At 42.2% G+C, this 72,089-nt stretch overlaps 2 protein-coding genes and 1 pseudogene across 2 annotated transcripts in view; 1 reads left to right on the top strand and 2 right to left on the bottom strand.

The window, feature by feature from the left end:
* The first annotated feature begins 25,268 nt into the window (after positions 1-25,268).
* On the top strand, positions 25,269-59,110 carry NTPCR (nucleoside-triphosphatase, cancer-related). The gene is made up of 5 exons (XM_004372809.2): positions 25,269-25,350; positions 30,655-30,817; positions 31,417-31,513; positions 52,412-52,621; positions 58,801-59,110. The coding sequence occupies exons 1-5, from the start codon at positions 25,317-25,319 to the stop codon at positions 58,867-58,869; spliced, it is 573 nt and encodes a 190-aa protein (XP_004372866.1). The 5' UTR covers positions 25,269-25,316; the 3' UTR covers positions 58,870-59,110.
* Positions 49,855-51,077, bottom strand: LOC101360217 (cyclin-dependent kinase 1-like; annotated as a pseudogene).
* Positions 59,111-66,458: 7,348 nt separating the features above from the next.
* PCNX2 (pecanex 2) overlaps positions 66,459-72,089 on the bottom strand; it is a 343,407-nt gene continuing 337,776 nt past the window's right edge. The window contains exons 34-35 of the mRNA XM_012554495.2: positions 69,313-69,749; positions 66,459-67,005 (exon numbers count right to left, since the gene is read on the bottom strand). Of these exons, the coding sequence (XP_012409949.1) occupies positions 66,832-67,005; positions 69,313-69,749 (611 nt within the window). The 3' untranslated portion in view covers positions 66,459-66,831. The remainder of the gene's footprint in view (positions 67,006-69,312; positions 69,750-72,089) is intronic.

Raw genomic sequence — 72,089 nt, 5'->3', positions numbered from 1 at the left:
TCATGTTAATGAGGCAGGATTAGAGGTGGTTATGTTTATGAGGCAGGACTCAATCTACAAGACTAGGTTGTGTCTTACATCAATCTCTTTTGAGATATAAAAGACAGAAGTGAGCAGAGAGACAGGGGAACCTCATACACCAAGAAACAAGAGGCAGGAGAATAGCTCGTCCTTTGGACCCAAGGCTCCTGCATTGAGAAGCTCCTAGACCAAGGGAAGACTGATGACAAGGACCTTTCCACAGAGCCGCCAGAGACAGAAAGCCTTCCCCTGGAGCTGGCGCCCTGAATTTGGACTTCTGCCCTCCTAGACTGTGAGAGAATAAACCTCTCTTTGTTAGGGAAAATGAAGGAAACTAAAGACACAAGGAAAAGATTAGTCCAAAGGACTAATAGACCACAAGTGCTATGGCCTCCACCTGACTGAGTCCAGTACAACTAGATGGTGCTGGGCTGCCACCACTGACTGCTCTGACAGGGATCATAACAGAGGGTCCCAGACAGAGCAGGAGAAAAATGTAGACCAAAATTCTAACTCACAAAAAAAAAAAAAAACCAGACTTACTGGCCTGACAGAGACTGGAGAAACCCCTAGAGTACGGCCCCCAGACACCTTTTAGCTCAGTAATGAAGTCAATCTCGAGGTTCCTCCTTCAGCCAAAGATTAGACAGGCCCGTAAAACAAACAATAATACACATAGCTCAACCATGTAGATGAGACTAAAGAGGCACACCAGCCCAGGGACAAGGACTAGAAGGCAGGAAGGGAAAGGAAAGCAGGTAATAGGGAACCCAGGGTTGAGAAGGGAGAGTACTGACATATCACGGGGTTGTTAACCAATGCCATAAAACAATATTTGTACTAACTGTTCAATGAGAAGCTAGTTTGTTCTGTAAACCTTCGTCTAAAATTCGATAAAAAAAAATTCTCTTTGTTAAAGCCATCCACTTGTGATATTTCTGTTACAGCAGCACTAGACGATAACTAAGACAAACTCTAATGTCCATCAATAGGTAAATAAGTAAACTCTGGTATATCCATACAATAGACTACTACTCAGCAATAAAAATGAATAAATGAAAACTCCTTGAGACAAATTCATAGTGCTATTTATTTCTGAACCTCACACAGTGTCAGCTTCTGTGCCTTTTTCATCCTTATATTTTCTCTACTTTTGTAGCTGAGTTTATGCAGATGGACCCCCAAGGATGTAACACAAGCAAACAGCAACATTGATGAATAAGAAAAATACTATAAGTGAATAAAGCCATACACATAAATATATACTATATGAAATTCTATAATAGCTAAAACTAACCTATTTTGATAGAAATTAGTTTAGGGGTTTTTTGGTGTGTAGGGCCTTCTGAGGACAGTGAGAGAACTTTCTGAAGTGATGAAAATGCTCTCTGTGTCTTGATATGCATCTGTCAAAATTGCTTGAATGGTGGGTATTGCTTATAAAAATGTGCCCATCTCAGTAGTGTTGTTATATGGAGTAAATGAGATAATGTCTGCAAAGCATTAAGCATAGAGCCCAACATATAATACATTCATTTCCCGGGTAGTATTAGAATCTTCTGGTTCCAGAATGGAAGCTATAATGAGCTTCAAAGAAACATGCATTTTAAAAGTTATCTATCAGTTTTAAACTTCTCTCCAAATCCCAAAGACTTGGGGTATTTGAAAGCAACTCTAAGGGCTTCAAGGGAAATGAAATAAGGGGAGGAAGAAGAGGGAAAAGAGCTTCTTTTGAAAAGATAAGAAGAAAAGGAAAATTAATTTTCTCTTCAACTTAATGTCTTTGTATAATTAAACTACCATTTATTTGTAAGACCTAGTAGAAAGATAGGCAAAATGTGCACATTCAAAGTTTACAATTTAACAAAACAGTTTCTAAATGAAGCAAGAAAAGCATTAATTATAAGCTTGCTTTTTTTTTTTTTCTTTCTTTGAAAATTACAGTAGGAGACTATGAAGTAATTTAGTAAAGTGCTTCAGTTTTCTAAAAAGGACTCCAGGCTTAAAGTTCATGAGTAGCTTAAAAGCAATTTATATCCACATAAACTTGCACAGATGCTTAGATACACTAAAGTCCAGAGACCACTGGAACAATTAAAACCTTCTGGCACGGAAGAACAAGATAGCCTTTATCATGTGGAAAGAGGAATTCAGCAGTGGTTGTCGTTTAAAAAAGAACTCAGATTTAGACCAAGAGTATTAAATTCTGCCATATTTCTTGGTCTAAAAGTGGTCATGCAAAAGTTTCTTGAAATAAATTCATAGGGCTATTTATTTCCGAACCTCAGAAACCTGTCAGCCTTTTTTCTCCTTTAGTTTCCTGCAGCTTTTGTAGCTGAGTTTATACAGATGGGCCTCCAGGGTGTACCCAAGACCAGCCCAGGCTCTGACCCAACTACAGCTTGGTATTGTCCTGCTGATTAGTCCTGTGATAAGGGTGTCAAGGATGCCCCCTGGCTGCTGACATAGGTACTGAGTGTTCCCTAGCCAACCAGTCATGACTGAAATGTTGGGTTCTTGCAAAGCCCAGCACTAATAGCAGGCAGCAGGCAGATGAACCACACACAGCCACCATTCCAAATGAGATGACTCTGTTTGTGTCAAGGTGTCAGTATGTCTATAAAGTTGAGCTGCAAACTTGACATGCTTTACAAGTGGGAACTATGCAGCAAAGCAAAGTCTTTCCACTTATACAAAATACAATGGTTTGTAGACTACTTCTTTTGGACTTCCTGAGTAGTAGGCTTAGAAAATGATTATTGTTGTTGCTTGATTGTTAGACATAAAGGTTGTGGTGGAGAAATTATCTTTACACCACTAAAGACAGTGGGAACAGTTGTCATTGATGTGGATTCCTTGAATTCCATACGAATCTATGGGTCAGGTAGAAGCACTGGAACACCAGACGAGGAGATGTTGGTAATAGCAGAGCTGAAACAATAATCAGAATCCTGGACTGTGATGTCTTTTATTGACTCTACTTAGAGTAGCTGGCTCTTCCCCAGTTGTATTTTGAGTGCCTTCCAACCTGAGGGGTTCATCTTCTGGCCCTATATCAGATAATATTCTGTTGCTATTCATAAAGTTTTCACTGGCCAATTTTTTTTTTTGAGAAGTAGATTTCCAGGTCCTTCTTCCTAGTCTATTTTAGTCTAGAAGTTCCATTGAAACCTGTTCACCATGGGTGGCCCTGCTGATATTTGAAATACCAGTGGCATAGCTTCCATCATTACAGCAACACACAAGCCACCACAGTACGACAAACTGACAGACAAGTGGTGGCTGAAAGAACTGAAGAAAAAATTCAAGCCTCGAGTTGTAATATTGAAGGATTTTACAGGGAAAATACTGGAAGATGCAGAAAACATCAAAAGAAGATGGAAAGAATACACAGAGTCACTGTACCAAAAAAAAATTGGTCGACGTTCAACCATTTCAGAAGGTAGCGTATGATCAAGGACCAATGGTACTGAAAGGAGAAGTCCAAGTAGCACTGAGGCATTGGTGAAAAATAAGCTTCAAGGAATTGACAGAATGCCAGTTGAGATGTTTCAACAAATGGATGCAATGCTGGGAGTACTCACTCATCCATGCCAAGAAATTTGGAAGACAGCTACCTGGCCAATCGACAAGAAGAGATCCATGTTACTGCCCATTCCAAAGAAATGTTATCCAACAGAATGTGGATATTATCAAACAGTATCATTAATATCACTTGTAAGTAAAATTTTGCTGAAGATAATTTAAAAACGGTGGCAACAGTACATTGGCAAGGAATTGCCAGAAATTCAAGCTGGATTCAGAAGATGATGTGGAACCAGGGTTATCATTGCTGATGTCAGATGGATCCTGGCTGAAAGCAGAGAATGCCAGAAAGATATTTACCTGTGTTTTACTAACTATGAAAAGGCATTCTACTGTGTGGATCATAACAAATTATGGATCATAACAAATAACATTGCAAAGAATGGGCATTCCAGAACACTTAATTGTGCTCCTGCAGAACCTGTACATAGACCAAGAGGTGATTGCTCGAACAGAACAAGGGGATACTGCATGGTTTAAAGCCAGGAAAGGTGTGCATCAAGGTTGTATTCTTTAACCACACTTATTCAATCGGTATGCTGAGGAAATAATCCAAGAAGCTGGACTATATGAAGAAGAATGCAGCAGCAGCATTGGAGGAAGACTTATTAACAACCATCGATATGCAGATAACACAACCTTGCTTGCTGAAAACGAAGATAACTTGAAGCACTTACTGATGAAGATCAAAGACTACAGCCTTAAAATAGATTACACTTCAACATAAAGAAAATAAAAATCCTCACAACTGGACCAATAAGCAACATCATGATAAAGAGATAAAAAGTTGAAGTTGTCAAGGATTTCATTTTACTGGGATTCACAATCAATGCCTATGGAAGCAGCAGTCGAGAAATCATATGACATATTGCACCAGGCAAACCTGCTGCAAAAGACCTCTTTAAAGTGTTAAAAAGGAAAGATGTCACTTTGAGGACTAAAGTGTGCCAGACCCAAGCCATAGTATTTTCAATCGCCTCATATGAATGTGAGGGCTGGACAATAAATAAGGAAGACCGAAGAAGAATTGATGCCTTTGAATTATGGTGTTGGTGAAGAATATATCATGGACTGCCAGAAGAATGGACAAATATGTGTCTTGGAAGAAGTACAGCCAGAATGCTCCTTAGAAGTAAGGACGGCGAGACTTCTTCTCATGTGCTTTGAATATGTTATCAAGAGGGACTAGTCCCCGGAGAAGGACATGATGCTTGGTAAAGTGGCGGGTCAGCGAAAAAGAGGAAGACCTTCAATGAGATGGATTGACACAGTGGCTGCAACAATGGGCTCAAGCATAACAATGATTGTGAGGATGGCACAGTACCAGGCAGTGTTTCCTTCTGTTGTACATAGGGTTGCTATGAGTTGGAACTGACTCGATGGCACCTAAAAACAACAATGTCTTTGGTGTTGGCTAGTTGATCACGGTGTCCCTAGAACTGAAGTAGTTGTGCAGCTTACTTAAGTTTTACTTTTTATAAGCAGAAGAGCTCTATGTCTGGTGAACAGAAGTCTGTTTTGAGTCACCACCATACATTTTACAGTCTTTCATCCAATTCGCAGATTTGAGTCAGTTCACAGATTGACCTAGATCCCAGAGCTTGAACTAGGATGATGCAAGATAGGTGCCCAGGGTACAAATTTTAAGGGGGGACTTATTCTTGTGATCAGACAAGAACAGGGTCAGCATTTGCATGACCCTGAGGGTAATTGCCTCCTTAAATTTTGTGCCTCAGCCACCTCTCTTGCCTCAGCAGTCCCAGGCCTAACGGAACCCTTGAAGGAGACACCAAGATCTCTAAAGGAAGGAAGGACCCTGCCAAACAGTAAAAATGTGACCATTTACCAGAGTGACTTTGTATTGTTGAAAGGGAAATATTCAGATATTTTAGAGATTACTGGACACTGGATCAAGACTGAAAATAATTTCTGGGGACCAAAAAACCGTATGCTCCACCATTAGAATAGCAGCTTACGAAAGTCAGGTGATCAATTAACTTTTGGCATAAGTCCACGTCATAGTGGAACCCAGAGGGTTCCAAACCCAACCTTTAACTATTTCCCCAGTTTGGAACGTATAATTGTAATACACATATTCTGCAACTGGTAAAATCTCCACGTTGGTTCCCTGACCTGTGTAATGAGGCTATTATGGTAGAAAAGGCCAAATGGAGGCCACTAAAACTGCCTCTACCTACCAAAATAGTAAACTCAAAGCAAAGCTATATTCATAGACGGATTGCAGAGATTAGTGCCATTATCAAGAACTTGTAAGATGCAAGAGTAGTGATTCCTACCACATCTCTCATTCAATTCACCCACTTGGCATGTACAGAAAACAGATGAATCTGCGAGAATGACAGTGGATTATCATCAACTTAACCAGGTGGTGACTCCAATTGCAACTTCTATTCCAGATATAGTTTCATTGTTGGATTAAATCAATAGGTCACTCGATGAGTGGTATGTAACTGTTGACCTAGTGAATGCTTTTTCTTCTACACCTGTTAGCAAGGACCATAAGAAGCTATTTGCTTTCAACTGGAAAGTCAGAAACACATCTTCACTGTCTTATCTCAGAGCTATATTCACTACCCAGACCTATGTCATATTCTAGTCCTCAGGTATCTTAATCATGTCTGCATTCCATAGGACATCTGCTTGTTCATTACATTGTTGATATTAGGCTGAGTTTCCATGTTGAATAGGAAAAAGTAACTACTGTGAGATAATCCTTTGTAGGTTTTTCACATTTCCGCATGTTTGCAATCAGAAGCACTGACTACCTTTGTTCTTGTCCATATTCATCTTTCCTGGACTACTTTCTCAAGGAAGTATGTATAGTGAGTAGCCGTGGAAGATAGAAATGGTGTTTCCTTTCGAAGCAAAGGTCAGGCATGCTTACTGTTCAGTATAACAAACATAATGTCTCCTGGAGCAAATGATAGGCATGCTTAGTACTATTTTAAAAGACTCAGGTTCCCCAAGTACAGGGTTCCTCTTCTATAATGGAACCCATAGCATGTGCCCTCTTTGTATTACCCTGTGGGAACTGAGGATTGGGGAAGTGGTGCAAGAAAATGCTGATACTTAGGCCACTGCTATTGGTGTAAGTTATAAAGTTTTTTTGTCTCTGACCTAAGGGTCTCGTGTCTTCTGCCAGCATCCATGAAACCGTGGCAGGTAACTTGTTAACTTTCAAGCAGGGTAAAATCATAAAGCCTTCACAGCCTTGACAGCAACTCCTCTAGACACCTTGGCGAGACACGTGTATTATAGAAGGTGGAAAATAAATCCTACAAAAATCCAGAGGGGTGTCACCTTGGTTAAATTTCTAGGGGACCAGTGGTCTGGAAAATGTTGAGATACCTCTTCCAAGATGAAGAAAAAATTGCTGCATCTGGTCGCTCTTATCACTAATAAAGAGATAACATATATCTCATTTGAGCTTGTTACTTTAATCCACTTACTGAGTAATCTGAGAAGATTCCAGTTTTGAGTGGGGCCAAACACACGAAATTATATAAAGACTTATTTTCCATTATGTTTCACACAGCATTACTTTTTTTTAAAAATTGTACTTTAGATGAAGGTTTACAGAACAAACTAATTTCTCATTCAATAGTTAGTACACGTATTATTTTATGACATTGGTTAACAACCCCATGGCATGTCAACACTCTCCCTTCTCGACCTTGGGTTCCTTATTACCAGTTTTCCTGTCCCCTCCTGCCTTCTAGCCCTTGTCCCTGGGCTGTTGTGCCCCTTTAGTCTTTTATGGGCCTCGGGAGTGACTTCATTACTGAGCTAAAAGGGCGTCCGGGGGCCATATTCTCAGGGTTTCTCCAGACTCTTTCAGGCCAGTAAGTTCCTTCTGATGAAGGAACTCCCTTTTCAGCAAATGAATGCAGCAACAGGCACAGGCTCACAGAATTCAGTGGTCTTACCATGTTCCCCATAACTCTAAATATCTCAACACTTAAGTTATGGGATACCAAAGGGGGTGTGCGACTGAGCTAAAAAAGATAATCACCCAAGAATGGATAAAAGGGACTTTTCATTCTCTTTTAGGAGGAGGGTTAGACTGTCTGCCTTTGTTTTATCATGCTAGGCAGGAATTGTTGCATCATGCTAGGCAGAAGCATAATCTTGCTATTAACTTTGTTTGTACATTGTTGGTGATCTACCAGCTCCCCTTGTCACTGTGGGGCACATCTGGACCCTCAGCTTCTCTAGCTCTTATATGCTGCTTTGAGGCAAAGGATGCCAGATTCTCCTACAGGTCACTCACTTCATTGAGGTTGGAGTTGGTGACAGACAGGTTCCAGTTGTCATTGCTCTTGTCCATATTCATCTTCCCTTCCAATTACAGTCGAACTGGCCTTTAGTGATGTCAGGCTCAACATTAGACTAGAAGCAACTGTCTTCACAGACAGTTCCACGAATGCCCACAATTATGTAAGGTCTAACCCTAAATAAATCCTTTATTCCATATCACTTATAGAGACTTTGTTGCTCTGATCAAATTATATCTGATGCAGAGGGAAACAATATTAATGGAGTCATCTGTAAAGGTTGAAGATAGAATGTCCTAAAGGAGGAAATATGTACAAGTGAACCAGAGAAGCAACTCGTGTGACAGTGAGAGGTTTTTCAAAGCCAGAGAAGCAAAGCATTGATTAAGTTCTCCCACTGTGGCTGGGGCCTCTCAGTGAGAGGGAGTGAGTGAGTGAGTGTATGTTCATGTATGTGTGTGAGTGAAGGATTTTTTAGAAAAAGGGCACAGGAGGGGAATGACATCAGCCAGGTGGTGGAGTAGGAATTAGGCATCTCCACATTCCCATTCCCCAAAAGAACATCAAGAAACAGTCAGAATCAACCTCATCAGAACTCTGGTAAAGGTTCACAGCAACAAACAAAAGCTTAATCAAGAAAAAAAGCAACTTCAGAATGGTAGGAAAGCCTTGTTTGTGGGTAGAGAGTTTCTTTGGATAATCAAAAATGCCTACGTATACGTGCCCAGGGCCAGATGCATGATCAGAAAATATCTGAGAAAACCCTAAGCTTTTACCTGGAGCTGATCTCTAGTCTCAGTGTAAGTCTGACTAAGTGTTGAAGGAGAGCCCCAGAACAGAGTCAATCTGCAAAAAGACCACAGGGGATTTGTTTTGTTTATATTGCTTTTTTCTTATTTGTTTTGGTTTTCATTCTTTTCCTTTTTTTCTTTTTAACCCCTGTTGTAAAATCTCTGTCAGAGCTCTAGCTGAACACAAGCTAAAGGAACAGATTTCACTGACCACACACATCAAGCTGCATAGACTTTTCAAAAATACTTTAGAAAGTCACTAAACAAATGGCTTACTATAGTAGTAAAAAAATAAAAATAAAAAAAGCAAACCATGAGGAAGAGGGAGAATCTGATGACCCATTTCCAACAAAAAAACATAAGGCAAGACATACAGAGTAACAGGAAAGGATGGTCCAAAGAAACAAAATAAAGTGTCAGAAACCATCCCTGAGGGAACCTAGATATTGGACTTACTAGATTTAAAACAACTGTCTTAAATATGCCCAAAGATTTAAAGAAAAAAAGGTACAAAGTACCGAAGAAAATCAGGAAAATGATGTCTGAACAAAATTAGAATATCAAGAAAGAGAAAGAAAATATAAAAAGGAACTAAACAGAAATTCTGAACCTGAACAGTATGATAACTAAAATGAAAAAGTCACTAGAGAGGTTCAACAGTAGATTTTAGCAGGCATAAGTAAGAACTAGTGAACTTGAAGATAGGACAATTAAAATTATCCATTCTAAGAAAACAGAAAGGAAAATGAACAGAGATGAAGGGACCTGTGGGGCACCATATGCGGACCAACATATGTATCAGTAGAGTCACACAGGAGACTAGAGAGAGAATGAGGAGAAAGAATATGTGAAGAAATAATGGTAGCAAACTTCCCAAATTTGATAAAAGACATGAATTTACACACCCAAGAAGCTCAGCAAACTTCAAGTAGGATAAACTCAGACAGATCCATACTGAGACACATTAAAATCAAACTGTTTAAAAGACAAATACAAAAAGAGAACCTTCAAAGGAGCAAGAGAAGTGACTCATCACATATAAGAGATATTCAATAAGATTAACATCTGATTTTTCATCAGAAACTATCAGGCCAGAAGACAGGGAGATAACATATGTAAAGTGCTGAAAGGAAAAAATAAAATAAACCTGTCAACCAAGATTTCTATATTCAGCAAAATTGTCCTTCAAAAATGATGGGTAAATTAAGACATTCGCAGGTAAACAAAAGTTGAGGTCCATTAGACCTGCCATATAATAAATGCTAAAGGCAGACCTTCAGGTTGAAAAGAAAGGATGCTAGAAAGTAACCAGAAGTCATATAAAGAAATAAAGTTTTCCGGTGAATATAACTGGATGGTTAAATATAAAATCCAGTATTATTATATTTTTGGTTTGTAACTCCACTCTTTTTGTCCTGCATGATTTAAAAGATAAATGCATAAAAATAATTATAAATTTTTGTTACTGAGCATAAAATGTATAAAGATATAATTTGTGGCAAGTCAAAGGGGGTGAGTTGAAGTCTTTAGGAACAGAATTTTCATATACTATTGAAGTTAAGACTACATCAATTTAAACAAAATGGTCATAAATTTAGGACACAAAATGGTTCACTGCTAAAAAAAATTAAACAGGAAAGAAGGCAGTTATGGAGAAAATCAGGGTCAATAATCATAGAAGACATGCAAAAAACAACAAAGTGGCAGAGTTAAGTCCTTCCTTATCAGTAATCATTTTATATGTAAACGAACTAAACTCTGCAATCAAAAGGCAGAAATTGGTAGAATGGATTAAAAAAAAAAAAAACCGTGATCCAACTATATGCTATCTATAGAGGCTCATTTTAGATCTAAGTAAATAAATAGACTTGAAAGTGAAAGTATGGGAAAAGATATTCCATGCAAATAGTAACTAAAGGAGAGCTGGTGTAGCTATATAAATATCGGACACATTAGATTTTAAGTTGAGCACTGATAAAGTAAAACATTATATAATCATATATGGGTCAATTTATCAAGAATGTATAACAATTATAAACATATATGTGCCTAATGACAGAGTCTCAAAATATATGAAGCAAACATTGACAGAGAAAATAGAGAATAATTAGACAATACTTAGAGACAAATGAAAATGAAAACACCCATGGACCTCCTCCTGTGCTAGACCATATAGTATCCTTAGTAATGTTTTTTTACTAATGTTAATCATAAATCGTGATTCTCGTATATCACTCCTTCTTTTCCTTTGACTACTACTTCATCCTCAAAAAAATTATTGGTACAGGTTCACAAGTACTAATTACTGCAATATTGTAGCTAAAACATCAGAAAATTTGACAAAATCAGCAAAACACTGGCTTGTAGCGCGTGCAGATGAAACCACGTGATTTGAAGCATCATTGTAATTGGGTAATAATGACAGCTCTGACTGGAGAGCATTAGAAGTTTCAAAAAGTAAATTAACATAAAGTTTTAGCCTTGTAGGTGTATTGATACATGTAAGCTGGCTTGTGAAAAATGTTTTTGTTGCTATAACTAAATGCAGGGACATTTTAATAAAAAGTAATAAATTTCTGCTGAAACACTGCACAAAAATTTTATAGACAGTCATTTTGGTGTCACTCCCTCTGACAGTGTCACCCAGTGTGGTTTGCACTCCCCGCGCCCCTCTAATGACACTACTGGTGTGAGCTAAGACTTACCGGATACAGGGAAGGCCAGCTGCTTGCTGTAGATTTCATTTCCAGAAGTGGGAGACGACAGGAAGAGTTAATGACCACAACACTGAAGGAGAGGGACTGGCAAAAAAAATGCAGATTTATACCTAAATAATTGCATTTCCAGTTCCCAGTCTTGTTGTACAATCATTTTCAAAATTAAAGGACTCTAAAAATACATTAATAAGCATCTTATAAACTGTGATACTTGCCTAGACCTACTTTATACTTCTTGCTAAAGAGTTCCATTTATATAATGTTAGTCTTCTTGGTGTATGTGTTGCATGTTTGTTGCAGAAAACATGATGATTCAGAAAATAATAAATGAGAAAAATCAGAGTCTCCCACTACCATCCAGCTATTCAGAGATAACCAATACTAAGATTTTAATAATTTATTTTTCAGGTTTCTTTCTGTGCATACACAATACATACGTCTATACTTTATATAGTTTTGATTCCTTTTAAAAAAAAATATTTTCCATGCTTGTTAAAGTTCTTCATAAGTAGAATTTTTATTGGCTACATAAAAATGTAATATTCTATAGTATGACTGGATCATAATTTTTCTAGCCATACATTTACTTGGCAACATTTAAATTATTTTCATTTTACATCATAATTAATAACAATAAAAAAAAATATTCATAAATATTTGACATGAACCCTCTTTAATATTGTAATACTAACTTTGCCTTTCAACTTCAGGTTAGTTCTACAAACATCCAAATTGCTATCTTAAAAGAGAAGAATTCAGTCAATCTCCTGATCAGTTTGATGTTGTAGAGATATTGGCTACATTTCCTACCATTTATAACCATTTTTTTCCTTTTGCATTTTTTTTTAACCTTTCCCCTAATCTAGGCCTCTATTTCTGAAATTCCCATAGGCGCTACCAAGAATATGATCTCATAACCCAAAAGTTTCAGCTCTGTGACAGTATGTTGGTGGGTGTCTTAGGCTGGGTCCTCTAGAGAAGCAAAACCAGTGAAGTTTGTGTGTGTGTATAGAGAGAGAGAGAAAGAGAAAGGGATTTATATCAAGCAAATGGCTCAAACGGTTGTAGAGGGTGGAAAGTCCCAAGTCCATGGGTCAGGCTGGAGGCTTCTCCAGACTCACATAGCTGCAGAGGCTGGTGAACCCAAGATCCAGACTGTGGAGGCTGATGAATCCCCAGATCGACAGGCAAGCTGCTAGCTCAAGTCAGACGAGCAAGAGCCAGCTGCAGGATCCTGAGTGAGCAAAAGCCTGTGAGCCTTGCCAGAAAGTCCACCTATATTGAATGCAGGCCACATGCCGAAGGAAACTCCCTTTCAACTGGTTGGCTACACACAGCAGATCCCATCATGGAGGTGATCACATCATTATACTACCGCCAAACTACGTCATAACTGTCAAACCACTGAGAATCATGACCCAGCCAAGCTGACAGACAACCTTAACCATCACACTGACTTACATCTCGACACGTCAAGGAGAGGCCATGGCATCCCCGAGCTGGGCAGCGGTGCTATCTGTCCAGGCAGGCCATGGATCAGGTCTCTAGATGGAATACTGATTTAGAAGAAATGCAGGCAACAGAGGAGCAGGTTATGTAATACCATGGATGCAATCAGCAAATTCTAGACTCTGAAAAACAGTATATTGCAAACCACTAATTTCTTCAACAAAGAAACTGCAAAGAGGAAAAAAAAAAAGATGGAGGAGGGCCTTTATATTAAGGGATATGAGATGTATCAACTAATTTCAATGGATGAACTATATATAGACCCAACTCCAAACAAACTAAAAAATTTAGTGAGACAATTAGGGAAGTTTGACACTGACTTGATATTTTATGATACCAAGAAATAATGTTTTAGGTGTGGTAATGGCATGTAGCTATGTTTTAAGAAGTGTCCTAATGATTTAGAAATGCCTACTGACATATTTACCAATGAAATAATATGATACCTGATATTTTGCTTCAAAAAATCCAGTGAGAGTTTGGCAGGGAGAGTGGAGAAGGGTTGTAGATGAAATTAGATTGCTCATGAGTTGATAATTGTTGAAGCTGGGTTTGGACCAAAGAGGTTTACTATTCTAGTCTCCCTACTTTTGCATATGTTTGAAATTTTCCGTAATACAAATTTTGAAAAAGATGAAAAAAAATGCCTGAAGTGTAAAAACAAGTCTAAGAAATGTTTCTAAGAGAAAAGAAGGCCTAAGAGAAATATGTCTATGACATTTGGTACAGTCCACACTCCAGGGACATTCCGGGGACGTATCTGGGATACAGCAATGCTTCTCGATTGTATGGAGTTTATACCCTTTTAAAGCTTCTCCATAAATAATCTCACTTCATTCTTACAGCACATCTGAGTGCGATGCAGGGGAAAAGTCACTATTTTCATTTTTAACTTAAGGTCACTGAGGCCCAAAGAAATTGGATGGGTTGCCTAAGGTAAAATAACAATCTGGTCATAGCTCAGCAACTTGAACCCCTAGTTCAATGCTCTTTCTACATTTCCAAATGTTTATTCCTACAGAAAGTGGCTGAGCTCGGTTGTCCCTCAGACTACTGTGGCAGAGTAGGAAGTAAGGTTGAAAGGCCTTGGTTTTGTTTACCCAGTTTGGAATGGCTCGCCCTGCTTGGTGAGGATGGACAGTGTCCTGCACTACCATGCCTCAGATTCTGCAGGACAGCAGGGGATCTGCTTGTCTGGGGTGGTGGGCTGTGTGCATGTCAGAGGGTGGGTGTAATTACATGAAACCAATCTGGCATTTGCACAGCAAAATTTCTCTCCTGCCAACGAGCTCAAGCACTGTCTCATCCATTAGTCCTATTATTTTCCACTTCCCCTTCCTGCTTGCTCCCTTGCCAATTCAGTACGCATATTTGGGAGGGGTAAATCTCCCAGGCCACCTGCCAGCCATTTATTCAGAATCTGCTTTGAGACAGCTGCAGAAAAGGTGCAGCATAGAGCTAAGGACAACTCTGGGTCTTCCAGGTGTCTGTGCTGGAAGTCTCTGGTTGGTGCTGTTTTCCAGTGACAAAGAGGGAACACACATTGCTTTACTCTAACCAGGCCTGTTGCTGTTGTTGTTAGTTGCCTTTGAGTCGATTCGGATTCATGTTGACCCCATGTGTGCAGAGTAGAACTGCTTCATTGGGTTTTCCAAGCTGTGACCTTTTGGAAGCTGATTGCCATGCTTGTCTTCTGAGGCACCTCTGCGTGGGTTTGAACCACCATCCTTTCAGCTAATAATTGAACACTTAACCATTTGCACCACCCAGGGACAACCAGGCCGGTGGGGGCCCGTATTAGGAGCCCCTTGAATCTTCCCCAATCCTTAATTGCAGCAGCCAGTGTACCAGTACTAGAACTCCAATTAAAGCCCTTTCTAGATAGAAGATCCATCCTTTGACATTTGGGTCATTCTGCAGCAGTGAAGGCATTTCTCCTGGCTCACCTTCCTGACTTATCCTTGCCCATCTAGGTGATGCATTCTTCAAGGCCCAGCTCAAGTGCATTTTTTCCAAAGCTCCCTCTCTAACCACTCCAGTCCTTCCTGATCTTTTCTTCTGCCTAACTTTCCATAGTGCCTTATTTTTATACAGATTTTATTTGTATTATTGTGTAATTATACGTGTTTGTGTGACTTCCAAACTAGACTATAAATATTTTTAGAGCAAGGATCCTTTTGTGTATGTCTTTTGTTACCCTGGAAGACCTAATATTCACTCTGTCTGTAGTAGAAATAATAAAGATGATAAATGTGATTGATAACACTATAACATATGTGCAGTAGGCTGCTACTATTCATTTGTATTTTCCCCCAAAATAATCTTTACCACAAAAGAGGATTTAAAAAAATACTCCCCTAAAAAATAAATTACCGAGTTTTAGAAATTTATTTAGCAAGTGTTAAACACCTAGATGCTAGGGCTATTGAGTAAGCCTGATACAGTTCCCTCTCTCATAAAGTTTTTATTCTAGCAGAAGAGAAGGTCATCAAATAAATTTAAATTAGTCATTCAATTAAGACAAGTGAAATGAACTAGAACTTCAGGAAGCTAAAGGAGCATATAGCAGGGACATCTGGTATATTCTGGGGAGACATCAGGAATGACGAATAAATGTTAGCTAAAGAAATATGATGGAGGAGAGAGCCTTCAAGGCAGAAGAAATGGCGTGTGCAAAGATCCTGTGGCAGAGAGGGCTGTGACATTCCTTGAGCATGTGATAACATTTTGCATCTCCTCCTTACCAGGCAGGAGCTATAGAAATCTCAAGGTTGGTCTAGTCACTCATATGACAATGCCATCATTTCTACTCTGCTGTACCAAAGTGGTGTAGGGGCTAGGCCACATCCTGGTAGGGCAGGCCAGGAACCAACTACACTCAGATCTTCAAATTTAAGGGCTTTTGGGGGGCAGTGAACAAGGCAGAGCACCAAGTGTCTTATTTTCTCAACAACTCTTCACTCTGCTCTTACCCCACCATGGAAGTTTCATTATGGAGTAAAGCCAGGGTGTTAGGGTGGGACTGGTTCTGTGCATCCACATCTCTATGAAAATCTGCTCTGTCTTCCACTGGAGTGACAGAAATCTTTGTTTCTCTAGCCAGTATGGGGCTGTTCATAAGGAAGAAGAATGGAACCTCCCTTAAAATGATCCAATTATTTATTAATTTGCCACAAATTAACATTTCACCTAACTCTCCCATGGGGTTTCAGACCTCACACAGTGTTAGGAGGAGAGTACGACGTTTAACCTGAGAAAGGAATCAATACATATTGCCCCTCTGGGAGGACTAATGATGTACACTAAAAGGAAAAATGAATTATTCTTAAAGTTTCCCCATAATTTTCAGTCCTTTATAAACTTGTCAGGCTGATGGAGCTGAAATCCATCCCCTTAATTACGAGTGTACAAGAGGACACAATGAGACAGCAAGGAGTGCCAATACCCCCACAAGGATGAACGGGGCTAATTAAAACCAACAGCCTACTTTACCTGCACTGCATTGTGCAAACAATTCTGGTGATGATGTATTCTGACCAAATTAAAAAGCAGTTAGCTTCCCCTACAGATGATTTATAGTGAAAACAATGAACCTTGAATAAACACTGAGAGTTTACACCTAAGTTGGAAGAGAAACATTTGATCACAAAGCTGCTGCTGAGAGCGGTCAGGGCATGTTCCAATATGACTTCAGCACCTGGACAGCGGCAATGTCCCTCAGATGACCTACAACCTCACACCCACATGACTTATTGGAGTGAGACAGTGGGGTCAGCTCGGCCTACTTGATTCCTGATTTACTCAAGAATCTCCCAGTTAGCTTGTCCACCAGGACATATGTGATAGTGATTATTATTCTGCAAATCCCGGGGGATGATGAATGAGATTAAAATCAGACAGAGAGAGCCACTTTATTATCTCTATTCTCCAGCTATTATAAGGGCTATTTTAAAGCTCCTACCACACTGTAGGAAACTCTGGTGGTGTAGTGGTTAAGAGCTACGTCTGCTAACCAAAAGGTCAGCAGTTCAAATCCACCAGCTGCTTCTTGGAAACTATGCGGCAGTTCTACTCTGTCCTATAGGGTCGCTATGAGTTGGCATCGATTCAGCAACAGTGGTTATGGTTTTTGGTTTTATCACACTGTAACATAATTTTTGTTTTTCTAGAAGAGGGAAGAACAACCCATGACCTGTACCTGTAGTCCTCATGGGAACTCTCTTGCTTTACAGTATTGTCCACTATCTATTTTCATGGTGAAAGCTAAAAGGCTGCATCAGGGAGTGGAAGTACAATGTAGAGGTTGAGAGAACAGACTCTAGTGTCCAAATGCCTGGGTTTGAATCAGACACACATACACACACAATTCATATATATGTATATACTCACATATACATATATATAGGTGTCCCAGGGTGGTGCAAATGGTTAATGAGCTTGCTGCTAACTGAAAGGTTGGAGGTTTAAGTTCACCCAGAAGCACCTCAGAAGAAAGGTCTGGTGATCTACTTCCAAAAACTCAGCCACTGAAAACCTTATGAAGTACAGGTCTACTCTGACACACATAGGGCAACTATGAGTGGGAGTAGACTCAATGGCAGCTATTTTTTCTGTTACATATATATGCATATACATACGTACATGTGTATATGTATGTATGAAGTCCCTGAGTGACACAAATGGTTTGTACTCAACTATTAACTAGAAGGTTGGCAGTTTGAACCCATCCAGTGGCACCACATGAGAAGTGCCTGGCGATCTGCTTACATAAAGATTACAACCAAGAAAACTTTTTGGAGCTCAGTTCTCCTCTTAACACGTGGGGTGGGGTCCCCGTGAGTTGGACTTGACTAGATGGCAATGGTTTTTTTTTTTTTTTTTAATCGTATGTTTGGCTTTGGGAAAGCCCCTTAACCTCTCTTGCCTTGGTTTCTCCATCTACAAAATGGAGGTTTTTTGGAGGATTAACGGAGTTAATAAAATTTGTAAAGCTCTTAGAATAGAGCCTGCAATACAGTAAGCACTACGTAGATGTCAGTTATTATCATTTGTTAAATATGTCCAAGTATTAAAGAGTTAGTGGCTATAATGCAGTGCCAATTCTCTCATTGGCGATTTTTATTCAGTAAGATAGGTAGTGTAAAGAGGCAAGAGAGTAATTCTTCCCTGTGGAGCTCAAATAAAAGTATTTTCATTTGAATGAAAAAAAAAATCATTGCTCATGGACATTTCAAATTTTGTTTCTTTTTGGACCTCAGGTATAAAAGGCTGCTCACAAGTGTTTTTGATGGTCTTCGTCTTTTCAGGACAGATGCTATTTCAAATTTATCATCAATCCCTAGTATTTATCATGGTGTTTGGAAAAAAGTAGTGGAAAGAAAGAAAAGAGAGAAGGAAAGGAAGAAAGAAAGGAAAGGAGAGAGGGAGGAAGAAGGAAGAAAATATTAAATAATCTGCTCTTTATGGCAGCTGTTGAATATTCATAAGCTGCAGCAATTTTTGGTTCCTACTCAACAGAGGTAGATTCAAACCAGAACAAGTGCCATATTATTCTACAAACAATGGATTCTCCACTGATAGGATCTGAGTGGAACAAATAAATGTGAACCTGAACAAAACACAGTTGCACAGTGTTAACATTCCAGAAATTATTTTAAAGCCTGTACGTCTTAGCTTGTCCTTGGCACTTCAGTCTTATAAAATGCTCTCTGTTTACTTGCATTATTTCTTCAGAGGCTGAAGAGCTCAGGTACCGGAGAATTTCATTGTTTTTCCTGGTTCCTTTCTTCATGGAATCTTGAAGTGATGTAATTGACTCTTGTCAGCGTCAGTTTCCTGCACCTGCTCCAATAATAGCCACACTGTTTAAAGTGCCCATAATACAGTCAAAGGAGCAGCACGGAGTGTAGTCCAGGCCAAGGACACTGACCTAGTCAGAAAGTTGTCTTCTAGTTCCAGCTCCCTCCCTGGCACATAGGAACCAGAACTTCTGCATAACTCTATTTTCCCCATTTCTATACTAAGACATGGTGCTCATGAATGTGGAACAACTGATAAAATGAGATGGGATGTATAAAATATTCCCAAAACCTGTGTGGGGACTCTTGAGAGCAATTCATCCAGCCAGCTCTCCCTCCTCAGTCTAGCTCTGTAATTTCAGGTGAATTTTGTAAAGACAGTTTCCACGTGCCTAATCTTGGGCACAACAGGGCTGTGACTGGGGACTTTTCAGTGGGATTTTGCTGTCTGAATGTTTAGTATGTCCCACTAGCTAACACCCATTTTTCATTATTAGTAGGTGAAGTCACAATCGGCTATTGACCTGCCCAACTTGTTAGGTCAAGCAAAGACTTATGCCCGTACTAGAGATCATCACCCAAGGAAGATTATTAGTTGGTTATCGCAACGTAACCTGTACTCTTGAAGGCTGGGAAAGCCTGTAGGACTCTCCTGCCTCTCTTTCATTATACTCCTTCTTTCCTGACACTCTAGTGCCATCTGTAGGGATTCATTTATTCACTCATTTATTCAACAAAAAACTTATTGAGCACCTGTTATATATATGTGTGCCAGAAAAGATCATCTCTTACCTGGATTATTACAGTAGCCTAACTGGTCTTCTTGCTTTGACCCGTGCCCCCCTATAGCCTGTTTTCTGTATAGCTTTCTAAGGATCCTTTTTGAAAAATTAAGTTAAATAATGCTACTCTTCTGCTCAAACCCTCCAATGGCTTTCCAGATCAGTTCCAGTAAAAGCCAGATGGCCCCCGACAGCCTGTTTTCTGACCTCATCTCCTATTTCTCTCTCTCTCTCCCACTCACTTCCCGTCACCCTGGCTTGCTGCTATTCCTCCCTTGGGCCAAGCACTTCTGCCTTAGGAACTTTGCACCTGCTGCACCCTCTCTCTAAAATGCTTTCCCTCAGACAGCTACAAGGCTCGCTTCCTTCTGTTCTCTCCTTAGACAATATATTCTCAGTGATGTTGTACCTGATTCACTCTGTATAAAATAGCACATACATCCCTTTTCATGTCCATTCTTTTAATTTTCCTCCATGGCCTTATCACCATATGGTATTCTATATATTAACTTGTCTATTTGGTTGCTGATCCCCACTAGAATATAAGCTGTAACAGGGCAGAGACTTCGTCTGCCTGGCACATGGTGGGTGGATGAATGCTCTAGGTACTGGGGTACATGCGGAGTATAAAGAGATGGCTAGGACAGGGTTCGCTAGAGACTTGTCTTTGAGGAAATCACAGTTGTGTGGCAGGAGGAGCGGCAGAGGTAGATAGAGTCATATACTATCACAGTGTGGTGGGGTGCTGTAGTGGAAGGCTGAGGCAGCACTGGTGAAGGATTTAAAACTGAGGGATTACAGATTTAAAACTTGGACAGTCCTGGAAAGGGGGAGATATGAAAAACAACAAGAACAAACAAACAAAAACTTTGCTTTCAGGGCTTTTGGGATTCTGGAATTATAGATTAGAGACTGTAGAGTTGTACTTGCAACCTGCTTTAATAAAGAACTGCACTGCAGTCTATCAAAAACAGGAGGTGGAGAGGGGGGCTGTACCCTGGTGCTGTTAGGAGAATTTGGAATCACCTTAATTAGATTATAAGCAAAAGCTAGATTCTGGAAGGTACTTTAATATTCTATTTATTTTAAATTTTGTTCCTAATTATGTCATCCTTTGAAGCCCTGGTGGCACAGTCATTAAGAGCATGGCTGCTAACCAAAAGGGCAGCAGTTCAAATCTACCAGCTGCTTCATGGAAACCCTATGGAGCAGTTCTATGTCCTATAGGGTCGCTATGAGTTGGAATCGACTCAACAGCATTAGGGTTTTTATTTTTATTTTTATTAATCTGTAACAGGTATAAGGTATTTAATCTATGTTGTTATAACACGTAGAGGAAACTGTACACATCGAAAGTGTTCAGATCAATGAACTATCATAAGGTGAACGCACCCATGTAACCACCACCCAAAGAAATAGATTTAATGGAAAGTAAACACCCAGCTATGGAAGAATTTTATTCCTTTTCTCTGAGACTTCAATTCTTTATATATAGATTCTATATATGCCTGAACTACCAGAACTACACTGATGTCTGTTAGCAGCTACTGGAATTCCAGGTATATCATCTAAAGAAAATAATCCAACCTCTGGTGATCCAAATTGTTTCTCAGTGATAGAAAATGTTACAATTAACACTTTTGATAAAAACAAGGGTATACATATGACTATACACGTTTCCTTTCATTCTGTTGGAAGCTACTCCTGTGGATTGACTTTGCTTGGTCAGCTGCTCATTGCTTCCAATTTTCATGAAAGTGTTAGATAAATCTAGGGTGGAAGGCCCTGTATTTCCAGTGATGTAATCTGCTAGGATAATGGAGGAAACAAGTGCATTATAAATGTTGCAGAAATGATGGTGACAGCTTGGGGTGGAGCCAACACGGTACCACAGACAGAAGCACCACACCGTCCCTCCACAGCAAAGACCTGAAAAACTGAGTAAAACAGAGATAAACTCAATCCTGGAACCCTAAGCATCAAATGAAGAGATAGAGAACTCAACCAAGCACTGACTGGAATAAGAAACTGACAGAGAACAGAGAGCAAGGAGCTTGAGAACAGGAACAAGACAAGGATGCCCTTTATCACCACTCATATTTAACATTGTGCTGGAAGTCCTAGCTAGAGCAATAAGGCAAGAAAAAGAAATAAAGGGCATCCAAATTGGTAATGAAGAAGTGAAACTGTCCCTATTTGCAGATGATAGGATACTATACACAGAAAATCCAAAAGACTCCACGAGAAAACTACCGGAACTAATAGAAAGATTCAGCAGAGTAGCAGGATACAAGATAAGCCTACAACAATCTGTTGGATACCTATACATCAATAAGGAGAACGATGAAAAGAAAATCAGGAAAACAATACCATTTACAATAGCCCCTAAAAAGATAAAATACTTAGGAATAAATCTAACCAGGTATGTAAAAGACCTATACAAAGAAAACTACAAAACACTACTACAAGAAACCAAAAGAGATCTACATAAATGGAAAAACATACCATGCTCATGGATTGGTAGACTCTACACTGTGAAAATGACAATTCTACCCAAAGCAATCTACAAATACAAAACAAATACAATGCAATCCTGATCCAAACACCAGCAACATTTATTAAAGAGTTGGAAAAAACAAACATTAACTTTATATGGAAAGGGAAAAGGCCCCGGATAAGTAAAGTACTATTGAAAAAGAAGAAAAAAGTGGGAGGACTCACACTACCTGAACTCAGAACCTACTATACAGCTTCAGTAGTCAAAACAGCCTGGTACTGGTACAATGACAGATACACTGACCAGAGGAACAGAATCGAGAACCCAGATGTAAATCCATCCACCTACAGTCACCTGATCTTCGACAAGGGCCCAAAGTCTATCAAATGGTGAAAAGACAGTCTTTTTAACAAATGGTGCTGGCAAAACTGGGTGTCCATCTGCAAAAAAAGGAAACAGGACGCATACCTCACACCATACACAAAAACTAATTCAAAATGGATCAAAGACCTAAATATTAAACCAAAACCTATAAAGATAATAGAAGAAAAAATATAATCAATGCTTGAGACCCTGATACATGGCATTAACAGGATACAAACCATAACTAATAACATACAAACTCCAGAAGATAAGCTAGATAACTGGGATAGTCTAAAAATTAAACACTTATACTCATCAAAAGACTTCACCAAAAGAGTAAAAAGAGAACCTACAGACTAGGAAAAAATTTTGGCTATTACAAATCCAACAAAAGTTTAATCTCTAAAATCTACAAGAAAATCAAACACCTCTACAACAAAAAGACAAACAATCCAATTAAAACATGGGCAAAGGAAATGAACAGACACTTCACCACCAAAGAACACATTCAAGCAGCTAACAGACACATGAGGAAATGCTCGAGATCACTAGCTATTAGAAAAATGCAAATCAAAACCACAATGAGATACCATCTCACCCTGGCATTACTGGCATGAATCAAAAAAACAGAAAATAACAAATCTTGGAGAGGCTTGAAGGAGACTGGAACTCTTATGCACTGCTGGTGGGAATGCAAAATGGTATAACCATTTTGGAAAAACAATATGGTGCTTCCTTAGAAAGCTAGAAATAGAAATACCATATGACCCAGCAATCCCCCTCCTAGGAATATATCCTAGAGAAATAAGAGCCGTCACATGACTAGACACATGCACACTCATGTTCATGGCGGCATTTTTCACAATAGCAAAAAGATGAAAACAACCTATATGCCCATCAACAGATGAATGGATAAACAAACTATGGTACATACACACAATGGAGTACTATGCAACGATAAAGAACAATGATGAATCTGGGAAGCATCTCACAACATGGATGAATCTGGAGGGCATTATGCTGAATGAAATAAGTCAATCACAAAAGGACAAATATTGTATGAGACCTCTCTATAAAAACTCATGAAAAGGTTTACACACAAAAAGAAACAATCTTTGATGGTTATGAGGGATGGGAAGGGTGGGGACAGAAAAATGCTAAACAGACGATAAGTGGTAACTCTGGTGAAGGGTAAGACAGTACACAATACTGGGGAAGCCAGCACAACTTGTTCAGGGTAAGGTCATGGAAGCTCCATGGACAAATCCAAACTCCCTGAGGGAACGAATGACTGTGCTGAGGGCTGTGGGTACCATGGTCTCAGGGAACATCTAGCTCAACTGGCATAGCATAGTTTATAAAGAAAATGTTCTGTATTCTACTTTCGTGAGTAGCATCTCATGTCTTAAAAGTCTGTGAAAGGCCACTGAGGATAATCCCCTGGACTTACCCCTTCAAGAGCAAGGGAAAATGAAGAAAACTAAAGACACAAAGGAAACGTTAGTCCAAAGGACTAATAGACCACAACCACCATGGCTTCCACCAGACTGAGTCCAGTACAACTAGATGGTGCCTGGCCACTACCACTGACTGCTCTGACAGGGATCACAATAGAGGGTCCAGGACAAAGCTGGAGAAAAATGCAGAACAAAATTCTAACTCAAAAAAAAAAAAAAAGCCTAGACTTACTAGCCTGACAAGAGACTGGAGAAATGCTGAGACTATGGCCCCTGGACACCCTTTTAGTTCAGTAATGAAGTCACTCCTGAGGTTCACCTTTTAGCCAGAACAAGACTGAAAGGGCCCATCAGCCCAGGGGCAAGGACTAGAAGGCAGGATGGGACAGGAAGGCTGGTAATAGGGAACCCAAGGTCGGTAACGGAGAGTATTGACATGTCATGAGGTTGTTAACCAATATCATAAAAGAATATCTGTACTGTTTAATGGGAAGCTAATTTGTTCTGTAAACCTTCATCTAAAGAACAATTTAAAAAAAAAAGAAATGGTGACAGCTATATTGTAGAATTTTTTTCTTTTTTTTTTTTAAGAAGATTCCTTTTTAAACAGTAAGGAATCTGTGGGGCTGTCTGACCCGTGCATGTTGCAAGCTAAAGGGAGGCCTGGAGGTCCGTGTGTGGGCACAAACCAATTACGTTAACCACTCACTGAAACTGCTTTCTCAGCCAGGATGGAGAATGACTGATCACAAGTCAAAACGTACACGTTACACCGAAAGCGTTTACATGTTGTGTGGCCCAAGGTCACTGCCACTTCCTTCAGCTGGCTGAACACTGCAAGTAGTTAGGGAGGAAAGCGTATCAGACTAACGCCGTTTAATTCTTCGCACGAGATCCTCGTCTGCATCTTGTGTTGGTTTAGATTTATGAAATTGGGTTCGTATGCATGGCTGATGATGAAGTCTGCCTAAACCCGGGTTGGACTTCAGACACTGCCTGGAAGTTAAAAACAGACTGCTCAGGACGAATTACCCAGCCTCTGGAGGCGGAGCACAGGCGTCGGGTATGTTAAAGTTCTCCAGGTGATTCTACTCTGCAGCAGAGGCCAAAAACCTTGGGCAAACAGTGTAGATAGGCAGCGAGGCCTCTGCAGCCCCTTCTTTTGGAGAACGGCCTCCAGGATCTAAACCTCCCTTGCAAGGGCAGTCCCGCTGCGCTGGCAGCCTGTGGTTATCCAGCTCGTAGTCTGGGTTCCAGCTGCTCAGATGGGACCGCAGGGGGTTAATAATAGCCTCTCTAACGCACATTTTTCTCAGCAAACACCCCACTAAAGCCCATCCCTCGGGGGACCACACCAGCGCCCATCCTACGCCCCAAGCCGGGAGACTGACAGCGCATGCGCGGCCGTGGCCGCGTCCCTTCCGGCTGAGGGGGCGTGGCGTGGGCGCAGTGGCCCGGGGACGCCGTCTCACGTCTCACCAGTTCCGCGAACCCGTCCGGCATGGCCCGGCACGTGTTCCTTACGGGGCCGCCAGGTAACCCCGCTCGGCGTCCGGGTTGGCGCGGCGACTGGCTCTCCTCAACCGAGTCTCTTCCTTGGGGAGGCCGAGGGGTGGGGACCGCGCGGCCGGGCGGGGAGCGGCTGGCTGGGGACCAGTAGCGGACCCGGGGCTTTAGCGGTTTGGCCTTTGAAGTTCCGGATTTAAAGCGACAAATTTAGCAGTCTGAAGCTTACCTACCCCTTCTCAGGAGAAATGTTTTTAAATACATAAAGTGTGTAGGATTAGAAATAAAGCCAATTATGGTAAAATGCCAAGAAAAGACCAGGCTTGTGATGTGGTAATGTATGTTTGTTGATTAATGCATTAAATGGCAAGATCTAGCGATGGGAGAGCGCCACTGCGGCGTGTTGGCCCACATTCCTAATAGACGGGTTGCTGAGGACCGTGAAGATGTAACCTCTTCTCCCCATTCGAGTTCACTGGCCCTGAATTTCCGCCGTGGGCGGCCCGCAGGTTGAGAAGCCTTGTAACTTTCAGGACCTCTCAGACGTCCATGTCTGTCGCCTCCTAACGACTGAGTCACGGGCAAATCCCCCAACTCTTGTGGACTGGAGTTCTCATCTGCGAAATGGGATAGTGTGAGGCCAAATGCTAGAATATAGCAGGAAACTCTGCTTCTTAAGCCAGGGTGCTGCACACGTGTCAGGTGGTACTAAAGGCAAAGGGAAGACGAAGGTGGTGTCAGCATCCCGAAGGCTAAAGAAGAAAGATGGGCATAGCTGGGAAAGGTCCTTTACAAATGGGTTTTCATTTTGGAAGCCAGCTGTGGGTTCAGATATCAAAGATTCTAATCCTCGGCGTAGAATTCTCTTTCCTTTCCCGTTTTATTGATTATCCTTGAAACCGTTTCCTTACCATTGGATTAACGGTATACCAGCCAGTATTTATGCCTCTGGATCTCTGAGGTAATACGTTATTCTGGTTCTAATGCGTTTAGCATCAAGGTGGGTCCCTTTGGAAATGCGTGAAGCTCAGCAGACCAGAGTTGGAGCCTCTCGTTGTGTAGGTTGAGCATTCGATTAGGTGATAGCTTACTGGATGTGTTAGTTTTGTAAACTTTTGCTTTTTTTTTTTTTTCCTTTATTTCTTTGAGATAAGGCTGGCAAGCATAATTATGGCTTTCCTGTGTGATAAAGCCCTGATAGGTTTGTTTTGGTTTTTCTGTGTCATATTTGGAAAACCAGAGGTTCCCCATGTAACCTAATGAAAAAACAAGCAAACTAACAAAAAAACCTGTTGCTGTCAAGTGGATTCCGACTCCTAGCGACCATATAGGACAGAGTAGAACTGCCCCATAGAGTTTTCAAGAAGTGGCTGGTGGATTCGAACTGCTAACCTTTTGGTTAGCAGCTGAGCTCTTTACCACTGTGCCACCAGGACTCCAACCTAATGGAAAGGCACTCGCAATAAATTATCTACCTAGCTCTCATTATTGTCATACCACAGATCGGTGGCGCCACAGTGCTACTTGCCTCATTGGAGGCTTATATTACCAGATCATGTGTCTCAAATCCATATTACCAACCAAAAATTTAAACGCACTCCATTGGTAACCATGCATTCCAATACTGAAAACACATGCCACCAAAAAAAAGAAAAGGAGAAAAAAATGTAGTAACGAAAGGATTTCAAGTAGCTTAATATTGCAGACTTGGAAACTTTTGTGCCAAGCTTTAGGGGTAGAGAGGTGGTTTGAGAAATTTCTAATATCCAAAGATATACCCTAATACTGCAAACAACTCTTCTGAAAGTTGATTTGTAAATCCTTTATTTGAAGCTTGGAATGCGTTTTTCTCAGCAGGCTGGCCCCAAGACATCTGTATTGTTCATAACAGAGGTGACCCGCTATCATGATGTACCTGCCTTAGGCCTGGAGGTGGGGTGAGGGGCAGAGGCTGGCCTGGCTGGCACTGGTTATTCCTTCTGTTTCCTTCTGTATAAAATTTTTATATGCATACAGTTGAAAAGACTCAAGTAATTCTATAGTATAGCTCTCTTAAACCTGTCTTCACACCCATCCACCTCTCCTTCCTGCTCATCTTCCTAATGCAGTTATAATGTCATTTTGATTAGCTCAGTAGTCAGTGCGTATAGTATTATGATTATGTGAACGCTAATCACAGCAGAGCTATGTAAACCCAAAACCAAACCCACTGCTGTTGAGTTGATTCCGACTCATAGTGACCCCATAAGACAGAGTAGAACTGCCCCATAGGGATTCCAAGGCTGTAAATCTTTACGGGAGCAGTCTGCCACATCTTACTCCTATCCAGTGGCTGGTACATTTGAACCACCAACCTTTTGGTTGGCAGCCGAGCACTTTAACAACTATGCCACCAGGGCTTTTCAGAGCTATGTAGTAATCTATAATTTTTCCTTTCTGATACAAGTCTTTCCGTCCTTGGAGTCTGGTTATTTCATTTGCTTAGTTTTCTTCTATCACCGCTTCTGCCCTCTGCCTAAATCTTCTCAACATGTTCAGACCATCAGATAATCCTCTTCTCCAAGAGGTCACGTTGTGTTGCCTGTGCTGCCAGTCCCCGCCCATACATACCTCCTTAGCACTTAGTATTTCTCCTGACTCCCAAATGTGACCTGTCTTGCAGAACTTTCTCTGTCGCTGGAGTTCACTATGACTGTACACAGAGTAGGGCCAGGAATTCATGTCCCCCAGGAGCAGCCTTCAACAGTGATTGGTGGAAGTTAGTGGATGAATACCCCACTTTTCACACCTCAGACAGGAAAACTCAGGCATGTGTCTAAAACTGTCCCTGGTTTTTCCGAGTAGAATTAAGCTCCAGCTACCCACAGTGGTAACTTGCTTGATCCTGTACCTTGTGATGGCATCCATCCTTTCATTCCCTAAGTGTTTCTCAAGGTCACTTCCCAAGTTGAACAACTTGCATTTTATCTTAGGTTCTGCTTGTGGGAGAACCAGAATGAAGGTAACTCTGGAGCTTTCTGACCTGCTCTTGTTGCCCTCTGTGCTTGGTGTTGCTGCTATCTTGGGATCTCCTTCAGCACAGGTCACTTCGAAGCCAGTGGAGACAGCATTGGGCTGGCAGCTTAATTAACGAAGATGAAAAACAGAATGGAAAGACTCCTAGAGTTGGAGAAGAAGGAAGGGACTTTACCCAAATGCTTCCTCTTTCTTTCCTGTGTTCTACCTAACATAAAGGTCCCTTTAGTATCTCCTTTTTAACAGGAATGATACGGTTGCTCCATTTTATCTTTTTCAAAATGTAAATAGCATCATTTTTTTTCTTATAATAATACATACTACTAAAAAAATCAAGAAAGTTTTAAAAAAGAAATTGACAATTTCATGGCATTTCCCATACAGAAATAAGCACTATAAACTTTTGTTCTGTTTTCGTCTTAACATTTTCCTGTGTAAACACATTGTCTTTTTTAAAAACCGTAATAGAACAATACTATATATGTCTGCTATTTCTTCACCTGCTTTTTTTCCATATATTATTTTAATATATTATGATTCATTTTCCATGCTAATAAATACAGGTAAACAGTATTCTTTTTAGTGGGTGCATGGTATTCCTGAGTATTTATGTACCATTACATACATGGTACCATAATTTAACCATCCCCTTGCTGAACAACATCTAGATCGTTTTCACTGTTCTGCTGTTACAAAGAAGGCTGCAGTGAACATCCTATTTCCAACTTCTTTGTACTTTTGTCAGATTATCTACTGAGGATAAGTTCCTAGCCATAGAATTTCTGGGTGCTGTGATATGCATACTATAATGTATGATAAAATTGCCCCCCTCAGAAAAGTAGTACCATTTTTAAACACTGACCAATGCCACCTGCTTAATTTAAAAAGATTCTTCAGTAATTTTCCTAAAGTGACAGTTACCGAGGGACACAGTTGGATTAGAACCTTGTTATTTTATATTGTACACAGTTTTCTTACCAACCACAGTGACCATGTGGCAGAGATCCTTTTGGGATGCTGTTTGTGTTCTAGAAGGCCAGATGCCATTGTTCGTTAGTGTGAAGTTTGGAGGAGGGATGCACTAAATAAGAATAATGGATCATAATTTATGTGAAGGAGGCTTAAAAGATTTCTTGGGGAACCCTGACTGACTTTGTGTTGGTAGCCATATAAATAATATGACTTACAACACTGTAATATCTCAGAATATCTCCATTGCACACCTAGTAGAAGTCCCTATTTTTCCATTTTTGGGTAGTCATAACTCCATCGACTTCAAATTATATGGGAACAAGGCTCATATAGATGTAGTCAGAGTGAAACATAAAGGCCCCTGTTAGAGCATTAGGTCCTTACTAAGTGTGTAACCTTGGGTAAGTTACCTAACCTGTCTGTGTCTCAGTTTCCTCATCTGTAAAATAGGGATAACCACAGTAACTGCCTCTGAAGGTTATTATGAGGGTTTCACCCAGAAAATACTTGTAAAGCATGCTGGAACAGCACCTAGATCCACAAATGCTGGTGGTTAGTATTACTAGATTAGGAAGCAACTGTTCATGCCGATAAGCCCATAGGAGTTAATCAGATTAGTCAATAGCCAGTCTGGGAGGAGTGGAAGGGGGCAGAGGTAGGGAGGGCAAGAGGGTAGGGGTGCATGGGTTACATTTTGGGAAGATGGTAGGGGCAAGCTGAAGGAATGCCTAGAAGAGCATGTTTGAAGAGGTTACTAACCTGATAGGATTCCTACTAAGGAAAAGTTTAAAAATGACTGTTTCTAGTTATGTTAATGGTCTTTAAGAGATACATTCTCAGAAGGCCTAGCAATGCAAGTCCATGGAGGAGTGAAGTGGTCTTTCCACTCTTAAACACAGGTCCGTAGCATCTTGGAGGTTGAAATCCTAGTTTACGGTGCCCAGCCTTTGGCCCAAATGATCAGTTTTATTTTCTAGACTGAAAGCAGCAGCCCAAGGAAGAAGGTAAATCTAGGATAAAACAGAGGCTTGTCTCATAGGATGCAGATTGTGCTTGAGAATTCACCATCAGAAAACCACAAACTGACTCGGTTCTAGGATCGTGTATGTGACAAAACTAATAATGTTTCAGAATTTAAAAATAAACTTCAAGATATCATTCATATTTTGATTATGCTTGTTTCTACTTGAAATTAAAAAGTTTTAACACCTGGAGCCATCAAAATTAAAGTGAAATTAATATTCGTAGAATTTATTTGCAACCTATTTCTCAACCCACAGTGATAGCTCTCGGAGTCATGTGTGTGCTCTAGCAAGAGTGTTTCCTAATGGGCATCGTTTTTTTAGGGGTTGGAAAAACAACATTGATCCGGAAAGCCAGTGAGGCCTTAAAGTCCTCCGGTGTGCCTGTCGATGGATTTTACACAGAAGAAGTCAGACAAGGAGGAAGAAGAATAGGATTCGATGTTGTCACTCTGTCCGGCACCCGGGGCCCTTTATCTAGAACTGGGTACTTATATTTAATTTCTACTGTGTTTTTTCCTCTAAGTTGTTCTTCTGTCCATGTTTGGGAACTTTTCTATTCTGATTCAACAAAAGTTAAATGATTTAGTAAGGCCTTTCTTAGGTCCTTGGATGTCACTCTGTTTTCCCTTCAGAAGATTGGGTAGAAGGTTGAGCCAGATAATCTTCTCTATCTTTTAGAATCTTTAGAATCCTTTCAAAATTTCTCAGAGAAAGAAAACAGAGATTGTAACCATCATATGAAAAAACAAAGTATGAAAATTATATTTCACTCGAAACTTATCCCATGAACCATGACGTCTTTCACTCTGTAATTCTTAACCCCATTCCTAGTGCCACTTTTTAAAAAGATGGTTGGTACCTGCCGTTGTAACTGCAGGTCCATTGTTGGTGTGCATACACTTACTGGTAGCTCTGCTCTCAGGAGAAAAACTGAATCAGACCAGCTTTGCACACCACTGCTCTTTGTGTAGGTGATTTTTAAGGATGATTTAGCACATGCACAAGGCCAGAGTCTCAGTGGATAGCTCAAAACCAGAAATCAAAGGAGACTTTCAACAAAGAATGCAATGTCTTTTCATTCAGGTCAGAGCCTCCACCTGGAAAACGTGAATACCGAGTTGGGCAGTACATGGTTGATCTGACCTCCTTTGAGCAGTTGGCCCTTCCTGTCTTGAGGAATGTGAGTATTCAGTTCTGCTTACTTAGCCCATCCGCTGTGAGTGCGTTATGGGAATTGCTAGCCATGGACCAGAGTGGCTTTTGTTGTTCAGGGAAGGCTAGTTTTGCTTTTTACAGTTTAAAAATCTTCAACTGATTGAGCTGTAATAAAAATAGGCAGCATAATTTGCTGTTACTCTGAGCTACAAGTAAATTCCTTGTCACATAAATTCAGCATGTATCAATGTTTCATATTGGGAAGGCGCTGATGTCCAGCTACCAAGGTCCTCAAAGATAGGTCTTTGGTCTGTCTTCCCACATTTATATTTAAATCTGTTTTCATGACACAACAAATATTTAGAAAGAGAAAACATCATTATGCAAGCATTAATGACCAGTAGTTACTGAATGCCTACTGTGTGCTGTACACTACTGTAGGCGCTTAACATAGTATATTGTTATATTATGTGTTTATTTTAACAGCATATTACTTGTTTATTTTGACATCTTTCTTGAGATATAACTCATATTCCATACAGTTTATCCATTTGAAGTGTACAATTAAGTTTTTTTTAGTATATTCACAGGATTATGCAACCATCAAGGAGCCCTGGTGGCTGCTAACCAAAAGGTCGAGGTTTGAACCCACCAGCTGCTCTGAGGGAGAAAGATGTGGCAGTCTGCTTCTGTAAAGATTACAGCCTTAGAAACCCTACGGGACAGTTCTACTCTGTCCTATAGGGTTACCATGAGTCGGAGTTGACTCAATGGCAACAGGTTTATGTAATCATCACCACAATCTAATTTTAGAACATTTTCATCATCCTTCCAAAAAACTGTGTGCTCATTAGCAGTCACTCCCCTTTCTCCTCTCAACCCCCCAGCCCCAGCAACCACTCATCTATTTTCCTCTTCTCTCTAGATTTGCCAGTTCTGGACATTTAATATAAATGGAATCATACAATATGTGGGCTTTTATAACTGGCTTCTTTCACTTAGCATAATGTTTTCAAGGTTCCTCCATGTTGTAGCGTGTATCAGTACTTCATTCCTTTTTACGACTGAATAATATCCCATTGTATGGATATACCACGTTTTGTTTATCCACTCATCAGTTGATGGGCATTTGGGTTGTTTCCACTTCTGGCTATTAGGAATAATGCTGCTATGAACATTCATGCACAAGTTTTTATGTGGACATCTGTTTATATTTCTCTTGAGTGTATACCCAGGAGTGGGATTGCTGGGTCATGTGGGAGTTTCTATGTTTAACTTTTTGAAGAACCACCAAACTGTTTTCCACAGCAGCTATACCATTTTGTATTCCTACCAGCAATGTTTGAGTGTTCCAAGTTCTTGTGAACACTTTTTATTGTCTTGCTTTTTGATTTTAGCCATCTTGGTGGGTATGAAATGGTATCTCATTATGGCTTTGATATACATTTCCCTGGTGACTAATGGTGTTGAACACCTCTTCATGTGCTTATTGCCATTTATATATCTTTTTTGGAGAAATGTCTATTCAAATCCTTTGCCCATTTTTAAATTGGGTTATTTGTCTTTTTATTACTGAGTTGTCAGAGTTATTTATAAGTTCTGGATACAAGTCTGTTATTAGTTTTATGATTTGGAAGTACTTTCTTCCATTCTCTGGGTTGTCTTTTCACTTTCTTCATAGTCTTGCATGAAGCACAATGCTTTTAATTTTGAAAAGATTGATTGATTTATTTTTCTTTTGTCACTAGTGGTTTTGGTGTTGTATCAAAGAAGGCTTTGTCTACTCAAAGTCATGAAGATTTGCTCCTGTGTTTTCTTCTAAGACTTTTGTAGTTTTATTGTTATGTTTAGGTTGTTGATCCATTTTTAAATTAATTTTTATATATGGTATGAAGTATGGATCCCACTTCATTCTTTTACATATAGATATCCAGCTGTCCCAGCACCATTTGTTGAAAAGACTATTCCTTTCCGCCATTGAATTGTCCTGGCACCATGTTGAAAATAAATAGACCATAAATGGAAGGATATATTTCTGGGCTTTGAATTCTATTCTGTCTATTTTCATATCAGTACTACACTGTCATGGTTACTGCAGCTGGGAGTCTGATATAGATGCATTGAATCTGTAGATAAATTTTGGGAGTATTGCCATCTTAACAATAGTCTCTTGACCCAGGAACAAGGGATGTATTTCTGTTTACTTGGATCCTCTTTAATTTCTTTCAACAATATTTTATAGTTCCCAGTGTACCTATATATTCCTTTTGATGCTATTGTAAATGGAATCATTTCCTTAATTTCATTTTTTGGAATGCTCAAAATGTATGATTCATTTTTGTATATTGATCTTGTATCCTGCAACCTTCTAAACTAATTTATTATTTCTAGTAGTTTTTTAATGGATTCCTTAAGATTTTTCTTCTACAGTATCATACTACTATCTACAAATAGAGAGAGTTTTATTTCTCCCTTTCCACTCTGGATACATTTTATTTCTTTTTCTTGCCTAATTGCCCTGGCTAGAACCTCCAGTGCAATGTTGAATAGAAGTGGTGAGAGCAGACAACCTTGTCTTGTTCCTGATCTTAGGGGGAAGGCATTCAGTTTTTCACCATTGAGTATGATGTTAGCTCTGTTTTGTGGATAGTCTTTTTTCAGTTTGGAAGCTCCCATCTATTTCTAGTTTGTTGAATGTTTTTTCAATGAAAGAGTATTGATTTTTATCAAATCCTTGTTATAGGTCTGTTGATTTTGTATTTATTCTTGAGTCAGTTTTGGTAATTTGTACCTTTTAGTAATTTGTCCATTTCATCTAAGTTATATAATTTATTGGCATATGGTTGTTCATAGTATTCCCTTGTAATACTTTTTATTTTGTAACGTCAGTAGTGATGTCCCTTCTTTCATTCCTGATTTTAATTATTTAAGTCTGCTCTCTTTTTCTCTTGGTCAGCCTAGCTAAATGTTTGTCAATTTAGTTGGTCTTTCAAAGAACCAACTTTTGGTTTTTGCATTCATTTATCAAATATTTATTAAATCTTGGATACACTGTCATAAACAAAACAGACATGTTTTCTACTCTGTCAAAGCTCTCAGTCCACTGGGAAATGGAGACATTAAACAGATGAATCTACAATTGTGATATGCTGTGAAGGGAAAGATCAGGATAGTATGGAGAGAAGGGTAAGAGGAGCTGACTTTAGATCAGGTGAGGAGGAAAAAGCTCTGAGGAAGTGACATTTAAACTGAAATGAAAAGCTGAGAAGACACCATCACTCCAGAGAAAGTATTGGGGAATGTGGGGGTGGAGGGGGCAGGGGAGGTCTGGGGAGAATATTCTAGATAGTGGGAACACACACACTGAAGCTCCAGGGGCCTGGGGGCAGGAGCAGATGAAGAAGGTAAGGTTCGTGGGATGGGCGGGTCCACATCATGCCTGGCCTGTGGAACATGAGAAAGAAGGTGGGTGTCACTTAATCTGCTATAGATTTACTACTTTTCACTTACTTTTGTGAAAATTAAATAGATCTCATTTCAAGGGCCAGTTAAAAACCTTTTAGAGGTTTCCATCATACTGGGAAGAAAACTCAAGTTCCTTTCCATGGCCTAGAAGGCCCAGTGTTATCTGGCCCTGACCAAGCAATGACCTCAGCTCACCATATTCCAGCCACACTGGCTCAAGACAATGTTCCCCAGACATGCCATAGTCAGTTCAGCCTTCTGCCCTTAGCCCTCGCTGTTTTCTTTGGTTGGCACACTCTCCTTGCCTCTCTGCTCCTTCATGATGTTTGGGTCCTGCTGCTCAAAGGTGCAGTGGGGGGCTTTGGTGAGTGCCCAAGGCTGCTGAAGATTCCAGCCTCTCATTTCAGAGGCCTGACCGTATCTTGTGGTCTGTTTTTCAGTAGGGCTGTTTTCCTCAGAGTTCACCTTCTTTGCTTACTTCCGCCTATCTGCTCCTCCCCACTCCCGCTGTCCTAATTCCTTCTTCTCGGAACCTTCCCTCATTCCCTGCACTGAGGACTGCGTGGCTGCTCTGCTGAGTGGGAGTGGTCAGAGAACATGGTATTCTTCTCTCTAGTACTTTTCCATCAAATATATACTTCTATACTTAAATGTTCAAAAGGCAAGTCAAATACTTCAAATGAAATTTCCAGTGAGGATGCCAGCTTTAGGCACTGGATGAATACAAAGAATTGGTTTTTACTTAGCTTGCTTAGAGCATACTGGATCCTGGGAGAACAGTATGCATGTTTGTGTTTAGTGTTTATTGGCAAGATTATATAACAAATCATATGCTGACCAGAATCAAGATCTTAAATCTTTTTTGAAATTAAAAAAGAGAAGTAGACTTTTCCCAATTTTTATGCTTTGATTATCAAACCCAGTATAAAATAGCAATAGTAACAGCATCAGTAGTAGCGACATTAGACCTGTCTAACTTCAGGGGGGATAATGTGACTCAAGGTTAGCCCAGTGCTGATCCCTGTGATCCCTGTGATCCAGCCTTTCCACCAATTCTGACACCAGCTGTCCCTCCTACAGTACTCTATTTCTCTTCTGGATTCGACAGTCCATTGCAATGGCCACTCAGTTCATAGACCATACTTACAGTTAAGTGGTTTATTAAGGAACAGGGTCCAACTCGAGATCAGGATCAATACGCTACAACTCAGGAATCAGGATCATGAAGCATGTAGGCAGAGTCTCCCTTCTTCAGTGCCGGACAGCTCTCTCAACTCCTCTGAGCCCCCTGATGACAGGCTTCTCTCAGCCCCCTCAGGACAAGCTCCTCTTGGCCCTGCCGTCTGTCACTGCCAGCTCTGCTGCTGGGCCCCTTCCTGGCCTCTTGCTGTCTGTCTTCAGTGTTACAGCACTTGACCAGAGTTATAGCTCTTTTAGAGTTCTTGCCTCCTCTCGGTCTTCTTTCTGCTTTCTTCCTGCTGCTTGTCTTCTGTCTGTCTCACCAACCTCTGTGGAGCTGGCTGCATGTATTATATACATTGGTATGTATGTATATGTATATATATACACACATACATACATACACACCCAACTCCTTGTCAGTTTCAAGGCACAGCCCCTCCCAGTGAGGGGCCACAAACGTTGTACATAACTTATGGTAGAAAATATATAAAGATATCAAATATCAGGAAGACAGTATGAATAACTCATAAGCTTATCACCAAGTTAACCCACTGTTGGCATATTTTGTTGCATCCCTCTGGTATACATAGTTCATTCAGTCACTCAAAATGGGAAAAAATGCTATACATTGTTTTATAGTCTCATGATTTTTCCCTTAACATCATCGAGTGACGTGGGAATGGTCTCACATAATAAACTTAAAAAGTACGATATTTGAATGATTGCCTCATATTTTCTGATGTGGATTTTCATCTTTGGTTAAAAACTATCATTCCTTCAGTGTTGGGCATTGGGGTTATTTATTACTATTGTAGTAACCTTTCCACAAAACACCCTTTGTAAACCTTGTTCTCTAGCCTTGGTGTGCCTTTGGCGAGAGTCTAAAAGTGGAAGCGCTAGGTAGAAGGGTGTGAGTTTTCAGGGCTTCTGTGTACTGCTTCAGTACTCTGACACTGTGTCACTTTGCAGTCCCACAGTTATGTGTGAGGGTGTTTGTCTTAGTGCACTTTGCCAACACTGCACACTGTACTGCTTTTTGATACTAAAACACACCTCTTTGTCATGATTTGCATTTTTAAGTTACTAATGAGGTTAAAAAGGAGCCCTGGTGGCACAGTGATTAAGTGCTCGGCTGCTAACTGAAAGGTTGGCCGTTGAAACCTACCATCCGTTCCTCCGGAGAAAGATGTGGCAATCTGCTTCCATAAAGATCTACAGCCTGTTCCTGTACACGCTGCCGGATGACTCAGCTCACCAGTTGCTCCAGCAGCAGCCTGCTGCCACTGCGGGCCAGTCGGGAAGGAGGAGTGCCGCTGGGAGCCCTGGGGTGGAGCCAGCGTGGGACCCTCTGTCTCACTCAGGTCCCCCCTGCTGCCTGGGCCTCATACCAGTTGAAGAGCTGGACAGTCGTGACTCCTGCTGAGTGGGTGGAAGAGACTGGTGCCCGCAGCACCCCATGGGGGCCTACATAGGACGGGAACCTGGGATGTGGCTCTCCCCTGGCCCACCAATGCATGTGTCTTTTGAAACAACGCCCCCTACAATTTAGACAGAAGCCAGCTTCCCGGAAAGACTATATGTTTTTTTTTTTCTAAAGACAGAGAAAATTGGTATTTATTTTGCTATAATAGCCATATTTATATATTTATGGACTTGTAAATAAACGTATATGCATCTTTATGATTCTGGAGAGACATGGGGAATCCTGCCCCTTGAGGTATGAAAGGGAAAACACAGGAGCCTCTAGGTAACAGGCCAGTGGGAAAGCCTGAGGCCGACTGGCCAGGACAGCAGCCTTCCCCGAGGACCTCCACGGTGCCTGGGAGGAAGGCAGGAGGCCCACAGGTCTGCTGGAGGGAGACGCCTAGGCACACTGTCCACATTCACTAGAGGGAAACTAGAGGCAAAACGAGGTGCGCCACCGCCTCACAGACAGGAGACACAGCCAGTGAGGGCAGACTGCAGTGTGTATAGTGCTGTAAGCATGAACAGACCTTCCAGAATCAATAATCTGTGGCAACATAGCTCTGTAAAAATAAACACTGTAACTTCTAAATAAATGTTTACTCTTCCCTGTAAAAAAAAAAAAGATCTACAGCCTGAGAAACTCTGTGGGGCAGTTCTACCCTGTTCTACAGGGTCACTGTGAGTCAGAATCAACTTGCTGGCAGTGGGTTTGGTTTGGTTGGTTTAATGAAGTTAAATCTTTTTCAATTGTTTATTGGCTATTTGGTTTTTTTTTTTTAAATCTGAATTATTTGCTCATTCCTTTTCTCATTCTGACTTAAAGCAATCTTTTGTAAGGTAAATAACCTTTTTTTTTTTAAATTCCTTGATTCTGTTTTCTCAGTTTGTCACTTTTGGTGAGTTCTTTTTGTGTGTGTTATGTAGAAAAAGTCTATATTCCAGGTTAATATCGTTTTTTACCGATATGTTTCTTCATCTGTGTGCTTTTCTTTTTTACACTTAGGTTTTTATTCCATATGGGTTTATTTTGAATGCAATATAAAATGCGACTCTCGATTGATTTTTTTCCTAAACACTTAGCCAGTTTACCAAATCATTTGTCATTAGTTTATTATGTTATAAGGTGTGTGTGTGAGTGTGTGTGTTTGTGTATGTAATGTTTCGGGGTTATCCGTTCTGTTCCATTCTGTTTGATTCTTTCATCAGTACTATACTATTTTAATTACCGTGGTAATTACGTATATTATTCTTTTTCGAACAATTGTTCGTCCTTCCAAACAGTAATAGTGGTGGTGAGCGTGGTAGTAGTAGCAGTAGTAGTCGTTATCGTTGTTGTTCATTGCCATCGAGTCGATTCTGACTCATGGCGACCCCGTGTGATGCTGAATAGAACTGCTTCGTAGGGTTTTCAAGGCTGTGACCTTTTGGAAGCATTGCCAGGACTGTCTTCCGAGGCTCTTCTGGTTGGGTTTGAACCTCCAACCTTCCGGCTAGTTGTCGAGTGCTTAACTGTTTGTGCCACCCAAGGACTCTCCAGTAATAGTAGCTGTAATAAAACCAGTTGCTGTAGAGTTGATTCTGACTCATGGTAATCCCATGTGTGTCAGAGTAGAACTGTGCTCCATAGGGTTTTCAATGGCTGATTTTTTTGGGAGCAGATTGCCAGGCCTTTCTTCCAAGGTGCCTCTGTGTGGACTCGAACTTCCAGCCTTTTGGTTAGCAGCCAAGTGTGGTACCCATTTGCACCACACAGAGACTTCTGTTGTACTAATAGTTAACAATTACTGAGTGCAAACTATGGACCGGGCAGTAACTCATTTAGTTCTCAACAATATCCCTGTTTTACAGATGAAGAACTGAGGCTTAGAGTAGAAAGTAGCTTGCCCAGGGACCCACAGCTTGTTAGTGTTAGAGCTGGCATGAACTATGGGATCAAGACTCTGTTGTCCATTAAAAAAGTTCTGTATGGAGTGATTGGAACTATTCAAAACTATAGCTTATTTTGATTTAAATGACATCTGAAATTTCAGATGATGTTCATTCTCCACAGCCAAAACCATAGTATCTCTCTCTCCTATTGTTTTCTTTAAAAATTTTCTTGGTAAGGTTATTTATAGATATCTTCTGCTTTCTGATGCTATTATTCTTAGAATTGTTTTCTTCAGTTTTCTGGTGATCAAGGCTGAGAGGGTAAGGCTGGCCTTTGTCTCAGTGTTCTTTTTGGCAGCCACACTAAATGCTTTACTAGAATTTGGCTCAATGTAAAATTTAACATTTTGCTGGTTGTATCTCTCCTGCTCATACAAGAAGATAACAATAGATAATAATGTTTTCAAAAAGAAAGGATGTCTACTCAAAGCCTTGCTTTCCAGATTGAAGTGCCATGATTTACAAAGATCGGTGCAAGGGATAGTAAGCTAGCATCAGAAGACCCAGGGAAGGTCAACATACTGCAAACCTCATATTTCCCTGTTTTGATTAAACTAAGGATTTCAAAGTGTATTTGTTTTTGAGAGCAGGACTGGCTTTGATTCTGAAATAGACTGCTGCAGATCTTAGAAACTTCATTTGCAGGTGAGAGGACTGCTGTGTAGGGAAAGGTTATTTTCTTAACACTTGACCTGGCAGGGCTTCTTAGTTTTCAGACCACCGGGCTTTAGAAGGAATTTAGACAAGTCAGGTTCTAGTCAGGAGACTTTCTTGAGTGGTTGACAAGAGCTTAAACATCCTTTTAGAATCTTTTTCATTGTTGTCAGCAAAACTGACATTTGCTTCTTTGTTCCTCCTCAGTTTCTATCTCTGTACCTCATAATCACACATATGTATTGCAAGATGAGCCAGGGAAATTAAAAACTGTCTGGTGCAAGCATAAGAATTAATTTTAAAATTATTAGTAAAAACATTTCTGCAGTGAATCAAAATAGAAAAATGAGCTGAAATCTCAGTGTGGGGTTGGCCTTGCGGTTCATTTTGCAAGATTTGTCATGCAACTCTTACTGGTAATGTCCATAATCTCGACTGGGCGGGGTCTGCCTTTTCACTTTGTTGACTTGCTGGCCATGGTGAGGTTCTGCTGGTTCCACAGACGGGAAGGTTTTTCCCCTGGGGTGTGATAGCTTTGGGTCCCTGGGTTGTGTGGACGGTTACTACTGTCAGCTGCTAACCGAAAGATTGGAGGTTCAAGGCCACCCAGAGGCACCTCAGAAGAAATGCTTGGCCATCTAGTTTAGAAAAATCAGGAATTGAAAACTCTACGGAGCACAGTTCTGCTTTGACACACATAGGGTTGCCATGAGTTGAAGTTAATTCCATGGCAACTAAAAAAAAAAAGATAACTTCACACAATTCTTCTCATAGCCCACTCCCATGCTCCTTAAAGGGGCTGTGGCTGAGTCTGCATAGCCTGTTGTCTTTTTTCTTTTATTCGCCATATTGCCGTGTTTCCAACACTTCCTTTTGGAGCTCTCCACTCTCACCTCTCATACACGTTGGTCTACAGTGCCACACTCCTCTAGAAGGAAGTTTACAAAGGATGAGTTCATTTTTTTCTTGAATCTCATACTGAGAAAGTGTGTATGTGGGGTTTTTTTTTTTTTTTTTTTGTACTGATTCTAATTTTTTAAAAACTTTATTTGGATATAATTTTAAACTTAGTGAAAATTACAAGAATAAGAACACCTGTGTACCCTTTATCCAGAGCCACCTATTTTTAACATTTTAACTCATTTGCCTATTGTTTGTTCACTCCCCTTCTCCCATATATGTTTGAGTGTGTGTGTGTGCACGCACGCACCTCTATGTTTGTATAAATATGTGATTTTTAAGAACCTTTTGAAAGTTTGTTGTAATCATCAGACTACTTCTAAATGTTTTAGTATGTTTTTTCCTAAGAATAAGCATATTCTCCTGCAGGATCAGTACAATTATCAACCTCAGTAAATTTAGCATTAATAAAATACTTTAATCTCCCATCCCTATTCCAGTTTTATCAGTTGAGTTGATAACGTTCTTTGTAGCATTTCTTTTTCTTCCAGTTCACAATCCAGTCCAGGGTCAAGTTGGACTTAGTTGCATTTAGTTGTCATCTCTCTGTCCAAAAAACCAAACCAAACCCGTTGCCGTCAAGTCGATTCCAAGTCATAGCGACCCTATAGGACAGAGTAGAACTGCCCCATAGGGTTTCCAAGGAGCGGCTGGTGGATTTGAACTGCCGACATTTTGGTTGGCAGCTGTAGCTCTTACCCACTGCACCACATAGCTACCATTATATATTTATTTATTTTTTATTGTGCTTTAAATGAAAATTTACAGTTCAAGTTAGTTTCTCGTAAAAAACTTTATACACACACTGCTATTTGACCCTAGTTTCACTCCCCATACTGTGACAGCGCACTCCTCCTTTCCACCCCAGATTTCCTGTGTTCATTCAACCAGCTCCTGTCCCTTTCTGCCTTCTCATCTCACCTCTGTACAGGAGCTGACCATTTAGACTCATGTATCTATTTGAGCTAAGAAGCACACTCTTCATGAGTATCATTTTGTGTCTTATAGTTCAGTCTAATCTTTGAAGAGTTGGCTTCAGGAATGGTTTTAGTTTGGGGCTAACATAGAGTCTGGGGGCTATGTCTTCCGGGGTCCCTCCAGTCTCGGACCGTGAAGTCTGGTCTTTTTACTAGAATTTGAGTTCTGCACCCCACTTTTCTCCTACTCTGTCAACTCTTTGTTATGTTCCCTGTCGGGGCAGTCATTGGTGGTAGCCAGTCACCTTCTAGTTCTTTTGGTCTCAGGCTGATGGAGTCTCTACTTTATGTGGCCCTTTTGTCTCTTGGGTTAATATTTTCCTAGTGTCTTTGGTGTTCTTCATTCTCCTTTGCTCCAGATGGGTTGGGACCAATTGTTGCATCTTAGATGGCCGCTCGCTAGCTTTTAAGACCCCAGACACCAGTCACCAAAGTGGGATGCAGAACATTTTCATAATAAACTTTGTTATGCCAGTTGACCTAGATGTCCCCTGAAACCGTGGTCCCCAGAGCCCCTGCTACCGTGTCCCTCAAAGTGTTTGGTTGTATTCGGGAAACTTCTTAGCTTTTGGTTTAGTCCAGTTGTACTGATTTCCCCTGTGGTGTGTGTTGTCCTTCCTTTCACCTAAGATAATTCTTGTCTACTATCTAGTTGGAGGTGGCATAGTGGTTAAGAGCTTGTCTGCTAACCAGAAGGTCAGCAGTTCAAATCCACCAGCGGCTCCTTGGAAACCGTATGGGGCAGTTCTGCTCTGTCCTATAGGGTCTCTATGAGTCGGAACCGACTGGACAGCACCTAACTTCAACAACAACATCTAGTTAGTGAATACCCTTCTGTCTCCCTCACCACCTTTGTAACCATCAAAGAATGTTTTCTTCTGTGTTTAAACCTTTTCTTGAGTTCTTATAATGGTGGTCTTATACAATATTTGTCCTTTTGCAACTGAATAATTTCGCTCAGCATAATGCCCTCGAGATTCGTCCATGTTATGAGATGTTTCACGGCTTCATCATTGTGCTTTATCACTGCGTAGCATTCCATTGTGTGGATATACCATAATTTGTTTATCCATTCGTCTGTTGATGGGCACCTAGGTTATTTCCATCTTTATTGCTATTGTGAACAGTGCTGCCATGAACATGGGTGTACGTATATCTATTCGTATGACAGGTCTTATTTCTCTAGGATATATTCCAAGGAGTGGGATTCCTGGATCATATGGTACTTCTATTTCTGGCTTTTTAAGGAAGCGCCAAATCAATTTCCAAAGTGGTTGTGCCATTTTACATTCCTACCAACAGTGTATAAGTGTTCCAGTCTCTCCACACCCTCTCCAACAGTTATTATTTTGTGTTTTTTGGATTAATGCTAGCCTTGTTGGGGAGAAATGGTATCTCATTGTAGTTTTGATTTTCATTTCTCTAATGGCTAATGATCGTGAGCATTTCCTCATGTATCTGTTAGCCACCTGAATGTCTTCTTTGGCGAAGTACCTGTTCATATCCTTTGCCCATTTTTTATTTGGGTTGTGTTTTTATTGTTGAGGTTTTGCAGTATGTTGTAGATTTTAGAGATTAGACGCTGATCAGATTTGTTGTAGCCAAATTTTTTTCCCAGTCTGTAGGTTGTCTTTTTACTCTTTTGTTGAAGTCTTTTGATGAGCATAAGTGTTTGATTTTTAGGAGCTCCCAGTTATCTAGTTTCTCTTCTGGTGTTTGTGCGTTGTTAGTAATATTTCGTATTTTGTTTATGCCAACCATATACCACCTTTAATCTGGAACAGTTTCATAGTCATTCTTTGTCTTTTATGATATTGACATTTTTAAAGACTGCAGTTTCTTTCCTCCCTTTGTTAATAGAATGTTCCTCTTCACAGGTTTTCTGATATTTCTACATGATTCAATTCAGGTTGTGTCCTGGTTGGAACACTACATAAGTGATGATGTATCCTTTTCAGGTATCTCATCCGCAGGCAGGTGAGGTCCATCTGCCCCTCCTTGGTGTTACTAATTTTGATCAGTCAATGGAGGAGTTGTACAATTTCTCTACTGTATAATTACGATTTTTTTCCTTTTGAAATTAAGAAGCAGTGAATGGGGAGACATTTTAAGGCTATACACACATCGTCCTCATCAAAATTTGCTCCGGCTAATTCTAATTTTATCTAAACTTTATGAGATCATCTTAAGACAAAAATAATTTTCTCTTGAGGCTCTAGCTGGCAGGCAAATTCAACTACTCTCTTTTGAAATACTTTCTATAGCAAGGTGAGCAGTAATTAACAAACATAAAATTACTGTACATACAAAAGCCGAACTAAGAGAGCCATAATGGTTGATTTTTCCTAATCTAGCTTGTACTTCTTTCTGTTTATCTCCAGTTACTTCTTTAAGTTAAAGTCATCATCATCTTAGTTTACCAAAAAAGTCAACTTATCTCCTCCAGGCACTTCCTAATAATGAAAAGGATACCAGGCATCAAAGATACTAAGCTTTTATCAGAAACTTAAACATTGATTAAAATTTTTACTAAGCAAGTGAATTAAAAAAAAATTGGTTATTGTAAGCACTGTCAGCTGATAAGGAAGTGGCAGGAATTAGTAAATACTGGAGTTGGAATCAGCTTGATAGTAGTGGGTTTGGTTTGGGTTTTGGGGTCCATGGTCACATCTGCTCTGCTGTGTGCAAAGGGGTGTACTCTTGGGCAGAGACAGGGGTCCGTTCACTTCCAGGTTGAGTCTGCCTACTAAATTGGGCTATTATCGATTCATAGCTGGTAAAATGATGTTGGTAATAATTGTTCTGAGACCCGAAATATGTAGTTCTGAGTAATTAGAAGTAATAAAGTATGACTACTAAAAAAAAAAAAAATTAGGGTTTTGTGGCTTTGCCTCTGTAAGCTCCTAGAAACTACAGCTCTGTTCCTTATCGTTGGAGACAAAGAAAAGGCAGATTCTTCATGGTTAGGTGGATTTTTTTCTTTCTTTTTTAACATGATCATTTATATTCTCTCAGCCCCAAACCGGTTGTTGTTGAGTTAAATCCAACTCATGGCGACCCCATGTGTGTCAGGGTAGAACTGTGCTCTATAGGGTTTTTTTTTTTTTTAAGATGGATTTGTTAGGCACAGTTCTTATTTCATAATGAAAGTGTGCAGGTGGGTATGCAGGTGTGCACTGGGTATGGAAGAGGGCTTTGGAATAAGATGATCTTGGGTTTGATTCTTAGCTCTGTCACTTGGGAGCTGCAGCACTTTGGGTAAAGTAACCCCTGAGCTTCATGTCCTCATATGTAAAACAGATGCTGATACCTACTATGTACAGAAACAAACCAATTGTTTCCGACTCATGGTGACCCCATGTGTGTCAGAGTAGAACTGCTGCATAGGGTTTCCATGGCTGTGATGGTGTGGAAATAGATTGCCAGGCCTTTCTTCTAAGGCATCTCTGGGTGCGCTTGAACTGCCACCTTTCAGTGGGGAGTCCAGCACTTAACTGTTTGCGCCATCCAGGGACTCATCGGAGTTTCTGAATATAGGGATGGTTCTTAGTAGGCAGTACTTGGGAGGAGCTTCACTTCACCAGTTTCATTTGTGTTTGTTAGGGAACTGGGGGCTAGAGCAGGGCCATCAGTCTATCATGGAGTCCTGTTAGCCCAATGTCCAGGCCAGTCCTGAACCCTGGCTCCCACTGGGCTGACTGTCAGCCAGTAGATGCTGTTTCAGTCTTATGATAGTTTTTGTAGTTTAGAAAACGCCCAGGGTGCAGTGCTGGTGCAGTTCAGGTCAGGTGATCATGTCGGGTGATGCCTGAGAGCCCAAGCGAGGCCATTTAGGACATTCAGGAGGACCGTAGGACCAGTCCGCGTGAGTCCAGGTGGGGGCGGGGTGCAGAGCTGCCCGTGGAAGCTGCTTCCGCTCGAGTGTGCCGAAGTGGGGAAGGGCTGGGTTCAGAGGCGCGTCACACAGTCTAGACGTCTTGTCATAGCTTGTCAGCATGTGATTTTATTCCCTGGGGACACATGATTGACATGCCACCAAATTGCTAAAATATTCTGAAACCTTAAGGCATGGAGTAAACAACATAAAAGTCTTAATAGTAGCCTTGCATTTTTAGCTAATAACGTAAGTGCGGTGAGGGATTTGGGGCTTGCTCAGCAGGGGCTGTTGTTATTACCATTTGCCCAGACAGGCCACGCCTTCCTGGCTCCCCACACCTATTTTGGGGAAGACTACAGTTCTGCTGCCTAACTTCTGGCAGAGGTCCCCTTGTTCCTTCCCATGACTTCTGTCTGATACTTGCTGTTCCAGGTGGATGAGCTCAGAAGCCAGTTGGTATGTCTGATAATAAAAAAAAAAAATTTTAAACCGTAATACCACCAGAAGTATTGATTATGGAAATAATTCAGAATAAAGCAAATATTTTGGTAATATGAAATTGCATATTTTGTCTACATTTTCTTTGTATTCTTTGAAGTGCATAGGATAAAGAAAGGCCCAAACACATCGCACTGTTTTCCAGTCTCTGGTATAACTGGTACAAAGATATTTTGTTGTCCCTCTAAATCAGTTTAATCTTGCCAGAAAGCAAACTGGCTGAGTGCAACCACAGCTATAAAATTATTCATAGCTTCTCTCATTCATAGCTTCTCTCATCTGGTTGGTCAATTTTAGGGTTCTATCCTAAGGAAATATCTTCTTTCTCAGAGCAAAGGAACTAAAAACGCACTTAGCATGAAGAAGTTTTCCTCACTCTTCGTGACAGTGAAAATTTATAATCAAATGTAAGCCTAACATAGGGGCATGGGCAGGAAGGCTGTGGTAATACAAAGACTGACAGTGCAGCCGTCAGAAAATGACTGGAACTTGTGTCGTTATTTGGGCAGGGGACGTGCAAGGGCAAGGGAGCAGTTCCCAGATAGTACACACAGTGACCATGGCAGAGTGACGAAAAGCTCCCCACCACATCATGGCTCTTCACGATTCCTCTCGGAGCTTGTCCGTACTCTCCCCACACCTGGAAACCGGAGAGCTGGGGCAGGAGCCTGATGGTCTTCAAACCTGGACCTCTAGTGTGTCAAAGCTGTGTCCTCGGAAGAGAACTTGGACCGTGGAAATAGAGCAAATGTTTGTCCATTCACTCGATTTTTGTTTTACTCTAAAGTTACTTGAATTTGTACAGAACTAAGACAGTTTTGAATATAACAGTGGTTCCTATTTTGAGTGTATGTTCACGTGTTACTTAGAAAAACAAGCTGGGTGTTTATAGGGTTGTGAATGGCTTGGCATCTGACAAGCCTCTCAGCTGAGTGAATAACTTCCATTTTTCATTAAAAATTTCAGACTTTTTTTTGAGATTCCTTTAGTTCCTAGATAATAAAAAGTCCTTAACACTGGGCAGCATGGGGGTCTTACATAAGCTAAGGTTTGAAAGTGGGCATTTGCATTTGGTGGAAAATACTGTATACGTGTGTATCCAGTATCTTTGCTAAGTATGTGGGGTTTAGATAATGTAGGTGAGCTGTCACGGGAGAGCTCTGGGGAATTTCAGGAAGGGTGGTGGTGTCGAGCCACATGCCTTAATCCTACGTGTGTGTATTAATGGACATGCCCACCCCACACATCGACATTCACATGAATACAAGCCCACGTGCACGCATATCCTTTCATATTGTTTTTTGTTGTTTGAATTGGCTGCTTTCAACACTGTCATTGTGGTGTGCTTGAAGAGTTCTGTTTAGCTTTTAGATGGTAGCCTCCGGAATGACAACATCTACAATTAGTCATAGTCTTTTGAGGCAGCAAAATGCCCCAAATACTCCTTATACTCCTTGGTAAGAGTCATATCAGTTGGAGCGGCTTGCTCCCCAAAAGACAGAAACCTACTTGTGGGATTCTCACAAACAGCCGATAGCTTTTTTGTTTCTCCCAAATTTGGCATTCCTTTTGAGGAGAAAACCTGGCAGAAATAGTGAATTATTCCATAGACACTCTCCTTCCCTCCTCCACCCTGCTGACGGAAGGCAGCATTATCTGCTTCAACTTTCCATTCTCAGTTTTGCAGCATCATTAATTCCATGCAAAATACAAAGATAAATAAAACCTTGTACCTGCCCGTAAGAGGAAGAGACAAAGAGACAAGGTATACAGACAAGTAGACTCAATTTAAAGGTAAAAAATAAAGTACATCGGAAACTGAAGTTTGAGAGATTGTTCAGATCACTCATGGATAATTACAGTGGACTCCTTTCTGCTAATGAAATTGGTGAGCAGATACATATATGTAATATAAACATATGTATATATACACATACACACACACTCACACATATTAAGCAGGATAATAAAAAGAGTACCATTAATAGTCTGAAAAACACTGCTGTAATGTAACTCTCCAATCACTGGCCCAGTTTAGAGCCCACAGTCTCAAACTGTCTACTCCAAAAGATTTCAAACTTGTCTTCCTGACTCCATGCAGCTAGCAGTCTTTCTAGCACAACTTGTGATTCTGCCTTGCTTAAAATCTCTCGCCTGTTGGATAAGATCACCATCCCTGTGCCTGCCTGCCCCATCTGTCACTGGCTGCCACATACACCCCACCAGCAGCCACACTGTACCTTAGTTTTGATATTTGGAATTTGAGCAAAATATAGCTTAACTCAGACATATATTCTGGGAATACACTGATGTCATTGTAAGGAGCCCCGGTGGTGCAGTGGTTAAGGGCTCGGCTGCCAACCCAGAGTTCGGCATTTCGAACTTACCAGCTGCTCCATGGGAGAAAGATGTGGCAGTCTGTTTCTGTAAAGAGTAAAGCCTTGGAAACCCTGTGGGGCAGTTCTGCTCTGCCCGTTAGGGTTGCTATGAGTTGGAATCGACTTAATGGCAGTGGGTTTGGTTTTTTTGGTTTTGGTAAGAACTATAGTGAACAGTACTTTGTAAATCAGCTTTACATACAGTTTTCAAAATAATCATTACGTACAAAAATATAAAACGTATTTGTCATTCAGCAGTCACTGAAGTGCTTATTATGTGTTCTGTTGTGTTCCTCCTGTGGAAAGATTCAACAAAGTCATAGCAGCTTTCTCTTGGAAGACTTTCCCGAGACAACAGTTGTCTGTTGCTGTATTACAAATTACCCTGAAGCTTATTAGCAGCATAAAAACAACAAACATTTGTTCTTTCCCACAGTTTCTAAGGGTCAGGAATCCAGGTATGACTTGGCTGGGTGGTTCTGGCTCAGAGTCTCTCCTAAGGCTGTGGTCAGGTTGTTGGCTGTGGCACGGTCATCTGAAGGCTCGACTGGGAAGGACCCACTTCCAAGCTCACTCACGTGGTTGTTGGAGACCTCAGTTCCTCACTGCACGGGCCTCTCCATAGACCACCTGAGTATCTTCACAACAAGGCATTTCTCTTTCCCCAGAGCAAGTGATCTGAGAGAGAGAAAAAGAATTCAAGACAGAAACGGCAGTCTTGGTAACCTAATCTCAGAATTGACATTCTGCTGTATTCTGTTGGTCACATAGACCTTGGTACATTGTGGGAGGGGACCACACAAGGGTGTGAATCCTAGGCTCCCGGATCATGAAGACTTTTGGAGGCTGCCTGCTATACCTGTTGTGTGTGGGATTTTTTTTTTTTTCAATACTAGATTTATAATTTTATTGTAGTAACAAACAGTTGTTATAGTGATATCTACACACATCTACAGATTATATTTAAATTCATATAGAACAATATTTACATTTTTAAGTTACACTTTTGAAATTAGAAGATGAAGTACAGCTTGAGTTTTACAACAAAGAAAAGTATACAAGACAAAAATAGAGTTAACAGTAAAAGTGTGACTGCCTGTTCTTGATACAACACATGGAAACTTTTTGTCAGAAAGCTACATCTTCTTAATCTGATTATCCAAATCATTAAAGTATGGATGATTCAGTGCCATTTTGCCAGAAATTCATTTGGCAGGATCACAGACTAACATTTTCGAGAGCAAATCCAAGCCATTTTGGTCCAAGTTTTTGACACGGGATGTTAGGCTTCTGGGTTTCCACTTGCGAAATGTATTCTTATAATCCTGTAAAGATTCCACTTCTGGCCACAGTTCATTATTGGGAGTACCCAAAGCTCTGAAAATCCTGAAGAGTTGATCAATTTCTGAATCCCCATGGAAAAGTGGTTTCTTAGTTGCTAATTCTGCAAATATGGTGCCTATACTCCAAATGTCAACTGGAGTCGAATAGCAAGCTGGCCCCAGCAATACTTCAGGAGATCTATACCAGAGAGTTACTACCTCATGCGTATATACTCTAATAGGTATTCCAAAAGCTCTGGCAAGGCCAAAATCAGCCAGTTTGATTGTTCCTTTGTCATCAATCAATAGATTTTGAGGTTTTAAGTCTCTGTGAAGAACTCTTCTAGAGTGACAAAACACAGTGCCTTGTTGGATTTGGTACAAGTAACTCTTAACAAGTGAAGAATCGTTGAACTGACCAGGAGTAATAGAATCCAAGTATTTCTTGAGATCCATGGAAAGGAGTTCAAAGATGAGATATAACCTGGAGTCCTGCATAAGCACATCTTAGCAGACTGACTATATTTCGATGGCAAAGTTCTTTTAATAGAGAAATTTCTCGAATTGCAGTACTAGGAACCCCTTCTTCTTCACTTTCTAGTCTGATTTTCTTCATGGCTACAACTTGACCTGTAGTTTTGTGTCTACCTTTATACACAACTCCATAGGTACCTTCCCCAGTTTTCTCTATTTTGGTATAGTCTTCCATAGTTGCTCAATATGTATTGTAGATCCCAGCTTATTATCCCGTGGTAGTGATGGCGGCAGCGGCTACCACGTCCGCTCGCTCTCTCCCCAACTTCCACGAGCCAAGTTTGAAGCTAAGTGGAGTGTGGGATTTTTAAGGAAGAAGGGAATGAATTTGTATAAAGTCATTAGAAAGGGAATCTGAGATCTAAAGGGCACAATCCTTACTTTTTTTTTTTTAACTAAGACACCTTTCCTTCCAGTTTTCACTTCTTTCCACAAACCCTCATAGCCCAGATTATGAAATACACAGGCATCTGCCTGCAGCAGTTATCTCTTGCCCTACAGACAAAGAACCTCATAAGACTCCAACTTAAAGTTGAAAAAAGAGAGGCTAGTATTATTAATAAGGGTGTCCAGGCTTGCTGTCTTATTTCTTTTAAACCTGAGGCATTTGGTTCCCCATTTATTTTCTTGGTATATATAAATACAAAGCTTGGTTATTACTGGGGCCATTCTGGAGGAGTAAAAATCGCCAGAGAAACTGAGTGGCTCAGGGCGCACGTTAAGGACCAGCATGAATCCAGTTCCCAAAATGTTGAGGTTGATCCAGTCCTCACATCCCCACTTCTCCTTTGCCATCTGGAGCAAGGTCAGAACTCACAAGTTAAGAGGACAACATCCTTCAGACTGCCAAATAAGCAGATGCCAGCCCCAAGTTTGGGGAGTCCACACGACACTCCAGCCTTCTGACCTACTGGCCATGATTTGGGCTAGTTTCTCACTACTTCAGGATGCGAGCCACAAGCTCAGGTGTCCAGACAACACCCTTACTTTTTTACCTGCTGGCTTCCATTGCCCCTTTGGGTTTGATAATTCACTGGAATGACTCATAGAATTCATGGAAAGTTTAGCATACTTACAGGTTTATTATAGCCAAACATGATATACCTGGAGGTGTGAGGTCTGAGGTGAGGTCTGAGAGGGTTCCCAGCACAGAGCTTCCATTTCCCAAGGGACAGGCTACCCTTCGAGAGCAGATGTTCTTGCCTACAGGAAGCCCTCTGAGCCTTAGTGTTCTGGGCTTTTGTGGCCAGTCCTGCATGATAGGCTAAATCATGCCTCCTGAGGCTAGTTTATATCAGCCTCCCAAGTGAGTCTTTTCTGGTCTGGCCAGCCCCCACTTGCCAGCACAGATTCTCAGGTGTGGCCTGGAAGTCTTAGACCAAGGCACCCCAATTATTTCAAAGGTTATTCCTCCAGAACCAAGGACAAAGGCCACCTTACTTAGGGTAAGACTAGGTCCTTTACCCCACACAGGGAATTTAATTTCCCAGGTGCTACATCTTTAAGGGAGCCTTTCTAGGTTAGTTCACAAGTTACCTGCTCCCTGTGGCTATGAGAATGATCTGACTTTCAAAGAGTAGTTGACTCACCCTGGCATGACTGTTGCTTGGTGACTAATGGCAGGAGGGCATCAGCTTACTGTGACTTTGGCGTCCAAATGAATGTCTTTCTTATTCTCAGGCAGATCTCAGCAGTGGCCCAGGGCAGAGAGTGTGTGTCATCGATGAAATTGGGAAGATGGAGCTCTTCAGCCAGACTTTCATCCAAGCTGTTCGTCACACACTGTCCACCCCAGGGACCGTAGTCCTTGGCACAATACCAGTCCCTAAAGGAAAACCACTGGCGCTTGTGGAAGAAATAAGAAACAGAAGCGACGTCAAGGTGTTTAGTGTGAGTACAGCCAGTCTTCCATATGTGTGAAAGTGGTGCAGATAACCTACAATAGCAGGTGGCTCAGATAAATCCTTGGCTCTGAATTTCCATTATGTTTCCTCTTATTCTGGAGTATAGGTGAGTTTGACTCTCTAGGAATTCACAGCACTAAAATCTAGTAATACCTCTACTTGGTGAAAAACAAACTCACCGCTGGGGGGAGCTGCCTGCCCTGTCAGCTGGTCTGGCTGCATTCTCCTTCGCCTCTCCCTCCAGATACCATGACCTCTTAGGCAGTCAGAACTGCCCGAGCGACTGATGCTCTTGTTCTAAGCTTCTTTCTTCCAGGGCAGTACATACTGGGATCAGGCTCCAGGTATCAGGTCGGGATACAGAGGCGTATATGTGTTGTTTTCTTTTAAAGGTTTTCCCTTTTAAACTGACTCACTTCTGCTTGTGACAAGAGGAGACTGTGGCTGTGGTTTGAAGCACAGCTTCCACATGCTACAGGTGAAGACTTGCTCCATAGACATTCTCCCTCCCTCCCCTACCCCGCCAGCGGAGGGCAGCATTAATTGCTTCAGCTTTCCGCTCTTAACTTTGTAGCACAGTTCACGAGTAGCTCTGTCCAGTAGACAGGAATAGCACTGTCCGACAGAACTTTCTGTGATGACGGAAATGTACTATCTGTGCTGTCTGATACATTAGCCACCAGCCACATGTGGCTATTTAAGTTCAAATTAATTAAAATTAAAAAAAATTTTTTTAAAATTCTGTTCCTGAGTCACACTAGTCATATTTCAGGTGGTCAGTAGCCACATGTGGTTGGTGTCAGCTGCATTGGGCAGCACAGCTGTAGAGCCTTACTGCTCAAAATGAGGGCTGCAGAGCAGCAGTATAGTGTTACCCAGGAACTTTTCAGAAGTGCACATTTGTGACCTAATGAATTAAACTCTGGGAGTTGGGCGCAGTAATCTGTGTTTTACCAAGCTCTCAGGTGGCTCTTAATGCCTCTGCAGTGTGAGAAGCACCGCTGTAGACCGCATGTGAAAGAGCAGTACTGCGGGCATATTAACCACTGGCTTGACTGAGCCAGCTGCAAGGGATTCTTGTAGCTTTTGGCGCGTTACCTAAATACTTGTCTGTCTGTCTCCATTATCTCTCTGTATCCATCTTGGTTGGATATTGTTTTGCCCTGTTCCACCTTAATTTGTTCGTGTCATTGATAGCTGTGCTCTTTGCTGAGCTCTGCTTATGCCCCTCACCTTTCATCCCCCAGTTTAAAAGCTTATTGGCTCTGCAAGTGCTGGGTGACCAAGTCAGGCAGGCCGGGCTGCTCCTATTATGGAGAGTGGAGAGTGCGCCCTGGCTGCAGAACATCAATGAGTATTTCACATCACTGGTTAAAACATCGGCGTGGCCTGGTGGCCTTAGTGGGGCGTCCACACGTTGTCTGCAAAGTATGCTGGGGTTTGGAAAAACATGGAAACTTAGAAAAATGTGTACATTCGTTTGTTTTTTCATTTACCCATTTGGTAAATGTTGATTGAGCATCTACTGTATGCTATGTCTTTTAAGTCTTCTAAGTTATTCTGAGTTTTGGTGATACTGTGGTTAATAAGATTTACCAAGTCCTTGTCCTCACAGAGCTTACATTCTAACGGAACAGCTGGATAACAAAAATGTAAACCAACAAATTAGTCAATTTTAGATACTGGTAAATGCAGTGAAGACAATAAATGAGAACAATGTGGTAGTTTTAGGGGCAGCAGTTGTGGGGAGGGTTCAGCATTAGATAGGATGATGAGGGAAAGTCTATAAGGAGACGTCATTTGAGCTGAGATCTGAGAGCCATACAGGAGTCACGTTCTCAATGACCTTGCAGAGTCTCTGGGGCCTTTGTCTTTAGGGCTTTATGTTGCCTTTTCTGTCTTTTCACAGCCTCCATGTTAGAGTTTTTGTTGTGATTCTGTAGCTTATGTGAAGACAAAGACATTGAATAGTGAAAGATCATGAAACTAAATTAATTTTCAGGTCAGATAGCTTCAAAGCTGGAAGGCTGGAAAATTGCTAGTGTTAAACCTCCAGGGACTGGCTGTCTCTGCAAACTAATCTAATCTAAAAGTCCCAAGGAAGGATTGAGGCCTGTTGACTGTTATGTTTAGAAATAAGCATTGTGTCTTAAGATAATACCACATTTTCTCCTCTCTCTAAGACTGGAGATTATTCTCAAGGCAAGGTAATCATTGCTTCTAATGATCTGTAAATAAAGTGATTAGCTTTGTGGTAGTTACATAAGCGATTCCCCATTATTGTATTTATTGTGTTCCTTTGGGGTTTGTGTGCTGTTTCTAGCTGTTTTTTAAATGAAGAACTCCATTTATTGTATCTGAAAATTTAGGGGTTGGATTAGATATTATCTTGGGTTCTTTTCATTTTTAATGTTTAGTAAAATATCTGAGTGTTTTTGAGAGCCTCTTTTGCATCTAGCACTTAATCCATAGTACCAGGGACATATGAGGCATCTTCCCTTCCCTCAAGAAAAACAGATCATGGGCCAGTTAAAATCTGGGGCAGAGCAGGTAGAGCTGTGTATGAGAAGAAGGAGGAGGGAGAGTTGTCCTGAAAGAGGTGGTTCTTGAAGGAGGAAGTGGAGGAAAAGGAGAGGAGCTTGGATGCTTAAGATGGTCAGAGCCTTGGTAATCTTTGTTTAACTACTTAGCTAGATTTTAAAGGCCCTCTTTAGCTCAGAGAATTTTATAAATATTTATTGAGCACATACCATGTGCCAGACACTGTGTAAGTTCTGGAGATAACAAGATGATTAAGACCCGGCCCCTGTCCTCATGGAGCTCACAGTGTAATCTTCAAGAACAATTCTTGCCAGGAGACATATGGCTAGACCTACCCCTCTACCGCCTCTGAGCAGGGGCCAAAAAAACAAACCTGTTGCAGTTGAGTTGATTTTGACTCGTAGTTGACCCTGTGTGTTACAGAGCAGAACTGCCCGTTAGGGTTTTCTTGGCTGTAATCTTTATGGAAGCCGATCGCCAGGCTTTTCTTCCATGGTGCCACTGGGTGGGTTTGAACTGCCAATGTTGAGGTTAGTGGTTGAGAGCACACTGTTTGCGCCACCCAGGGACCTTCTGGGCAGGGGCAGGGAGCGTTTGTATTTCTCTTAAGGCTTTAGTGCAGAAAGAACGGAGGAGGAAAACAACTGTGTTCCTGTCCTGCTCTTCCTTGCCTCCCTTTTCTGTTCCCAGACCCTAGTTCCCGCTTTTAATTAACCTCATCAGGAAAGATTTTCTGAAGCCAAAATTCTGGTGATTGAATGAAAAATAGACTAGAATTTCACATACATGGAAGGGGCTCTGAGGTTGATGGATGATGTTTTACTTGCTCTTGCATTTGAGAGTTTGTCCTTGCTGTATAAGGAACATATTAACTAAACACTGTAGACAGTTTCACATAAACATCTTACTGGATAATTTTCAGAAATAATTTTAGGGAAATCAAAGGGGGGTAGCAAAATATTAATAATGTATTTTTTGCATTCTGTGTATTGATTTTTAATGAGAAAATGTTTCTCTTCCAGATCTTATTTGTATTCTTTTTATATCTAACCAAGACTCCAGGAGCACACTGTGAGTGTTGGGAAACAGGCAGGCAGAGTCCCTGATGTAGCATCTGTCAGCAGACAGCAGCTTCCAGAGGGAGAGGATGCCTTGGGCGGGGCAGAGGGCACTGGGTGCTCATCTGTCTGAAAAATGTTGCTTCTCTCCTGCACCTTAGTTTTCTCGTATTAACCATCCAGAGCTGGCGTGCAGTTGAAATGAGATGTGTTAGGACTGTGAAAGCTCGGTGTAGTGAGTCAGGGTGGTCCTCATTATGGTGATGATGAATATGATGGGCCACATCCTTGAAATATGGAAATGTGTCTGTGTGGCATGTAAGTGCTTTTGGGGGGTTCTTTTTAATCATCTCTTAGCCTCACTCCCGTTAAATATGACTTCTCTGGAAGCCTTGGCATTGTGGTACTTAAGCAGCCTTCTCTCAGGAATGGTATCTTTGGTAATGGGGTTCTCCACCGTCTCACCCTTCGCTTCCCTTCATACTCCCCCTAACCATTCTATCAAAGGGCTTAGGGACTTGAAGAATAGGAATGATGCCTTAGTAATGACCCAGAGGAAGACAGTCTCCCTTCCTTGCCTGTCCCCACCGCAAGCTGCGGTTGCTGTTAGCTCATGTGTTTCTCGTCACATCAGCTTACATTTGCAGTTGAGCAAGGTCAGAACTGCTCAGTGCAAAACGGGTGAAGTCAAATGCCCAGGAGGCTTCAGATCCATCTGTGTCAGCTCCTTTTAATAGTTGGACGGAGAAACAGGTGTCTCCTTGGGTTTTCCGGGCAGTGGTGTCTTGAGGGGGTGCTGCCGTACTGGCCCCTCTCCTGCTACTCGCCCCTGCAGAGTTGAGTTCATGCTTTCCATCCGGACAAGGGCTCCCTCCCCTCCCTGCCTTTCTGGGCCGCCATCTCCCTTTTACTCGGCTTCCCTCTTTCTTTCCTGTACATCCCTCCTCCCCCAGCGCTACATCTTATCCTCTCTCTCTCTTGCATTTGTAAAGGAGGTGATGAAAGTTGAGAGAGGAGAAGCAGCCCCATGATGTCCATCAGTCTCTGAATTCTGCTCTTGAGCCACACAGTACATTCTCACAGACTAGGAAAGCGGAGCATTTTGATTCCTAGTGAAACTGGGGTGGGAGAGAAGGAACCTGATGGCTTGTCTCCGCCAGTCCTTTCCCTGCACTGCTGTGGAAGTCATCAGGGAGCTCCCGGTGAGCCTGGCTAAGTTCGGACTCTCTGGACGCCTGCCCGCCCCTCACCTTGCCCCCAGCCTTTGTTCCACGTTGGGTGGATTTCCTTTATTGCAACAGAAACTGACTCCAGCTAATTTCAGCTAAAACATCAACAAAAAAATCTCGCAAGGCTCTGGAGGTTTCTCATCCATCTGAAGGAAAATTTGACGATGCTCATTTCAGGAGGAGCTAGCACTGCTCCAGCTTGCAGTGCAGTGAGCACTGTGGTCAGTGTCTGCAGGTCAGCACTGTCAGGGGTCGCCTGCAGCCCTTGCTCTCTAGGCCACTCCATTCAGGATTCACATTCTCCAGTAAAGCTCCAGGGCGTAGCTTGCCTCCTTGGCCAGGGGCTGGTTTCCCAGGCATAGTCTCCCACAAGAAAGTCCAAGTGTTCTTCTGAGGGGGACCAAGAGTGACAAAGTCCACAGTGCATTTCCTCATTGAACATTTAGTACCTGCTGGATGCCAGGCATTCTGTTGGGCACACGGAGTGTACAGCCCGCAGCATGATCTGGCCTGGGTCAGAGTGCAGCCATGTTGGACTCACTGAAGTTGCCAGAGCCACTGGCTACTCTTACTGTGTTTGTTTGCACAGGGCTTTCTCTCTGTTGGGTGCCCTTCTCCCACTGTGCACCTGGTGGGCCCACCCTCCAGCCCCATCTGTAAAAATTAAGTCCACATGTAGCTGTTATGGGACGCCTTTCCTGACCTCTGTTTGTTTTGTAATGGTATTAATTACAGAGAATATGTGCTGGGGCCCGCAGACCTGAGTTCTAGTCTCTACGCCATCATCCGCTACCTCTGATCTCTCAAGAAGTCCTTCACCTTTCTGAGCCTCAGGGTCTACATCTTTGAAATGAGGAGAAGCCTAATGTCAGATGCCCCTGCCAGACTCAGATTCTCTAAGTTTCTGAAGAAAAGAGTGAGTGAGTGACCTAGAAGCATTCCAGAATTCTGGCTAATCCCTGTTCTTAGTGGTCCGCCTAGTAAAGCTTGTTCTCCCCCTCCTTTCGTTCAGGCAGTTTCTTCCGTTCATGGCGGGTGGTGGTCAGGGCCATGCCTCACCCTGTGTGTCCATCATCCACCCTGGAGTGCCTTCCAATTGTGGAGCTCCATCAGCCGTCAGACCCGCTTTCACTCTTTGAGCTGTTGCTTTGCAGGAGCTGAGGGTAGGATTTGAGGACACCTGTCCTGCTCTCAGGGTGCTTGTGAAGAGGTGCTTTCTCTCTCCGTCACAAAGCACGCCTCACCCTTTCCCAACCTTTCTCTTAGAGTATAACCTATCAGAGGACTGAAGGAAAGGAAAGGAAGCCTGAAACCCACCCTCTTGCTTTGCCCTACAGGTTACCAAGGAAAACAGAAACAGCCTTTTGCAAGATATCGTGACGTGTGTGCAGAGCAGCAGGAAGTGAAGATGATTTGCGTTACTGCTTTTCTGCATGTGAAGAAGTGTGCACGGTTCCAGGGGAGCCTGAAGGCACTTTGCCTGTCAGGGTTTTATGCCTCAACTTTATGATCACCAAGGTCTTAAATCCTTGTGGGATTTTCCAGAGAAAGGTTGCCAGCTGGTTTCCATAAAATGTTTAAAAGATCAAATTAGCCTTAATGCTGGATTGACTATACAAGATTAGCAATCCATTATGGTTTATTTACGCTTAAAGATTTCTGTTTATTTCCTCTTGCAGTCATGTGCATGATTTTGGTTAATTATGAAATGAGAAATGGTTTTGAGAGTATTAGATGGAATTTGCCCCCATTGAAGTTTATAATGTGTTCAGGGGAAGGGGAAAAAGAAGTTCACTGCATAATCAGTTTTGCATGTCATGAAAATTAAATTCTTCTCCAGGTGCAGCTTCAGTTTTATGCCATTTAAAGTGGTAACAGTTATTGGATTTTAACAATGATTATTCCAAAAGAAAACCATTTAACCCCCATCCCAATTTCTTGTTATTTGTTTATTGCTTAATAAATATCAGAATCAGTCTGATGGCTGCAGCCTCGTGAGTCCTTTTGTGGGCGGGATAAATGGTCTTTCAGAGTGTTCCTGTCCTTTGGTATTCAGCAAGTACTGGACAGAGCTTGGCCCACGTGGGTTCAGATCAGAGTCCACTTGGGCTGCGTTGACTTAGACATGTTCTTGGACCTGTCTGTGCCTGGTTCACCATCCAGAAAACGGGTAGGGCTGTCCTCAAAGGATGGCAGTGCCACACCACAAATGGAAACCATCACCACCACTCTGCACAATTCCATTAAGAATGCAGCAGTGCAGTGGACTGGGTCCAGTAAGAATAATGTTATAAAAATTTAAAATTCAACCTGTAGCATTGGCACTTTAGTGAAAATAGAAAAGACTGAGGGTAACTTGTTCATCCTGATTTCTGATATGAACTCATAAAGTATAAAAGCTCCCCTCCAGGTTATCAGTGGTACTTGTTATGGATTGAATTTGTCCCCCAAAAGTACGTGCTGTAAATCCTAACCCCCATACCTGTGGATGTAATCCTGTTTGGGACTAGAACTTTGTTATTTAATGATATCGTATCAGTGTAGGATGTGTCCTAAGCCAATCATCTTTGAGATTAAAAAGAGCAGGTGAGGCACAGAGAAAGATACAAGCCACATGGCGACCACTAAGGAATTGAAGAATAAAAGCTGAAAAGAAACAAGGACCTTCCCTGAGAGCCGACAGAGATAACTTTCTCCTAGAGCCGGTGCCCTGAATTTGGACTTCTAGCCTCCTAAACTATGAGCGGTTAAGAGCTACTGCTGCTAACCAAAAGGTTGGCAGCTCAAATCCACCAGCTGCTCCCTGGAAACCCTGTGGGGCAGTTTTCTGTCCTGTAGGGTCGCTATGAGTCAGAATCCACTCGACGGCAATGGGTTTGGTTTTTTTTTTTTGGTTTAAACTGTGAAAAAATAAATTTTTGTTCATTAAAGCCACTCACTTGTGGTATTTCTGTTATAGCAGCACTAAGAAACTAAGTACTATAGTGAGAAACAGTTTAGTGTTTTAGGTCATTTTGGGTCATGATATATGACTAAGATTTTTCAGCAACTAGGGCTAGCAGCAGACTCGACTGCTGTTCATGCCAGGGCATGTCTCCCTGTCTGCAGCCATGGACACAGGCATTCAGCCAGTTAGCACATGTGGACAAGCTATCCCATGAGCAGGGCACTGGGATGCGGTGGACAGAGAAAGTAACTCACTTCTATACACCAAGAAAGTGATTTGCGGCTGTGACAGGCTCTTACATTTGATTCATCTCTTTTCTCAGTGCGTCTTTCCAAAGTAACTTTCTGAAGCTGGATCTGGATTTGCCAGCCCCTTGAGGGATCACAACAGAAAGGCTCAAAGATTATAAACTAATCCTTTAAAAAGGTTACTTGTCCAGTGTGGCTGTGTTTGTTCAGGGAGGCCAGTGCCAAGCTTCCTGGTGTTTGACAGTGTTGAGGTGACTCCCAGCTCATGTCTCCGGGGACAGGAGGAGGGCTGAGCGTGTGTGTATTCTCTATGGATCAGCACGGTAAGGTGGTTAGAGGCTTTTGACAAAGTGGGGCACCCACCCCGATCAGGGAGCCTGGGGCCTGCCCCACGCATTGAGCTGCTTTCATGCCATTCAGCCTTTGGGTGAGCCTCTCTCAGCCTCTGGAGAACTAGAGAGGGAGGGAGGGAGGCTGAGGGAATTCGTACAGATACCAAAGACAGCCGGCCCTGGGCCTAGTGGAGCTCTCTGCCCCAGCTGAGGGAACCTCTCAGGGAGCGACCTTCACTCCACCTCCAGAAGGCGCCCTGTATTTACAAGGCTCCTCCCACATCTGCCGAAGGAGCGAACGTGCACCTCCTTCTGGTCCTTTTGGTGACTGTTCGGTAGACTTTAATTTTGTATTAGAAAGAAAGCTGATGGAATTATTTCAAAAAAGGTAAAATAGCTTGTTTGAGGGGGCTTATAGCTGAAGCCAGGTGTGCTTATGAGGGGAAGGGTACAGCTGCCTCCTGCAAAGTATTCCCTGTGTAAAACAGGAGTGACCTCTAACATTGTGGGGTACCACAGCTTTGTGTATGCTTTCTCCTTTACTGATAAATTAGATCAAGATCATAGGACTGGCCGTGGCTGAGATGGATTTGGACCTAAGTCTACATAGCTCCAAAGCCCATGCTCTTTCCACTGTGCCCTGCTGCGGCCTTGCTTGGGCTTTCTGTCATTTCCTGTTATTCTCAGCGTACCACATGCCCCCAGAACTCAGAGTTGACATTTAGCCGTGATAAACTATGGCTAGTATAAATCCAAAGAGCATTTAGTGTCTGCTTTGTGCAGGGTCCTTAAATGATCATCGAGTTAACTTTGTCAAACAGAATGATCAGGGAGCATGTATGAAGATGTCAGACACAATCCCTGTATCTCAAGAAATGAAATGTAATGCAAAATGAGATGAAGTCACAAATAACTAATGCAGGGCCAGTGTGCACCGCCTCTGGAAGGAGCATTCAGCTGGGACTTAAAGGATAAGGTCACAGGGGAGGATCAGGAGAAGATGCCACAGGTTCACTCCCTTCCTGAGCACAGCCGTGGCTGGAGGAGGGCAAACTAGGCACCTGTGTGCATGTTGGTACCACCTCTGAGGTGGGGGGTGGGTGGCAGGGACAGGTAGAGAGCAGGAGTTCTCCTATATGCCTACTTTTGAAATGCCCACCATTCAAACAAATGAAGTTATCTAACAGCTAGATGAGTTCAGATTTCAAGGAGTGATTCATTTTGAAAAGCACAATTCTGAAATGTGAGTTGCTTGTATGAAGAATTTCAGGCAGAACAATATGATTGGATGGGACAGAACTGATTTGGAGAATGCTTTTGCTAAAACATTTTTTTCCTCTGCCCATTACCCTTCCTTAGCAGATGATACTGCTGCCAGCCAGTGAGTGCTTAAGACAGTATTTTAAAAATTGTTTTTCTTTCTTTTTACTTCTGAATAAGAGTAAGCACATGTCAGAAGCTGGACAAGCCTGTTAAGTTGACTACATGGCTGTGAAATGGTAAGGGTAGTAGTAGTAATAGTAGCATCTGAACCTGTCTAACTTTAGGAGGAGAGAGGAGAATCAACATCATCAGTAGCCCAAGGCTGATTTCCATGAGGTGGAGGTCAGACATCGTGCCGCCTTCCAACTTTTTACCAGTTCTGACACCAGCCATCCTCCCCCGGGCACTCTCTACTTCTCTGCTGGGTTCGATAATCTGTTGCAATGGCCACATGGAACTCACAGACCATACTTAGAGTTAAATGGTTTATTAAGGAAGTAACAGGGTACAACTCGGGATCAGGAACAGGAAGCGTGTAGACAAAATCTTCCTTCAGTGCAGGACAGCTCTCTCAGCTCCTCTCGGCTGTGCAGGCCTCCTCTCGGCCCTCTGAGGACAGACTCCTCTTGGCCCTGCTGTCTGTTACCATCAACTCTGCCATTGGGTGCCTTCTGGGCCTCACTATCTTCACCTTGACCCGTGTTACAGCTCTTTTAGGAGGTTCCTCCTCTCTCTGCTTCTTCCCTCTTCTTTCTTCCTTCTGTTTCTTCCTGATTCTTACCATCTCAAAAACCTCTGTGGGGTTGGCTGCATATATACACAAACCCCTCATCAATTTCAAGGCCTGGCCCTCCCACAAGGGCCACAAACTGACCAATCCCCTCTTGGTAAGCCACAGACACTTCATTTGCATAGGAGGCTACAGATACTTCATTTGCATAGTCTATTAACCCATCCCTGCAAGGTGCATACCAGTCACAGGGGAGACTGCAGCCCAGGACCAGACAAAAAGTATGAAACACAAGTTATTTACAGCTTACCTGGGAAATATCAATCCACCTAGACAAAAGTAACAAACCCTCTGGGGTAGAAAACTAGGGCAAAGGTGGGGAAAAATCTCTCAAGCTGTTTTTCCGAAGAACCAAGGCAAAAAACTACACAAAGGAACTCATTTCACCACAGTGGCTGACAAGAAGTTCCCACCGAAGTTGAAAGTTCAGTCACTCACTGTTTCCTAGACCTCAGACAATCAAAGGGGGCAGCGATGGTAGCCCAGAAAAAAATGGGCTAGGCATTGCTCCTTCTTTCTAGTCTCTTCTGCCTGAGTGTGCGTAGAGGTTCGTGTCTGGGAGAATTGTGTGAATGTGTGTCAGTGGCAGATGCTGGTGTCCCTTTAGCATGATGATCTGGGACAAGACACAAAGAGGTGGAGGTGGCTTGAGAGGAGAGGGATAAATAAATAGGCATTGCTAAGGCACATTCTGTGGGCAAAGAAGTTTGAGCATCTAATGATTTTTGAAAACTACTTGCCAAACACAGATGGTTTCTGTGCATAGTGCAGAATTTAGAATCAGTAATGCGAAATTAGTTACATGATTTATAGAAAACCAAGTGCTACAGTTTTTATGTTATCTTTAGAGAAACAATCTTGTTCAGTGCCCAAATGCAGAAATTAACTCTATGCTGGCAGAACATATGCATAACTTAGCTAAAAATGTCAACTCAGGAATGTCTCCCTTAAACTAGGCTAATAATACAATATTTTACAAAGAATACTCTCCGATAAAAGCTGACTGGCTGAGGACCAGGTGAACAAGCTCACAAATTGCTAATGGTCATATAAAAGCTGTGGCTGCATCGGTGCTGCTGGCCAGGCAGTCACAGAGAACCCTGGAGTGACTCGTGCCAAGCTGTTTCCCTCTTGCAGGTACGACACCTATAGATGTAAGCGTGTACCCACATGGCCTGACTCTTCCGTAGATAATACAAAGAAAGCAGAGGGTTGCTATAGCGGAGGAATTTGGTCTTAACTGTTGTTGATAAATCGTGTACATTTTCTCCTCCCTCCACCCCCCAGAAGACTTCAGCAAGAACAAGGATGCGGAATAAACAGATTGAGCAGTTGAAGAAGCAGTTCAGGCATCTCTCTCTAGTGGAACTAGATACAGGATCAACTGACGCACTTTGGACTTGTCCTTTGTCATTGCCATCTTCTACAGACTGGGCTTCCAGCTCCTTCAGCAGAGTTTTGCTTTCTGTGGAGCACAGCGGCTTCTGTGTCCTTGCTTCAGATGCCCAAGGGAGGCATTTGCTGTGCTGCAGACTCGCTGCCAGGCACTGGTCTTTACTTTTGTTACTGAATTTAAGCAAACACCCTTTACGAGGGGGCTGTACTCACAGCACAGGGACTGGTGCTTCGTTCTCAGGGCTTTGGTGTACAGTTGCCTGGGAGGATTTCAGAGCCGCCAGCTAACTTTGGTTTGGCCAACTCAGAGAACAGTACTGAGGTCATATCACCTTCTCATTACACCAGAAAAACCAAACCTGTTGCCGTCGAGTCAATTCCTGACTGACAGCGACTCTATAGGATGGAGTAGAGCTGCCCCATAGGTTTCCAAGGAGTGGCTGGTGAATTTGAACTGCAGACCTTTTGGTGAGCAGTCGAGCTCTTAACCACGGCGCCACCAGGGCTCCTTTCATTACAAACACCTGCATATGGATCAGAAAGAACCAAGTTTACATGTCGAGGGATTGTTCATCCGAGAATAATGGCACTCTGCCTCTGGTTATAGAGGACACCTATTGCTGTTAATAGCTAATTCTTACTTCACCAAAAAAATCATGGCCATCTGCTTCCAAGGGGTAAGAGATTCTCTACAATACTCCCGTGGCATCACTAGGGTAGGTGTCACCCACCCCATGGACCTCCTCCCATATCAGACCATACAGAATCCTTAGTGATGGTTTTTGTACTAATGTTACTCATAAATCACAATTCCCGTATATCACTCCTTCTTTTCCTTTAATTACTATTTCATTCTCAATAAAGTTACTGACATATAAGTTCACAAATACTAATTACCAGAATATTGTAGCTAAAATACCAGAAAATTTGACAAAATCAGTGACTATGAAAACACTGGCAGCAATGAAAACAACTGTGTGCTCGTAGCACGTGCAGAGAAAACCATGTGATTTGAAGCGTCATTGTAATTGGGTAATCAGGCCAGCTCTGACGAGAGCATTAGAAGGTTCAAAAAGTAAATTAGCATAGAATTGTAGCCTTGTGGGTATATTGATACATGTAAACTGGTCTTATGAAAAATGTTTTTGTTGTTATAACTAACTCTAGGGATATTTTTATAAAAAATAATAATTTCTGCTGAAACTGCACAAAAATTTTATAGACAGTCATTTTGGTGTCACCCCCCTGACAGTGTCACCTAGTGTGGTCCACACCCCCACACCCCCCCAGTGATGCCACTGCAATACCTTTCCCCTTTTGTTTCTCTCCAAATTTCCAAATCCTAGATACTTTGAAGAAATTTTTATGACTGTTTTCTGAATGGAGTATTTCTAACCATTATCTTTGCAAAAGAGTTCAACAGATCCATGATTGTACTCTTCCTGGACTGTGTTTCAGGACCCCTTCCCCTCCCTCATTTGCACAAGAATCCAGGTTTCTGCTCTATCCAGTGGAAGTCTTAAGATGGAAAATATATGTCTCAGGATTTGCCCAAATTTCATGCAATAAAGGATCAACTTGTAGAAGTGACACCGGTTTCAGCACAACTGGAACCACCGGACACATCAGTAGGTAGAAACATTTTAATTCCAAAAACAACGGTGTGTGCAAGTGTCGGGTGACACGGTGAGGACTGCCGGGCTCGGAAAACAAGCATGCGTTCCGCGAAACCCGCAGGAGTGCTGGGCGCGCAAGGCTTGGCCTCCCGAAGGAGATCATGGGACTGCAATCCACGAGCACTGGGGTCTGAGAAGGCTTTCCATGCGCTGATGGTTAGATTCTAAGTGCGTGTCATCTGTATCCTGGCCTTCACAGAATACTTCAGACATGACTGCATGCACTAGCACGTATCGTGTAGTAAAGATGTCACTGTTGTATGCTTACTTAACACCTGCATAATCACAAAGAAATGAGGTTTTCCTGGAAATGTATTTAGAGTTACCTTAGTGCATTTTACCAGCTGATGTACAATGAGTGCTGCTGCTCGTCTCTTTTCATAGTAACATGTACAAAATGCCAATCACTGAGCGTGCAGTTGTCTTATTTTCATCGGGACAGGAAAGAGTCAGCCATGTGCTCTACTTACTCTGGTTGTTTTTAAGATAGTAAATGGCTGTGTTTGAAATTTCAAATTCTGAACGTGATTCCTCTTTCCTCACATGAGAAGTTTTCAGGAACCTGAGATTGAAATTAGCCTGCTTTCTAGAACAGCTCTCACATAGATTATGACATTTGCTGTTTTCAGTTTGGAGGGCAAGGGGAGAATGATAAAGGTGGGCACTGTGGCGGACCCACAGTTCCTGCAAGCACGGCCCGTTCCCGACAGACACCCGTTACTGCTCGTCTGAAGCACTTTGCTGGGAGGCCGTATCGTCCAGCCCCATGTCCTCCTGGCTCGCTCTTCGGCACATCACCCCCAGGTTCTCCGCCACGGCCCCAGCTAGACTTCCATCGCAGAGCTGGCCCTGCTCTGTGGCATCGACGGGTTCACACGGCTCTGAGAAGTGCTTCCAAAGAGAAAAGAGAAGCAGCGGAGAGCTCAGCACATGCCCATTGCCAGTTTCTCCTAGTCAGGACCCCTATCTGCCCAGAGGAGCTAAACCAGAGCATAAGCACCCCTGTGTCCAGCACCCATGAGGCCAGGTTTGAGGCTAGTTCAGACTACAGAGGCCTTCGAGGAAAGGACAGAAGCCATAGTCTACCCGGGGCCTCTGGAAGAGGCCTTTTCTCATACAGTCTGGGTATGTTGGCAAGTGATGGCCTTTGGCAAAAGGTCACTGTGTGCCTGAATGGCACGTGTCCTGTCATACACACTTCATACACACTTAGCCCTGCCATGGATGCTGAGTTCCTGAGTTTTGGCCCACAACAGGAGCACCAGGCCTTTTTATTCCGGACACGCATCGTCCCATGGACTTAATCATCCTTGTTGAAGAGAAGGAAGGGGATGGGTCCCAGAGCCACACACACCTTTAAGACTGTGACTTAAACAAAGGCTACAAAAAAAAAAAAAAAAAAAAAAATACCCATTGCCGTAGAGTCGATTCCAACTCAAAGCGACCCTATAGGACAGAGTAGAACTGCCCCATAGGGTTTCCAAGGAGCATCAGTGGATTCAAACTGCTGACCTTTATGGTTAGCAGCTGTAGCTCTTAACCACTACGCCACCAGGGACTGGAGGTGGGGAAAAGGTGTGATTTGTACATTTTTACTGAGGAAATGAGAAAAAAGGGAAGTTTATCAGCTTAGTTATCTAACTAACCAGATGCCCTCAAGTCAACTCTGACTCATGGTGACCCCATGTGTGTCAGAGTAGAACCGTGCTCCTTAGGGTTTTCAATGGCTGGTTTTTGGAAGTTGGTCACCAGGCCTTTCTTCCAAGGTGCCTCTGGATGGACTTGAACTTCCAACCTTTTGGTTAGCAGCTGAGTGTGTTAACCATTTGCACCACCCAAGGAATCTATTATCTAACTAAATTAAAACTCTGGAAGAAATCAGCTCCCTTCCTCTTGGCAGGTGGCCTGTGAACTCCAGGAAGCCATGATCCTGCCAAGTGATCCCCATTGCTGAACTCCATGGTCTTTCAGGCCAGTGTGTCTCAGTGTTGGTGTCAGGGTGGCTGAAGGCAGCAGCTGTATTGTGTCCATGGGAGAGGGAGGTACATTTATCGAGAGAGCATTGTCCATGGAAGCAGAGAACAGTGACAGATAAGAAGGCTCAGGGTAGCCACCCTTCTCTACCTCCCAGTAACTGCACTCAGGACCGGAAGCAAGCAGGGTGTTACACTCATGCTTGATGAAGAGCACAAACCTTGGGCAGAAAATGTGCTAACATTCAAAAGGAACATGGGGAAACACCAAATCTGAGGGCTACTTTTGCCCTAATGCTACCTCCTACTTTTCCCTCCCTACTATTTTATACAAAAGAACTGGGAAACCCTGGTTCTCTCTATCTCTCTATGCGTATATGTATCTATATATATATATGGAAACCCTGGTGGCAAAGTGGTTAAGATTTCGTCTGCTAAACAAAAGGTTGGCTGTTCAAATCCACCAGGTGCTCCTTGGAAACCCTATGGGGCAGTTCTACTCTGTCCTACAGGGTCACTATGAGTCAGAACTGACTCAACGGCAATGGGTTTGAGTTCTTTTTGGTTTATATATATATATATATACATATATATATATATGTGGGTGTGTGTGGGTGTATGCATGTGTGTATGTATATTTGAAGCACTAGTACTCATGTGATGTCAAATAGCTTGGGGTCTTGGATAAGTAACAGTTTATTTGCATGAAGTCCTTAAAACTCTTTCTCTAGTGCTGAAATAATCTATAAGTACTAGGCATCTCACCAGTTTTAAAATTAAACTGGATGGAGAGGAATCAATGATAACCTACCTCCAGTGTGAATGTGTTTCTTCTCCTCTCCCTTAGACCAGAATGCTAGAAGAAAATGAACTCAAACCTGCTTCCACTGTGTGCATGAGTGGAGGGCATCCCCCTTCCCATCCCCAGGTTCAACACTAAGGAAGACAATTCTGCTCAACTCCTGCATCGGGCAACCTCCAGCAGTGCCTGGTATTATTATTTACAGGACAGGTTCTCTATAGCTTGCCTGGGTCAGAGCGCTGCCCAGCTGTTTTGGGTCTAATGACCTGATTGTTTCTCACTCTGGGAGCCCTATTGGGAAGGTGATGCAAGTCTGCAGGCAGATGGATGGGCCTCATCAGGCGTCACCTGTTAGAAACACGCAGGCCGGGCACCCGTGTTACTAGCCTGCTCATGCTCCAGCCTGCTGATGTGTGTCCTTACCCGTGTGGCCTGGCCTGAGGCTCTGGCCGAGGGGCCCATCACGATGTTGACACTGCTGGATGACTGGGTGTCGCTGGTGTTGCCGCCCTCTGCGGCAGAAAGTCCGGAAATAACAAGGACACTGGAGAAGCTCCTCTTGCCAAAAAGGAAGCTCAGGGTGGAGCTGGTGGACGAGCCCAAGCTGGACCTGATCAGCGCCTCGGCCCGCTCACGGACGCTCAGGTGGCCCATCGTGGTGGCAGGCGGCGGCTGAGAGTGCAAGGACGCAGATGAGTTGTGTAAGGAAAGCTGGCTGCGGGACAGCCTTGGGGCCAACTCGTGGACTGATGTGGATGTCTGCATGAAGGGCTGGTGGCTGTCCAGGATGGGGCCCGACAAACTCAAAATGGGAGGTCTCTGGCTCAAAGACCCATGTGCCTGGACAGACTGGCTCCTGCCTTTGAAAGAAAGCAGAACACATTGTAGCCACAGGCGATTGCTAAAGACACCTGAGCCCTCAAGGTGGTGATGAGGCAGGCAGCCTGCTCTGTGTGGACCTAAGGGACCGGATGAGTCCACCACATCGGACACTGGAACTGAGACCAAGAACTGCAGGGCTCAGCCACTTTCTTCATACAAATAAGGCTGAGAACCGAAGGCGCTCAGCAAGATTGCATGACTGGTTAGTGGCCATCCAGGCAAGAATGCAGATCTCTGTGGTGGAGTGTGAGCCATATGGTAGAAACAGGCAGATTAACCAGTAAGCAAGGTATGCACGGGCTTAAACTGCGTTTACTTACTAATCTGTAGTGTGCAATTTCACGTGGATTTCACTACATCTTTGATGTGGTGAAAAATAGATGAAACTGTCCAGTACAGATTTGTAAATAAGCACAAGTAAACCCGTGCGTACCTTGCTTACTGGGTGATCCGTCCCTGGGTGGAAATATCACTGCTGCCCAAGGTGGGTGGGAGGTGCTGGTGTAGGCAGCAGCAGTTACGGTTACCCATTCACGTGGCTTTCTAGGGACTCTCTGGGTTTTGGCACTGAAAGTCCTGTGTCCTTGGAGACCCCCTCAGTCAGGAACGCACAGGGGTGATAAAGCAGCAGCATAGCTTGGCCTCAGTATGCAGATCCGATTTTGTAACTAGTTCCTGTGCTTACCTGGCTAGCGGGATAAAGGACAGCATGCAGTTTTTAGCATTTGTAGTTGCCTTGAAAAGGAAACAATAGGGCTGAACCACATGCTGTGGCCTTTATTTTCTAGAACAGTTTCCCTTAAGATTGGGGTTTTGGGTCAAGCCGTCACAGACCTGTGCCTCGTCCAAATCCACTGTCCTGTCCCCTGGCGTGGCTCCCGCCTCCCCTCTGCAGAGGCCCTGCCCTCAGGTGCCCTTCCTGGCCCAGCTCATGCTGAGACTTGTCTGGACAAGGCATTTTTGACTAGAGGGATTGGTCCTGTCCACTTCTCTGGAAGAAGGAAAACCTAAAGAAGGTCTTCTTGCGCATGCTCTCCCTGCGCAGCGCATGTTGTTTCGCTTCATCAACAAGCCATTACAAAGAGAACGTGCGTGCCAGCATGTCTGGTCTGGGCGCTTAGCACAAGCATCCGTAATCAACTAGGATCTAATTTTAAAATATTTTGATGGTAGCAGCTAGTGAAGTCACGGTTCTACCAACTGCTTTATTGGCATGTCTTTGGAAGCTGCTACAATTAGGCACTGAATAAATAAAAATAGGAATAAATAGAAATGTTTTATTTTAAAATAAAAATAAAGTAAGTATTGTCCTATACATGTTCTCATGTTCTACTTCACCTCAAGTGCCCAAATGACTAATTGTCCTTTCAGGTGATTCTGAAATACTTATGTACGTCTGTTTATAAGACAACTGGAAAAGTGACCTATCTTTTGAGAAATAACTCCTTATTAACAAACATTAATATAGAGACACCAGGGGTCCCTCTCCCCCCACCAGCCCCGTCCCTCTCCCCACAGCAGCTGAAATAGTCCTGTGCCTCAAGGTGAGCTTAGCGCCAGCTTGGGCGCTGTGGTGGCTGGAGGGCTGAGAAATGGGGCACCCACCCACAGGGCTGCACATGGCCCGCAGGACTTGCACCAGCACCCAAGATGTATGTGTCAGCCCCTCGTGTGGGGCTGTCACCAGGGCTTCAAGGCAAGATGGACTACGGCCTTCCGAAGGTCCTTCCTGATGAGTTTAATATGTTACTCTCATAGAGGAAAAAAAGAAGTGGAGAAAAAGGACCCTGACAAATCAAAATTAAGAACAGAGACAGTGATTTGTTAGTTTATTCAAAGTTGGGCAAGGCCAAACATCTGTTTGTGATTTATACTGTAAAGCTGACCGCTGTTCAAAAATACTCCAGAGTCATTCCCGAGTCAGTGATTTTGATGCTAGAATGAAGACCACCCCTACTTGGGGAGGAACTTCCGAGCTAATACCAGGAACAAAGGGACAAAGGCCTCTCTGTGTGTCAAGGGGGAATGGTCCACGTAAGACGAGGACACTCCTCGAATTCATGGCCTTGAATTGTCTTGTTGCTTCTGTGCTTTGTTTTCTAATTTTACTTTTGCCAATTGAACAGTACTAACACACAGCAAATCATGCTAAATGATTTATGCTACTCAGGATCTTTACGCTACAGTTTAACTTACTTTGCCAATTACTTCATTATCAAATTTTGAGCGTTTCTAGGGAAAACCTTGCCAGAACCTGAGCTGAAATACCATATAAACTCTCCCTTCTGGTTCATAATCATGGCACCAGTCCTCTGCCT

Source organism: Trichechus manatus, unplaced genomic scaffold, assembly GCF_000243295.1.
Source record: "Trichechus manatus latirostris isolate Lorelei unplaced genomic scaffold, TriManLat1.0 scaffold00021, whole genome shotgun sequence".
In the NCBI taxonomy this organism is placed as follows: Eukaryota; Metazoa; Chordata; class Mammalia; order Sirenia; family Trichechidae; genus Trichechus; species Trichechus manatus.
Note: the sequence above shows the minus strand (reverse complement) of the source record. Positions and strands in the feature narration are given on the sequence as shown.

What these genes read in the sequence shown, in the direction of transcription:
- NTPCR (XM_004372809.2), top strand. Translation starts at nt 25,317, where the DNA reads ATGGCCCGGCACGTGTTCCTTACGGGGCCGCCAG. An exon ending in GGCCCTTTATCTAGAACTGG is followed by an intron (nt 30,818 to 31,416) that starts GTACTTATATTT and finishes CTTTTCATTCAG; the next exon opens with GTCAGAGCCTCCACCTGGAA. An exon ending in GCGACGTCAAGGTGTTTAGT is followed by an intron (nt 52,622 to 58,800) that starts GTGAGTACAGCC and finishes TTTGCCCTACAG; the next exon opens with GTTACCAAGGAAAACAGAAA.